The sequence below is a fragment of the Podarcis melisellensis genome (genome assembly GCF_964234715.1).
Source record: "Podarcis melisellensis genome assembly, chromosome: 5".
Taxonomy (NCBI): Eukaryota; Metazoa; Chordata; class Lepidosauria; order Squamata; family Lacertidae; genus Podarcis; species Podarcis melisellensis.
In genome coordinates, this window is record NC_138537.1 from 63721651 (window position 1) to 63793567 (window position 71917).

General features: G+C 45.4%; 1 protein-coding gene across 3 annotated transcripts; it reads left to right on the plus strand.

Moving 5' to 3' along the window:
• Window positions 1–3732: 3732 nt before the first annotated feature.
• HTR7 (5-hydroxytryptamine receptor 7) lies at window positions 3733–53154 on the plus strand. Of its 3 annotated transcripts, XM_081912978.1 has the most exons (4): window positions 3819–5113; window positions 38588–39337; window positions 44188–44212; window positions 50546–53154. In XM_081912978.1, exons 1-3 carry the CDS (start codon window positions 4506–4508, stop codon window positions 44201–44203), a joined length of 1374 nt encoding a protein of 457 aa, XP_081769104.1. In that variant the 5' UTR covers window positions 3819–4505; the 3' UTR covers window positions 44204–44212; window positions 50546–53154. The 3 variants fall into 3 exon arrangements, with proteins under 3 accessions (XP_081769106.1, XP_081769104.1, XP_081769105.1); XM_081912980.1 differs by lacking the exon at window positions 44188–44212 and having other exon boundaries at window positions 3733–5113; XM_081912979.1 differs by lacking the exon at window positions 44188–44212 and having other exon boundaries at window positions 3820–5113; window positions 38588–39342.
• The last annotated feature ends 18763 nt before the right edge of the window (window positions 53155–71917 follow it).

Sequence of the window (71917 nt, forward strand, 5' to 3'; positions counted from 1 at the left end):
TATGACATGTGCATCTTTGATTAGTCTTATTCTTAGGAGTCCAAACCGCTGAAATAAAAAAAGGGGGTATCTGGGGAGTGGGTGAGAAAGACAGCCTTTCTTCTCACTTTCCTTCCTTCAACTGGCCTGAAAGTAGAGCAATATACACACACACAGTAACAGCCAATCTGTTTTCCTTCCTCATCCAACAGCCATAGACATCTTGGTCTGTGCTGGATCACCAAGTGCTCCTGTGTGAAAACAGCTCAGCTAGGAACGTCCGTACAGGTGGCTGCTGAAAGCCTGTCTTGGGATTACGATGCAAGCAGAGAAAGATGCATTTTCAGCTTTGCCAGAGAGAGACCCTGTCTGCCTTGCAAAGAGGCTCCTCCTGCTGGCTTTGTAGGCTCTTGGGGGACTGAAGCGATGCTCTTCTGAGGCTGGCACTGTCTCTGCCTGTGAGCATCCTTGCTACCCATCGATTCAGCCTGTACATTGATAAAGAAACAGAATCAGTCTGTCCTCCCAGGAAACTAGCTATGCTGTAGGGCAATCCCAACCACGTATTAGCTAATTGTTGGTTATTTATTATTGTATTTTTACTGCACTTGTAGGGTTTTGTGCCTCAGGTACTAAAATAATTTGACCTGTCTTGGGTATCATGCACCTTCACTGGGTGGCCTGGAGGGCAACATTTGCTGTTCCACTTCTGGCAGTAGAGTCTGCTGGCTGGTCATGTCATGCTGGGATTCCCTGAAACATATTCCTGTATTGTCCACATGGGGAGCATAAAATCCTAACCTGCTTGTCAAGTGGACTTAATAATAATTATTATTTTAGTTAGTGTCAGGAGCAGGTGCCAAGAGCAGCTCAGCAATAAATCACACAATGTTGTGCAGCTAACTCTTTATTCAAGAAAAAAAGGTCGCCTCAAGAGGCCAGGCCTATTGAAACCGATAGGACTTGCTTCTGTAGGATGGAGCTGAATTTTTTTGAAAATCTAAAGGTTTCCCCAGCCAAGCTCACATGGATGCAGTGCTGCTGACAGAAAGAACAGTCGTTTTACCTCTCTAGGTTTGGAGTGAAATATACTGTTTTTCTTTTGGCCAGGCTGGGTAGGAGGAGAACGTGAGTTGTGGTCAGCATCTGCTTCCGCAACCCGCCTCGTACATATCTCTTCCGGCTCACTCCGACGTCGTAAGAACCACTGCTGTCCAGGGCAAGGCAGGAGGGGAAACCTGAATCGGCAGCCCATCAAATTTCAAAGTGGTAGGTGGTAAGCTTCCTTGAACTCTCATAGCGCAGATAAAAATGAGAGCAGCTAAAAATGGGGAATTGGAGAAGAAGGCCCTGAACAGATCCATTTATATGAAGTGCTAGAAACACATGGCTCAATGCAGATTGCCAAATGTAGTGCAAGGCTCCCGAGGCTGTGAAATCCCACACCTCATTCTAACCGGAGTATGCCATCCGCTTTACGGCGACGAGGAATATTTCATTTAAGTGTCTTCCCTCTGTGCAACAATGTAGGAGGCACAGGCTGGCTCCCCACGCACCCATGTACTTCTGTCTCTTTTCCCCTTTCAGAAACAGTTCCCATCTCTCTCTCTCTTGCACCCTTCAAAATCCTATCCAATTTTCAGAAAGAAGCACTCCAGAAATTAGAGGGCTTACTGTCTACGCACAGCTTAAAAAGGAAGACAGCAAACTACCTTATACCAAGTCAGAATCATTGGTCCATCTAGTTCAGTATTGTCTACAGTGAGTGGCAGCAGCTCTGTGGGGTTTCAGGGAGGGAGTCATTCCTGGCCCTATCTGGCGATGCTGGGAACTGAAGTTTGGACCTTCTGCAAGCAAGGCAGATGTTCTGTCTCTGAGCTATGGCCTTTCCTTGCGCCAGCCTGTTTTGGTGTTCCCTGCCAGACCGCAGAGAGGGAACCGCGGGTCTCTCTCTCTCTCCACATGCCTTGCTGCCACACAGAGCATAGAAGTAGCCCAAGGCAAAGGCGCAAAGGCGATATTCAGGTGAAGACAGATGTAACATTACATTTCTATTACAGCTTAACACGGAGCAGGAAGCTCACTCGCTGCTCCTTTAGGAAAGCCACACTTTTCAATAGAAAAAGCAACCCTTTTCTGCTATGGCAGCAGCACCTAATTTGGGATGTCAAACAGATGGGAAACCTGTGGCCAGTTGGACTCCAACTCCCACCCCTCCCTCCCTCCCTCCCTCCCTCTTGGCCCTGCTGGCAGAGGTGCTTGGAGAAATTTTATCTTCATGCATTCGATGCAAGCAGCCCTGTGAACGTGGTCATCTGGTGGCACAGATAAAATCTGTACAATTAAATGATTTCCGAAGTGTCTGAGCCCAGATCTATCCCCACTTACTGCCTACATAGTTGATGTCTGCTGCTGGAGGCAACCTGCCTCCCTATACCAGTTGCTGGGAATCACAAATGGGGAGATGGGTATTTGTGTTCAGGTCCTGCTTGGGGGGCTTCCCATGGGTAAGAACAGGGCAATTGGACTAGGTCGGTGTTTCCCAAACTTGGGTCTCCAGCTGTTTTTGAACTACAGTTCCCATCATCCCTGACCACTGGTCCTGCTAGCTAGGGATGATGGGAGTTGTAGTCCAAAAACAGCTGGCGACATGAGTTTGGGAAACACTGGAGTAGATTTGGCCCGATCCGGCCAGGCTGGCTGGTTGTGATGTGAGAAAAGGTTCTCTGAACCTTCTCAATGGCGTTTCATTCTCTTACTAATCGCTCCAGGTCTGCACTCCTGGCTCACGTAGACAATCTGTGCAGCTTTACACAAGAGAATCTAAAACTGCCATTAGCCAGAAAGCGCATTTGAATTCTGAATGCGCATTTGAATCCACTTCCTCCTATTCTGCATTACTGAAGTCCATACACTCACATAAAAAACTGCAGGAGGGGGCCCAAAAGCAGCTCTGAGGCTCAGATGCCACCCCAACCCCTTTTCAGCTGGGCTTAAAATAAAAAAGAAAGATCCCCACACTCTTTATTTGAGGTCACTGAACCTGGCCTACATTGAAATGGAGCCATCTTGCTCCCACCCTCCAAACAATGTGAGCAGCTTCGCCTCTGAAAATGCTGTGTCCATCCAGCGGCAGGCCTCTTGTCAAATATAGCCTCGCCATTTCTCCTTTTTCTTATTGCAGTGAATCAGCACTGCTCTGCCTTCCTGGTTCCTTCGCACCCTGGTCTTCAGCAGCTGGCAGGGGTGTGAGAAGGTGGGGGTGCTGGGCTGAGGCAGCGGAATCACCACAAAGGTAATTAAGAGAGTTTCTATTTTCAGGTGAGATTCAGTCACATACCTGCAAGTTCAGGGTGAGCGCTCATTAAAGAGCAAACATTGTCCAGTCTCCCTGCAAACAATATGGATTTTTCTCTCTCTCCCTTATTCTGGATTTCTGTGTGTTCCATGGACACGCGGAAAAGGAGATGGGAAAACCTGGACTGAAGGAAGGGAAGGTGAGGGAAGGAAGTAATTTGGAGGAAAACCTCATATGGACAACGGAGAATTAATGAAAGTACGGAAGGCTGGAAGAAAATAAAATGGGATGGTGCTGGCCCATTTAGGCACTGGAACTCACACCTTCTGTTACCCTCGCCTAATATACCCTTGCCTAATTTGGGGAGGAGATTCAGTGGTGTGAATAACCACACCCTGTTGGTTTTCTGCCTGCCCTGCTGTCCAAAGCCCTGGGATCATGCGGGGATGGGTACCAAGACAGGATCACTTCACATTGCATCGCGTGCCATCTTCTCAGCAGTCGGCCCCACCTAGCCGCATGTGAATAGTCCCCGCAGCGTCTGCAATACACCGCGTGGAATCCAGAAACGCGAACGCGTGAACCAGGCGCGGAGACGGAACGGCGCTCTGAGTTCCCAGGAGCGCGCAGTGCCGTCGGTGCACGTGCCCCAGGGTGCAACGTCGGCGACACGCGAGATCTATTCAGGGGTGGGGGGCAGGCAGCCAGCCCTGCCTTCGAAGGAGCCCTGCCCCTGGGGCCAGAGCGCGCGCCACGACCACGCCTCCGACGGTGCTCTCCGTCGAGGGACGCGGCTGCTTGCGCAGAGGGCTGCAGCCGCGCCGTCGCTGCCTCGAAACTTCCCGGCCGGACCTCGACCGGCTCGCGTGGGGCTGTCGCGTCCCGCTTGCGGCTGAGCCAATGGGCTGGGCTGTGTCGGAGCTCACACTGCCCCCTGCGGAGGCGGACCTCGGCGTCGAGCGGGAGCCGAGCGGACTATGCTAGAGCCCTCGGCGCCGGGGCAGCGGCGGGATCTGCGCGGGGATCGTGCTGGTGGCGGCGGGATCCCAGCCCGGGAGGGGGCGCGCGGCGGGGGTGGCTGGCGCCGAGGCAGAGGGAGAGCTCCCTGCCCGGGCAGGCGGAGCCCCTCGCCGCCGCCGCCAGAGCGCTGGGAGTCGCCGCGGCGGCGCGGAGAGGCGGCCATGCAGGGGGCTGGCTGCTGCTGGCTTGGTGGGCAGCCCTCCTCAATATGGTCCTCGACGTCCACGGCGCCGGCAGCTGCCCGCTCGTCTCCAGCCCGCGGCGCTGCTTCGCGCCCCACGCTCCCCGGCAGCTGGGCTCCGGCGGCGCGGCGGCGGCGATGATTTCGGGCTCGCTGCACCCGCCCCGCTTAGGGATAGGCGGCAAGCTCTTGCAAGGGGTCACGGCCAGCCCCGGGGGAGGCGGCCATGCGGGCAGCGGCAGCGGTAGCGGTAGCGGCAGCAGCAGCCCCAGCCCGGGCTTCGCGGACAACGACACGCAGTGCGGGGAGCAGATCCTGAGCTACGGCAACGTGGAGAAGGTGGTCATCGGGGCCGCGCTGTCGCTCATCACCCTGCTGACCATCGCCGGCAACTGCCTGGTGGTCATCTCCGTCTGCTTCGTCAAGAAGCTCCGGCAGCCCTCCAACTATCTCATCGTGTCGCTGGCGCTGGCCGACCTGTCGGTGGCCGTGGCCGTCATGCCCTTCGTCAGCGTCACCGACCTCATCGGCGGCGAGTGGATCTTCGGCAGCGTCTTCTGCAATGTCTTCATCGCCATGGACGTGATGTGCTGCACTGCCTCCATCATGACCCTCTGCGTGATCAGCATCGACAGGTGAGCGGGCAGCGGGCGGCGCGCCGTCGAGGGAACCGGGGAGGGGGCTTCGCGTCGAAGCAGCTCAGGCTTGGGACGCTGGGTGTGTTTGTAAAACTTGCTCGCGGGACAGCCGACGGGTGCGTTCGCACGTGCGAGCGCCTCGGGAGGCTGCTGCAGTGTGGGAAGCAGCAGACCAGGTCACCGCTTCAGACGCCGCGTTTTTTTGGCGTGGATCGGCGTGCAGATGGGAAGATGCCCTGAAATTCTCATTCGGAGAAGAGGAGGAATATCATGAGAGGGTTAGAGAGGAGTTTGTTCCTTAATCCACTCGGGAATGTGGATTAAGTGCGGATAATGGCAGGCTTCATCTTTAGGATGAGAGTTCTTTTCTGAAGAACTCAGAAAATTGATCACTATTTTGTGGTATGTTGGTTGGCCTAATTTAAAAAAAACACGTGTTGCCATACTGAGGATTTTGGGATTTGAAGTAGATTCTTTACTCTGCTTGCTGACCTTCATTCTGATATACATTTCACCAATGTGGTTTTAAGAATGATGAGAGAGAGTGAATTTCTTACTGGTCTCCTCATGCTTTTATGTTGACTGGTGGCTCTGGTCTGTTTTTAGCAATAGCAAGCTGTTCTAAAGATCACTTGACCTTTGTTTTCTGCGTAGGTTGTGAAGGAAATTGCTCAGAAACATTTGAGGTGAGCAACCAAACCCGTAACACATTTGCACAGGGTGGCTTTTATCTGTGTGTCTTACGTAGAGAGGTGATTCCAAGCTTTGTTAGGGAGAAATTGAATTGAGAGTAATCGTTCTGGAGGAATTTAATCTAGAATAAAACAAGGCTTGGAACCGGGCTGCTGTGGTACAATATTTGTTTTGTTTACAGAAGCAGGACACCTTAGGTCTAAGGCATCTGTGTGCACAGTCGCTTTTCTACCTTCTAAATAAAGCCCACCCTTCACATTATGGCTAGAGATTCTGCTTGAGTGCATCTTAAGTTTCCCATTTTTTTAAAAGTTGCCCCTATTGAGGCATGAGGACTAATCACAGCTTTGTGATACTGCGTTGCCAAGACTGATGGAGGGACCTTGAGCGAAGTTAACCGATGCATTACGGCAAGGCTCTAAAAACTGAATGAAGTAGTAAATTGTCTGACTGGAGCAGAAAGGCAGGTTCTACAACCGTTCCAGCAGGGGTCACTTTTGCTTTGTTTATCCTCGTACCTGAGAAGTAAAAGAACAGATACACTGTGTAAAAAGTCAGGCCAAACAAACAAACTGCTGTTTAATGTGACTAGCAAGCTTCCCATACCTCCATTAATTTGCTGTCGCCCATACGATGTTCTCCTGCAAATCTCTGGGCTCTCACACTTTCCCCTTCCTCAATCCGGATTTCCACTTCTTTCTGGAGTATCCCTGGTATGAGAAAATCCAGAATGAGGAACGGGGGAATTGTGGGCAAAGGCAGTGTTTTGCAGGAGGACCTCATGAAGACAAGGGAGAATTAATGGAGGTCCTGGAAGCTTGCTAGTCACTTTAAACTGCAGTATGGGCGAGCCTTTAGTTGATTCTACCTGCCTCTGCCTCCTATTGGCCTCCCAACTTTGCATAATTCTATAGTAAACAGGGTCTTTCTGTCAGCCCCATCATGCAATTAGGTGTTCCCAAGCCCGTTAAATCAGTGGGCTTAAGCCTGCCTAATTCTGCACGGGGCTGCAGTCTGTTAGAACGATTTCTCCATTTTTATACTAAGGCAACATGTGGCACTCCCTAAAGAGCTACTAAATCTTTGACACCTGCACTTGTTTACAAATCATCCTGGGTGCATTGGGTTACCTTTTAGTACTAGGATGCTGTGTAGGAATGTTTCAAAGCAAAGGTATCTAGGTTATTCCCCTTACGCTGATAGTAAATGGCTAATTGCAGTTGACTCATGAACTGCTTCCTTTCCAGTGTAAGAATTTGCTTGGTTTTACTCTTGCAACATTTTGGCGATAGAAAAAGCCCTCACAATAGCTTACAAAAATAAAATATCAGCATCAATTTAAAAGAGCATTTACAGCCCATTTTAAAAGAGATAAAGGAAACCATAAGCAAATAATCATTGCAAGTCTGGTGGAAGAAAAATAAAAGTCTTGATCCACTGCCTGAAGGACAACAGAGAAGGGGCCAGTTAAACCTCCCTTGAGAAAGAGCTTCATAGTTAGGGCGCCACAACCAAAAAGGCACTGCACTTTGCCCTTGCCAGTCACACTTGCCTTGATGGTGGAATGCAATTGATGAGCCAGTTCATGGAGGAAGAAGCGGTCCTTGAAATATCTGGTTCTGGATCCAAAGCTATTTTGTACTGTTAAAAATAATAATACAGATTTATTATTTAGCCTTATACAGTAGTACCTCGGGTTAAGTACTTAATTCGTTCTGGAGGTCCATTCTTAACCTGAAACTGTTCTTAACCTGAAGCACCACTTTAGCTAATGGGGCCTCCTGCTGCTGCCGTGCCGCTGCTGCGTGATTTCTGTTCTCATCCTGAAGCAAAGTTCTTAACCCGAGGTACTATTTCTGGGTTAGCGGAGTCTGTAACCTGAAGCGTATGTAACCTGAAGTGTATGTAACCCAAGGTACCACTATACTTACTCCTAGGCCCAATCTAGTACTATTCTGTGCATGCACACACACATGGATTGGAGGGTGGGTAGCCATATTGTGCTTGTGCATTAGTCATATTTATTTATTAGAATCAATGTGTATGTTTTTATTTCCTAAGTGAAAGAGATGGATCCTTGCTCCTGAAAGGAGCTTAGTCTAAATGTTGGCCATGAGGAAGAAGGCAAAATTGGGGAGAACAACAGATTTGGATAGCAGACGGGTATTTGCTGCTTTAGAAAAATCAGGACTGGTGAAACCCTGGAAGAATTCTGTATGCTTGTTCTCTCCAGTATGTGAATGCTCATCTGGACTGAATTCAGTGGAATTGACATCAACATGAATGAGATAAACTTTAAACTCATTCAATATTAGGTTAGCTGTACGCAGATCCTCCTCAGTCCCACGGAGAAGCTTTGAGCACATAAATCTTTACATGAACATTCCCTCTTTCATGCTGAAGCCAAGCTGCTGAGGGTATAACCGCTGACCAGTGAACACACTGGAAGTTGTTGCTTACGGGTGCAATCCTGCAGCCCCTATCAATTGTCAGAACAGCTTTTTTGTTTATCTTTTAATCTAACAAATTATATCGGTTGTGCTGAAGCCATGGCTGTAGTGGGGAAAGTGGCTTTTTAATTTTATTGTGCTAAACTAGAGCTTGGGCTTCAGCTGCGAACCTACAGAACATCCCCTAATTAAGTAGAAAGGAATGAACATGTCATATTGCTGACAGTGCAATTACTTTTCGTCTTGCGTAAATAAAAATTGCTTCCACGAAAGAAGAGTATTTCTGGAGAAAAGAATCCCCTGTGGTTTGTTTATTCCAGTGCACAGGTGGTCAGATTTTCATCCGCTACTTTCAGTGGGGCTCGGGCCTCAAAGTCCTGGGCTAGAGCCAATCTCAGGATTAAGAAAAGCCTAAAGAACATTCCACATGACCTCAAGGCCCCCCCTCAGGTTTTGGAAGATGATGTCCAAAGAATCGCAGACAAAGGAAACACCCGCCAGAATTCCAGACAGCATGTTGTTGCATGCAGTTCTCTGGAAAATGAGAATGAACTAGAAAGCAGGTCAGTCAGAGTTTTGGGAATAGGGGGCTGGGGGCTGGGGGGGGAGTGGCAGAATCCGGTGAGAATGGAGTATGAGACAGACAGAAAATAGATTCTGCTGCCAAAGGAGCTTATGTTTGCTACATAGCAATAGTCTCCATGGCCAATCAAACTGCAGCTGCTTGACAAACAACAGGTTGTGCCCATAGCAGCTGCTGTCGTAGGGCAGAGCCTTGGAGCCGCCCTCCCAACATGTGTGCTTTTGCAGCTTCCTTGGATGGGGATGGGATGAAGTGGGCCAGTTGTGAGGTCAAGGCTGGTGCTCCCGCTGGTGTGTCCGCCCAGCCCTGATCTTGCTCCCGTCCTGCCCCAGCCTCATCAAGCTAAGCTATAGCAAGGCTGGTGTTTAGAGGGCAGCTCCTTCCATACCAGTAGCTATTGGGAAGTGCTGTATAGAGGAAAATTTCCCGCTGCCTAACTTTCCCGCAGAAAATTTCCTGTTCCATAGGATATATGCCAGTTTCAAATCCAGTCTGAGGCCAGCTTGGCAGTTTCAAAGTGTTTACCTTTAAGCATGCTAAATTAGTTTACTCTAGGGCATCAGAATGTTATCCAATGCAAACTGAAAACTCACTGATGGGAAATAACCCTATGCAAATTTCACTAATCTGCAATTCCAAATTTTCTGGAAAAGTCACATTACTAACCAGGCAGAGGGCCTTCTCGGGAGTGGCGCCCACCCCGTGGAACACCCTCCCATCAGATGTCAAGGAAAGAAACAACTATCTGACTTTTAGAAGACATCTGAAGGCAGCCATGGTTAGGGAAGTTTTTAATGTTTGATGTTCTATTGGGCTTTTAATTCTATTGGGAGCTGCCCAGAGTGGCCAGGGAAACCCAGCCAGATGGGTAGGGTATAAATAATAAATTAATATTATTACTATTAGTAGTAGTAGTAGTAGGAATGAGGCTCAGAAGCAAACAGGACTAGGAAAGTCTAGTCTAGGCACTTGATCCTGATGCTCGTTCTCTACAAATACTGCCAGTCCTTTTCTTCCATAACAGTTTTCCCTCATAATCTCCAATTTTGCTGTGCAACGGCCCCACTATTACTTGTTTCCATCCCCTTGTCCCTGAAGAAATCCTCAATTCTTGGAGCACCCTATACTTCTGAGCCTAATAGGTGACACTCCTACTTTCTTGTGTTGTCTGTGATGAGAAAAAGACAAGTCTTTACTTGTGTTCACCTGCCCACCTGCTGACTTTTCTTGTTTGCTTCCTGTTCTGGTTGACTAGCCCTGGTAGTCATCTTTCACTTGCCCTGGAATCATGTGTGGTCCATGAGCCACAGATTGGCCACCCCAATCCCAGTCTAGCAAGGTCTTGCGCTGTGAGTTGTTTTGGGTGCATTTGTGTGGGGTCTTATTGCATGGGTTCTGAGTATGTCATGCATATACTGTACAGCCTATTCCCTTCATGATAGTTCAAACTCTTGTAATCAAGCCCTCCAAGGAGAAGGAAAACTCTGATCATAAACCTCTGCTGCCTTGCTGGAAGAAAAGGCTAAGGAGTGAACCATACACAAATCTGGAGTGGAGTCTCTAAGACAGTTAGATGGTGTCTTGTACACCTCCTTCAGGCAACTCCTGCAGCCAAGCTGATGCCAAATGTACTGCACTGCTTTCCTTTGGAGGAAGGGCAAAAAAATTGCATGCTTTTGCGGTGGAGTGAGAGAAGGACGGGAAGCTTCTCCCCCGTTGGATCTTGCCACAAACTGCCTCAGCCCAGTATATCTGAAGGAGTGTCTCCACCCCCATTGTTCAGCCTGGACACTGAGGTCCTTCTGGCGGTTCCATCACTGCAAGAAGCAAAGTTATAAGGAACCAGGCAGAGGGCCTTTTCGGTATTGGTGCCCATCCTGTGGAATGCCCTCCCATCAGATGTCAAGGAAGTAAACAACTATCTGACTTTTAGAAGACATATGAAGGCAGCCATGTTTAGGGAAGTTTTTAATGTTTAATGTTTTATTGTGTTTTTAATATTTTGTTGGAAGCCACCCAGAGTGGCTGGGGAAACCCAGCCAGATGGGTGGGGTATAAATAATGAATTATTATTATTATTATTATTATTATTATTATTATTATTATTAATACTCCATAGTCTGACAGGTGATTTTTGTGACCTCCTGGGCCTGTTTTACCAACCCTTAGGTATCTCTGACCGAGAAACCTTAGTAATTATCAAAAATTGATTGATGGATTAAATGTTGCTTGCCCACTAATTAACTGTTTTAATTACATTGTTGGATTTAAAAGATTGATTAAAGCACACTTTATAAATGCATGATTTGAATCCAGTGAATGCAAAAGTTGGAAACATTTCACATAACCAGTGAAGGGTTGATGTGGCCCCATAGCGCTGCCTGTGCCCTGGGGGTTTTCATAGGGCAGAGCCAAACCCTTTGGCACCCCATATTTTTCAGTCTTTAAAGGAAATCTGAATTTACGTACTGACTGGTGGCAGAGAAAAATGGAACGTGAAGCTGTTCATTTCAAACCATAGCTATTCTGAAATACAACTCCTGTTCATGGGTATCCTGTTTTCTGTTTTTCTTTATAAAAGCGGCAACAACAGCATATTCTTGGACCAAAGGCACCCATGGCCTCTTGTGGCTTATACATCTGCTGGAGAGCAAGAGGCAGCTGTTAGCGAGGCAGGAAGAACAAAATACAAACAAAGGACATGTTTAATCTGGGGCTTCTCTTCCCTCGCCTGTCGTGACACACAGACATACTTTGGCGGCTCCATTCACAACATCACTTTGGAGCGTTTTCCTCTGTTTGCTGCTATGTCTGGCTGTCGCCCATTTCCTTGCACTTCCACTTGACCTGCACCTACCCCCACACCCCAGCAAAGAGATCACATGTGCATCCACCTGAAAAGATCACACTTCTGATTAATTGCGCTTGGAAGTCATAACAAAAAGGGCAACTGGGAACAGGAGAGAAGAAACTTAACATTTATCCCTCTTACCTCCCCCACTGCCCCCGAAACAAATGGGACATTTGGGGGGGGGGAAGTGTATGTGAAATTCTATAGTACATAGCAATTTATGTACACAGCAGATGGATGGTGCTGTATAAATAATCATAGTTTGCTTGCTTACAAAGCTTGTGTCTCACATAAGTGACAACTTTGTGCTAATGTGCAGATCAGCCTTTGCCAACCCAGATGCTTTTACAAATTATTGATTAAGTATTAAGTTTGTATGCTGCCTGTAATGGTTCTAGGGGTTGCTTGTGCGTAAGTTGCTGCCACTCCTGGCTAGGTTACCTGATTGAACCCTTTCTGTCTGGACAGCCTCACACCGTGGCTGTCTCAGTCGCTGGCAGAATCCGTCAGTGGGCGTTTCTTGAACTTCTTCCAGCAAAGAAGTTCTTTGACGCCAAGTCTCCTCCTACTCTCCCTGTGCGGAAGTCTTCTGCGCAGGGAGGATGTGGGCAGCGGAGTACCCGTGCTCTCCCCGCCGGTCTCCGGCGAAGAGTCCTGGAGCCTCCTCTCCGATTCCCCCATCTGCCCCCTTCTCCACCGGTGTTACACTGATTTCCTTCCCCAGCAGATGGGCTGCCTCTCTCCCTACTGGGACCCTTTCCGGCATCCCTCTGGAGCCTTCCCTCTGCCTCTGGCTCCGATGGCAGTTCCCTGACACTGCCCTTCACAGGGTGGTTCACGACATAATACAAAATCTGAAGGCGAAATAAAACATACAGCAAACCAATAACCCTCTTCCCACAAACATATTTAAAAGGCCACAAAAGGTTTAATCAGCAAAAGGCCTGGTTATAGAGAAATGTTTTTGCCTGCTTCCTAAGGATACATAATGAAGGCGCCAGGTGAGCTTCTCTGGGGAGAGCATACTATAAATGGGGAACCACAGCAGAAAAGGCACATTCTTGTGTTGCCACCCTCCAGGCCTCTCATGAAGGGGCACATGAAAAAGGGCCTCAAATGATGATCACAGGGTTTGAGTCAGTTCATATGTGGAGAGATGGTCTTTGAGGTATTGAAATTTGTGGATGGGTATAAATGAATCTTGTCAGTTTTCATTTCTTTCTCAGGATCCCATTTCCCAGGCTGAAATTCAGTTCTCCACATTTTCACATCAAGCTGAGTTTTTCTTTTGACAAAAGAAGATTCATCAACAGTTTTGGTGTGAATTTCTCCTAATACGTACACATTTTTTTAGTATGCAGTTTGAACTAATATGTACCTTTTTTGCTCCATCAGTTCTCCTTAATCCAATGCATTATTTTATTCTCCAGGAAAATATTTTTATGTACGCTTTCTTCCAACAGAGGCAATTTTTTTTGTACACATTGTTTGACTGGAGAACTGCAAAATAAAATCTGGAGAAGTGCAAATTTTGGAGGACAGTGGTGCTCCTGTTTTGCGCATTGGTTTGAGAAATGTGACTGCTAGCAGTTTCTGATTAAAATGCAAACATAATTGATACCCCACCATCCCTAGCTACAACTCCCATTAACCCCAGTCGGCATGGCGGCCATGCCGACTGGGGCTGATGGGAGGTATAGTCCAAAATATCTGGAGGGCACCAGGTTGGCAAACCCTGACTTAGAAGTTCAGTCGAATGTTGTGAATCTAGGTTCCCTAACCATGCTGTAGATGCCATTGATCTTGGTAGGGGCTGAGGGCTTACTTCTGAGCAAACATGCACATGGTTAGGTTTTGCAGATTTGGATCTTGACTTTGGGTCTTGGCAAAGCTTTTCTTTTTGAAGTACCATAATGCTTCCTAAGCAGACGGGCTGCCTTGCCCCCCACAACTGTGGGTGCCCGGTGTGTGCTGATGTCACCGCGACATACACTTGTGATGTCAGCAGGTCCTGTGGCATAGAACCTTTGGGGGGTTCAAAATTTCGTTCAAAATTTGTAGGTGCCAGGGCACCCAGCGTCCTGCATATTTAGCACCTATGTTCCCAAGTGAAGCCATTTGCTGATACGTAAAAAGCAAAGGGGCTCTATTTACTAGAGAGGGAAGAATGGCGCCAAATATATTTGTGTAATATGTAGCTTATTGAAGAAGAACTTCAGTACATAGCAAGTGAAAGAATACTGAAGGGCTGGGTGGGGGGAAGGGGCAATAGTCTAATGTGGCCGTATATTTTATTAGAGCATCGCTAGGTAATTTGGCTGTCTTGCTAGAGGCATGCAAGGCATATATCAGATGCAAGACAGCCTACAATTTGTCTTTTCCACCCCTGGGCTCCGATTTTTCACAATACAGGTCCCTGAATATATACCCATTTCTGGCTCTTTGGATCAGCATGTCAACATTTATGTGCCTGTTTTATCATTCAGATGTGGGATTTAAGATCCCTGTTATTAGAATTATCTTCCCTGGGGTGGCCGAGACTCTAAAAGGAAGTCCATGCTTTGCATATCGTAGCACCATTCCACCGTTCAGTGAATAGTTTTAAAAGGCCTGTTAGAGATTGCCCTCTAGGTATCTGGAATGGATGCATCTATCACTCTAAGGCTGCACAGATTGCTTGCTTATAGGTTGGCAGGGATATTCTTCTTATTCCTTATCTGGTAGTAACCTCAGAGCCCAGAGTGTGTTCTTTTTGCTACAGGGTGTGGAAAAGACCCTTGAACTCATATCCCCTTATATTGAGATGCTAGTTCCCCAAGAAGCTTGAAAAGGTTTCACGTTGCACACCATGTGAGCATGGTCAATTTGTATATACAGTGAACAAATGCAAAGCCTCTAGGACTGCCAACTCTTGCAATAAATAAAATCTAAAATATATGTGAGTCCAGAAAAAAGAAAAGCAACAATAGCCTATTGCAGCCTTGTAAGTAAGCCCACAAAACTTACAATGCCTGGAAAAAAACAACAACCAGCAAACAAGCAAGGGAACAAAAACCTACCACACTGCCTTATTTTAGTGCAGGGGTTGCCAACGTTGTTCCCAGCTAGATGTTGTTGGACTACAGCTCCCATCATCCCTGACCACTGGTCCTGCTCGCTAGGGATGATGGGAATTGTAGTCCAACAACATCTGGGGACCTGAGGTTGAGAAAGGCTGTCCTATTGCTTTGGCAAGCTTGATGAAGTCAATACCTAATTAGTTTATGATCTTTACTGGCATGGAAGAACGGCATCTAGATTTTATTTTCTAAAGCTTCAGGTACAAAAATGTGTTAGTCCATTTCTGGACCCGGTTCATCCTAAAGGCTGAACCACAGGTGACACCAGTGGTTGGTTCTTTTGACCTTTTCCAAGGCTTTTAGCAGATAAGATGAAATATACTCGGAGTCCTGCAGTGATTTCATGCTCTTTATTGCAGCTTGTAAAACACTGATTGAATTTCCCCCCAAACCTCAGACTTATATATACATTACTTACAAAATGAGTCCTGTCTGATTGGCTGATTCTGCTTCCCTCCTGGAGCCTCTTTGGCCTTCTCCTGCAGGCCAATCAGTTGTTGCATTCTAGGATCCTACCTGCCTATTGTTCTAGGATCCAGGCTTAATATATAACATACGAGTAGGGTGGTTCTGTGTCCTTCACCCAGAGAATTGTCTTCTGTATTTGTCTGAAGGGTAACTTGGTCCAAATCCAGTTTAGAGATAAAGCACTATAAGAGGCGAGAGGAGGGGCCTTGATGCTGACCATCACTAGCTTGCACCTATACAACAGGTAGCAGTCTTCCTTATTATGATGAGGTGGGTTATATTTCCATTTGCATTATAGTAGCTATTTCTAAAATATTGTGTCTAATTAGCAGATGCAAATATCATCCTCTTTTTTTTTTGGCAATACATAAATGGCCACCCTCAGTAAGAAGTGTTTGCATTTGGCTGAGGCCAGGGTGTTTTGGGAGAAGGCGTATTATGTTTCCCTCTTTCTCACTGTGCCATTTCCTCAATCCAAAATAACTTTCCAGTCTCTGAAGCTGCTAGTTTTCCCTATGGGGAAAATTACAAATAGCAGCCAGGTTTGGGGTGTGTGTAGAGAGATGAAGGATGGTGGTGTGCAGGGGGGGGGAGAAGAAAAACTTTCCCTACAGCTGTTGCTTTAATCCAGTGGTTCTCAAAGGGTGTTGTGCACGGCACTGATGTGGCAGAAGAGGATGACAAGTGTGGCAGGAAGATTCAAGAACAAAGAAATGTTTAAACATTTCAGGGTAGTATAGTACTGTGTCAAAGTTTTTCTGTGCAGAACATGGATAGATAAATTTTCAAAATGAGAGCAAGAGCATCACATGATATTACAAACCCACCCCTCTCACTGATTTTACATACCTTCTTGACGTACATATGTAAGAGGTTCATTTGTATTTGGGGAATGATTCATGTTATTATGTAGCTGCATTGTTTTATGCTTTCTGGCTGTCCCTTGATCTTAGTATAAAATAGTTGTGTTCTGTGTTACAAATCAAAGACTGCTAGAAGTTGTTTCCTTTTTGTTTTCCAGTGTATCAATTAAAAAATCGGCGAAGTGGGAGCAAATTTTTATTCTGAAAGTGTGGCCCAGAGGGGGAAAAAGCTTGAGAACCACCACTCTAATCCAATGTAGACCTTGGCATGTGAAATATGTGCATGGAGGCAGCATCCTGAGAATTGCTTTCACACTCTTTTGTTAGAAAATGCAGACTGGGGCAGTGTGTGAATTGGCCCTTGGAGCAATGCCGTTGCATGTGTACCACAGCCATAACCTGATTTATTTGTTTGTTGAAGGGACAGGGTGTTTGTCCACCCTCTTCCATCGTGCCCTGCAGCAGCATGAAAGTGCTGTGTCTGAATAATGTTTCCCCTTCTTCTGCGTCCCTTCTCTTGGGAGTACAGTGGTACCTCGGGTTACATACGCTTCAGGTTACGGACCCTGCTAGCCCAGAAATATTGCTTCAGGTTAAGAACTTTGCTTCAGGATAAGAACAGAAATCGTGCTCCAGCGGCGCAGTGGCAGCAGGAGGCCCCATTAGCCAAAGTGGTGCTTCAGGTTAAGAACAGTTTCAGGTTAAGTACGGACCTCCAGAACGAATTAAGTACTTAATCTGAGGTATCACTGTAATTCAGGTCCGGAATTTCTGAGTGTTGACAGAAAAGGCAGCAAGTGCTGAGCATTGTGGGGAGCTAAATCTGGTAAAGGAGCCCAGACAAGTCATAGGCCACTTTATGGGAACTCTTCAGAATGATAAACCATGCAAAATTACAAAACAAACACGGTATTCTCTAAGGGCACATGAATACAGTCTGTACAATACATCCCGCTTTCACAAGGCATTAACTCCAGGGAAATGTAGGCCTTGGTCATTTTTTAGGAATCAAATTCCTCCCTCCATCCCTTCCTGTGAGTCGACCTGTTTTGGGTCACCTCTTGAGCTATTTCAGCCCTTCCCAGTTTGAACAGTTTCTGGTTGCTTGTTGCTTGTTGGTGACTCCATTTTTGTATTTCTGTCCTGAGGAACAGGCGGTGCCCAGAAGAGGCATATTTCATGCCTAGTGAAGGGCAGTTGTTGATGTTAGAACAGTAACTAGCAAAGAATTGCATCAGAGACAACTCAAAGAAAGATGACACACAATCAAGAGCCCGGTTGGCATTTTGGGAATGAACTGCCTCCGAAGGAAATGTAGAAATGGCCTCTGCACGAGGTTGCGTCCATAATCAGCTTGACTAATTAGTGATTGCCACAGAAATGTCTTATGAGTTTGCATAATCTCTCTGTTTTTTTGAAACCGTGTGCAGTATCTGTCTTTATGTATTAGTTGCTATACAAACAGATTATGAAAAGCTTACTTGATTTTTTTTCTAATACCACAAAGGGCGTGTGCGCGAAAGAATGAAAATTGCTGCCCAGGCGTCTCTCTCTTTAGTGATCACTCGTAGTCGAGTAAGATTGTCTTTCATAAACACAGTTTGAACAATGAGTCTGTAAGTGACTGTGGAGGCCAATTCTGGATCCACACGTCCTTCCACAGTGGGGACATAGGTTTCCGGGCGGGAGTTGATCATGGTGAGGTTTTGCCACTGTAAGCAAAGTACCAGTACTTGAAAATGGGTACACACAGTGGTTTTGCAACTCCTGTGAACTGGACATTGTGTCTGAGTGAGACAGTGCACGTCTTTTTGTTCAGACACGCTGTCTTCTCAGCAGTTAGAAAGCAAACCTTCCCCAAACCAGAGTCAAACCTATTCCCCTGCCAGAGCTACAATTCCCAGAGTTTCCTGTGAAGAGGGATCGATCTTTAAACTGCTCTGGGAATTGTAGCTCTGTGAGGGGAATAGGGGAATCACATATGGGCCATTTATGGCCAGAAAGAAAGCCATTTGGAGGATGGAGACAGGAGCGTATCCTTATCAAGAAAGGGAGGCAGCCACAGCAAATATTGCTGTTTTCTGTTTCATGTTGTTCCAAACAGGGCTCCGTGTTATGCAGCTGCCTGAGGTAACTTTACGCAAGCCGTATCTCTTAGTCATGCTTCTCTTAAATCAGGCCACATTTCAGCTACTTTTCGCTGTTGGCCTCAGCAGAGAGAGTCCTAGATAATAAACAGGCCACAACGACTGGGTCAAGGTAACCTTGGGATACGCTTATGTGATACCTTGTTGTTGTAGATAGACAGGGGATGCGCCATTCTGCTTGATCTTTGAGGGGTTGCAGCAGCAACAATAATTTGACAGCATCCTCCTTTAAATAACTGTGTAGGGGCTGTTCCCTTTCCCTTGGTAGCTTGAAAGTGAGAAAAGAAAACCACTCTTTCCAGATCCGGTGTGGTACATTAGTTTCTTCTGCACATGTCTTCTGGTATTAAATTATACCTGTACAAATCTGTATCTCTTCCTCTCCCCGCTTTTTAAATAAATGAAGCCAAAAGAGAGACAACAGTGCTTAAATGTACAGATGTTTAAATGCACTTACTCGCAAACATGCTAAGAACTAGCATTTCGAACTCGATTTCATTAGGAGGGAGGGAGGGAGCTGAAGCATAAAAACTGCAGTTAGCTCTTCAAGAAGAAGAAGAAGAGGAAGAGGAAGAGGAAGAAGAAGCATAAGCATGAGCATACACTTCAGTGATCATCTTCTGCAATGCCTGGATTCTTCATTCTGAAAGATTGCTATGAAACCTGAAAGCACTGCAGATTCCTATCCAGCAGTTGGCTCATGAGACTATCACCTTGCTTAATCCTTCTTGCAAGCCACGCAGCGAGAGCACTCACTATAACAAATTGCTAAGTTTCTGCAGTGCTTAAAAATAGTTGCAAACACTTCATAAACTGAGGCCAAGGCATTTCGCTCGGCAGGAAATGCTGCAACCCACGGTTTCACTTATCTCTCCGAAAGGTCATGATATTTCCCAGCAATGATTACTTTATAACAAGTCTCTGCCCTTTGTGTACGTATTGATATGAAGATGTCCCAACTTGTTTGAAAGTTACGGGACCGATAGGAAAGGGCTGCAGAATTCACACCATTGACAAAACTCCCCACACCCCTTAGATTGAGGTTTATGTTCTTGCAAGATACTCCCAAGAAAAGAGTAAGTTAAATACATCTCACAGGTCACTGTGCTCAGAGAAGGCTCAGCACAGAGAATATTACGGTATATTATTTTATTGTCAAGTTTCAGTTGCTCTGATTACTTGGTTGAGCTCGTTGTAGAATGTTCTGGAACTAGACCACAGTCCAGCACAATGAAGAGCGCTTTAGCCTAGTTTTCTTCAGCGGTCTCCTCTGTGTTTGACTGGAGCCATAAACCTCTTGAAAATAAAACTAATTATTTTAGGATGCTGCATGTGGATGTAAGCTTCTGAAAAAGGACTGAGGGTTCGTGCACTTAAATTGGCAAAGTTAATCATTCTGAGAATCTAGATCTTTTCTAGCTGTCCTTGGCCAAAATCTCCATCAAGGCTGCGCATAATAGACACTGTATCATCAATATTAAGTGCATTGAAATGTAATATAATATAAACGTAGATGCATTTGGGAAAAGTCTTTTCTCTCAGATCGGATTGGCTAGTAACCATAAAGTGGAATATGGTGGATGTTGTTGTTGTTGTTTAGGAGGCCAAGGGAAGCTTTTATCCAGAACTCATTTGAGTTTCCTGGGACTGTCTGTGCCATTTTAGTACTGTATACTTTGTTCTAGTACATTCTTTGCTTAAATGGCACACCATAGCATAATTTTGTGGCATGATCATTGGAGGCTCTGGTTATTCTACTACGTACAGGAATTTTCTTTCTTTTTATCAATGGTAAAATGGAATAGCTGTGCTGCTTCATTTTTGTCTATAGGGTACAGTGAAGGGAGTCTTCAGGTTTGTGAGATCTGTTTTGATGTTAACTAGAATCCCGAGGTCCACCAACCAGAGCCAAGTACAGAATAGTGGCTGGATAATGAGAGCACAGCTATCAGTGCTTGACTTCTGGTTGAGCCCAGTCAGGCCTTTGTAGCACAAGGGTCAACCAACATTAAAAACACCTCACTGCTAGATACTGCTGCAGCTTTTCTTTACAGAGTTCATAATAAAGGCTTCCTTCCAATCCAAAGGTTGGGCTCACTCAAAAGGCCTGAGACTTGACAGCTTTCTCTCCTTTACACTCTTATCCACACACGTTTTGGCCACATTCACAGAGGACATTTAAAGCACTACAATGCCATTTTAAACAGTCATGGCTTCCCCCAAAGAATCCTGGGAGCTGTAGTTGGTTAAGGGTGCTTAGAGTTGTTAGGAGGCTCCTGTTCCCCTCCCAGAGCTACAGTGGTTTAATCACCACAGGGAACTCTGGGAATTGTAGCTCTGGAAGAGGGAAAAGGGATCTCCTAACCTCTCTCAGCAATGGCCTTATAACACACTACAGCTTCCACAATGGGGATGCTGTTACAGTTTTTAGAGTGGCATTTTCAGCAAGACTTATAATGGCTCTTTGTAAACCTTTTGCAAGAGCTTTGTCCCTGACTACACCACACCCTTTCACCACCGATGTGGGACTTGGGATACTTGCACCAGTTGAAAGGCACAGCTCATGTCACCCACGGTCGCGGTGGTCCATGGGTATTTTAAAGGAGCCTAAACGTTCCTCAGAACTTGCCATTTCACAAGGCCAAGCTTAACTAAGGATGTTTCTTGGAATGGACCCACACCTCCCTTGGGAGTCTGCCTAATTCCTGCCACATTTGTTGTTCTCCTTTGTTGTCAGGCTAGGAAACAATGGCTGCAATAAAAGCCCAGCAGCCTTGGATGTGTCTCCCCCCCCCCAAGGGCAGTCTTAGCTCTGCTGCCCATTCAAAATAAAGGAATTTTTTCTTTCCAAAATCCCTCATAAATTGCACAGGCAATCTGGCACCTAACTAGACCAGAGACTACATTCACCTTTGCATTTGATGTGCATATTTTTATATATATATACACAGTGGTACCTTGGTTTACAACCATAATCCGTTCCAGAGATCTGGTTGTAAACCAAAACAGATTGTAACCCAAGGTGTGCTTTCACCAGTGGGGCCTCCAAAAATTGGTTATAATCCAAAAAAATGGGTTGTAATCCAAAAAGAGGGGACACGCACTTTCGGCTTTGACGTGGTTGTAATCCAAAACGGTTGTAATCCAAAGCAGTTGCAAACCAAGGTACCACTGTATTTTTAAAAAGCGAATTGTAATGACTGATATAGAAACATAATTAATGATATTTCAGTAACTATCAGCCTTCTCCCAGTTTTGCAGTCTGCATTTTTAAAAGCCCGCATGATGCATTTTATGCCCTGTCTAATTTGACCCCATGGCCATTAGCATTTCTCTTACTCTGATTTTATTTTGTTTTAAAAGACTTGGCTGCTATATTCCTTAGTGCTATGATGAAAGGAAAAACAACAACACTCCCCTCTCCTGAGATACATACTCCTTAGCCGGCTTCTTTATGAAAGTATCCAGAAACTCAGTTTATCAACTCCAGGCTGTAACTGTGAAGATCGATTCTAGAAAATCTTTAGGTGATTTAACAGGGAATGATTTTCCCCAGCCCCATTTTCTTTCACTGTTCTTTACACTGAGAAGAAGGGTAATGTCAGGGAACTGCCATCTAAAGCGCCGGGGGCGCAAAGGCTCACTGAGGTTGAGAGAGGAGTAGCAGCGGAAGAGGGAACCAGTAGAGGGCGAGCAAGAACTCCAAGGGAAAGTGAGTCGGAGGGATGGCTCAGAGACGCTTCCAGCGAAAACAGTGGGGAGGTCTCAGGACCTCCTATAGGGACACCCACACCTCGCCGGAAACTGTCACGCCGAGAGGCCAGACGACGTGTTTCCGTTAAAGAGCTTTTATGTTGGAAACGATTCCGAAAGCAGCCACTTTCGGATTCTACTAGTGATTGACGCAGCCATGCTGGAGGGGCTCCGTCACAGGCAGAGGTTTGAAAACCTGATCAAACTCTGAGGGACTTGCATTTTACGCACAAGCAGCTCATCGTCCCATCACAGCAATCCGAAAGTCACCGAAAGCCAGCTTGTGCAGGGAGAAGCATCATGAGCAACCCAGCCGGAACCGGAGGAGCAGGAGCAGCTGGAGGGGGTCCAAGCCTGGAAGAAAGGTACAGGGCGTTGGAGATCCAGTTGGCGCTGCAAACGGCGAGGCTTGAGGAGAGGAGGGCTCAGGATGCAGAAAAGGGAAAGGAGAAAACCACCCCGCTCGCCAGAAAGGTGCCAGGATTGGTGCAGAAATTCGGGGGGGGATCCCAGGAACTATCATGCCTTTAGAACAGAGGCAATACGCTCTAAACTTGCAGTTTGATGACTTCCCCGACGAGGAATCGCGAGTGGCTTTTGTGATTGGCCATCTCGAATCCGGGGCGAAAGATTGGGTTAGACCCCTGATGGCAGCGAATAATGAGATCCTAAAGGACACGAGGAAGTTTTTTCGTGCCATGGACCTGATGTTTTCCAGCGATATTGAGCAGGGGGTGGTGCGAAGGCAGTTAATGGCTTGCCAGCAAGGAAGCAGATCTGTCCGTGAGTACTGGACTGAGTTTACTATGCTGATTCATAAATTGGGGTGGGACCTATCGGCGGAGCCCATCCAAATGCTTTTCGAAGAGGGGCTTTCTTCAACCGTCAAAGATGAGCTTTCCCGGGGGCCCAGGGCGGAGTCTATGGATCAGTTAACCAAATCTGCGCTGTGCATAGGAGCGCGCCAGGAGGCGAGGGCTTTGGAAAAGCGGGAAGGGAAAGGAGACCGTTGGAGGGAGTTCCGCATTCCAGACATTCCAGAGCCACCTTTCCCGCCGGCAGAGCCGATGGAAGTTGGAACAGCGCGGGCGCGCGCAGTTTCAAATCCCAGTGAAGGGCGGAAGAAGGAGGGAAGGAGCGCCAAGAGATGTTATCTCTGCCAACAGCCAGGGCACTTTGCCAGAGTCTGCCCACAAAGAAAGGAATGGCAAGGGATGGCAGGAGCTGTTGGGGGAAAGGAAGAGGAAGGCAAGGAGCAAGTAAAAGCCAACGCCTGGCTGCCACCGTCGGGGCACAGCAGCCAGGCCAAAGAGCAGTGAAAGTGCCCATGCCGGAACCTCCCAGACCCGCTTTAGTGATAGAGGTGTTACTAGAACTGCCAAACGGACACCCACTAAAGATCAAGGCGCTTTTGGATTCAGGCAGCTCCTGTAATTTCATGAGTAAGGAGTTTGCAGCTGAGCACCAGATACAGACCATCCCTTTAAGTAACCCCTTGCAGGTGACTACGATTGACGGCAGAGAGCTGTTGGGGGGAGAAGTTAGCCAACAGACTGTCCCGATGATAATGAGGGTGGCAAGGCACACCGAACAGATAGCGTTTAATGTGGCCATCCTGGGAGGAGCGCCCATCATTTTGGGGATGAGCTGGCTGGCGCTACACGATCCGCTAGTGGGCTGGCATCAGAGGGTGGTCTCCTTTGGGTCAGCGCATTGCCTAGAACACTGCAAGGAGGGGAAGGTTTCGGGAGGAGACAGAGTCACCCTAGCCGGGATGGAAGTAATGGACAAAGGGAAGGTGCCCCCGCAATACGCAGATCTGAGCAACGTATTCAGCGAAAGGGAAGCAGACAAACTGCCACCGCATAGACCCTTTGACTGTCAAATCAACCTACTCCCTGGGGCCCAACTCCCAGTAGGCAAGCTGTACGCCATGTCAGACAGGGAGATGCAGGAGCTGAGGGAGTTCATTGACAAAAACCTGAAGCGAGGTTTCATCAGAGAGTCCCGAGCGGTGGGGGGCAGCCCAGTGTTTTTTGTGGACAAAAAGAACACAGACAAACCGAGACTGGTGTGTGACTTTAGGGCCCTCAATGCAGTGTCGGAGCCCCTGGCTTTCCCTATGCCCCGAATTGATGACATTTTGACCAGAGTAAGGAAGGGAAAGATTTTTACAAAGCTGGACCTGCGGGGGGCGTACAATCTGATACGCATAAGGAAGGGAGATGAATGGAAGACCACCATGTTTACCCCTTTGGGAGCCTTTGAATACCTCGTTATGCCCTTCGGTCTACAAGGGGGCTCCGCGTGTTTTCAAGCTTTTATAAACCACGTTCTGGGACCTTTGCTCTACAAGAATTGTGTGGCCTTTTTAGACGACGTGTTGGTGTATTCGGAAGATGAGGAACAGCATGTGAGGGACGTTCGAGAAGTGTTGGGCAGGCTGCAAGCCAACCAGCTGTGGGTGAAACTGGAGAAGTGCCAGTTTCATACCAAGGAGGTGGAATTCCTGGGGTACCGCTTGTCAGACAAGGGATTGGCCATGGATCCAGGCAAGGTCCAAGCGGTACTGGAATGGAAGACACCGAAGACCAAGAAGGACGTGCAAAGATTCTTGGGGTTTGGGAACTTTTATCGGAAGTTCATCAAGAACTTTGCCCACTTGACGGCGCCCATCACCGACTGCCTCAGCAGCAAGAAGAAATTTGTTTGGACGGTAGAGGCGGATCGAGCCTTTGAAGAACTGAAAAGGGCTTTCGCCTCGGAAGAACAACTTCTGCATGTGGATTTACGAAAACCCATGAGAGTGGAAACCGATGCATCCGACCGGGCGGTAGGGGCGGTCCTTCTTCAACTGGGGAGGAGTGCGTCGGAGTGGAGACCGTGTGCCTTCTTCTCGCGGAAGCTGAATAAATCCGAGAGGAATTACACGGTGTATGACAGGGAACTACTTGCCATTCACGAAGCATTCCGGAGGTGGAGACATTTATTAATTGGGGCACAACACAAGGTGCAAGTGTGCACCGACCACAAGAATTTAGAGTATTGGAGAACAGCTCGAGTGCTCAACCAACGACAAGTGAGATGGGCACAGGAATTCTCCAAATTCAACTTTGAAATTTGTTATGTGCCAGGCCCAGAAAACGTCAGGGCGGACGCGCTCTCACGCAAACCAGAGTATTGGGAAGGGGAGGGGGTGATCGAAGAGAGACATGTCATCCCTGAGGACCGCTGGGTGTGTGGGGCGGCGCTGGTGGGGCAACGAGAACTGGTAGAGGAAACGGAAAATGATGAATATGCCCAGGATAAGCTCAGAGGTCTCAGGGGGGAGGGCGAGAGACCCGGAGGTTTTGAGGAAAGAAATGGGGCATTGTATTACAAAGGGGCACTGTATATACCCGAAGGTGAATTGAGGGGGAGAGTACTCAAGCAGTTGCATGATAGCCCCACGGCGGGACATTTTGGACAACACAAGACCATGTGGTTGGTTACCAGGGAATTTTGGTGGCCTAAGGTGAGGGAAGATGTAAGGGAGTATGTAAGAGGGTGTGACCAATGTCAGCGAGCCAAAGGGGAAAGAAGGGCGCCGGCAGGGTTATTAGAACCATTACCCACACCAGAACGGCCTTGGGAAGCGATATCAATAGATTTTATGACGGATCTGCCAAAGTCCAAGGGGAAAACAGCCATCATGGTAGTAGTAGACCTGTTAACTAAGATGTGCCACTTTGTAGCATGCTCACATGCAGTCACAGCGGAAGAAACAGCGAAGTTGTTTGTAGAACACATCTTTAGGTTGCACGGGGCTCCCTTGAGGGTGATCTCAGATCGCGGCAAACAATTTACTTCCAGGTTCTGGAGGAAGCTCATGAGCTTGCTGCACGTGGAAGTCAATTTTTCAACTGCCCGGCACCCTGAAACCAACGGGCAGGCGGAAAGAGCAAATGGCATTCTTCAACAATATCTGAGGTGTTATGTCAATGACAGAGAGAACGATTGGGTCGAAAAGTTGGCGTTGGCAGAATTTGCCTACAATAATGCGGAGAATGTGTCCACAGGGATGAGTCCCTTTTTGGCAAATTACGGGTGTCACCCCAGGGCATTTCCAGGGGAAGGAGGGGAGAGATGGAGCGTCCCAGCGGCTGAACATTTTGTAGAAGAGATGGAAGCGATCCATCATCAGCTCCAGCTCAACTTAGAAAGGGCTAAGGCACAATATAAGAAGCAGGCAGACAAGAACAGAAGGGAAGGTGAAACCATAAGGGTGGGGGACCAAGTGTGGTTGTCAACCCAAGGGTTGCCGTTCAAAGGGGGTTGTAAGAAATTGAGGCCCAGAAGATTGGGACCCTTTGAGGTCATTCAGCAGGTAAACCCGGTAGCTTTCAAACTCCGATTACCCAACCACATGAAATTGCACCCAGTGTTCCACAGGTCGTTACTGTCACCATACAGGGGGGGACGTGAAGGGGAGTACGTCAGGGGACCAGCCTTGGAAGAGAGGGAACGCCGCAACCATGTAGCGGAAATCCTCGATTCCAGGTGGAAGGGAAATCAGGTGGAGTATTTGGTGGCGTGGGAAGGGGAACCGGAGTCAGAAAACACCTGGGTGAATGCAGAGGAAGTCAATGACGAGGTTTTAACAGAAACGTTCCACCAAAGGTTCCCGAGGAAACCTCAGCCGATAGCAAGGTTTAGGAGGGAGTATTTCGGCACCACCGATGAGGAAGAGGAAATGGAAGGGTTCGCGGAGTCGGAGTTGGAAGAGGGAGTGGACTCCGATGACGAAGATTACCGAGAGAGTAGGAACAGCAACAAGTGGAGGGAAGTGTTCGCGACGTCGGAAGACGAAGGAGGTTCTTTCAGGGGTTTTACCTCCTCACCGCCAGTAGGGGAGGAGACGGGAGGGGGTGAAGGGGGCCCTGGAGGGGAGGTGGATGTCAGGGAACTGCCATCTAAAGCGCCGGGGGCGCAAAGGCTCACTGAGGTTGAGAGAGGAGTAGCAGCGGAAGAGGGAACCAGTAGAGGGCGAGCAAGAACTCCAAGGGAAAGTGAGTCGGAGGGATGGCTCAGAGACGCTTCCAGCGAAAACAGTGGGGAGGTCTCAGGACCTCCTATAGGGACACCCACACCTCGCCGGAAACTGTCACGCCGAGAGGCCAGACGACGTGTTTCCGTTAAAGAGCTTTTATGTTGGAAACGATTCCGAAAGCAGCCACTTTCGGATTCTACTAGTGATTGACGCAGCCATGCTGGAGGGGCTCCGTCACAGGCAGAGGTTTGAAAACCTGATCAAACTCTGAGGGACTTGCATTTTACGCACAAGCAGCTCATCGTCCCATCACAGGTAACAAAACAGTTTTAACATTTGTGTAGGAGTACAGAAAGCCAAGTTATAATACAGATGAGAGACTAGTTGTGCCTCTATTTCCAGTCAGCAATTAAATATTTTTAAATTAAACATGTCAGTGGGTTGTTTTAAAAGTAATAAATTATTTCTAGCATGGGAGAAACATCCTGTAAGATTATGGAGATGTATCATTCCACCGGTCTGGGGGATATTATTCATCAGGAAACAAAAACAAAGGGATGTGTGTTGAAGTATTGTTGTTTAAAAGAGAAAAATGGTCAAGAGTTAAAGGTTCAACAATTTACTGGGTTGCCAGGCCCAACCCAAAGAAACTACCTAACTACCTGTGACTTTAATAGCTTTTTTTTTTGTAGTACTGATGTCTTTGATCTAAAGTTGGTAGCTTAATTTTTATTCCTTCTTTTTCTCTACCCACCCCAGTTCATTCAATTATGGCAGTTAAGACATAAGGTTCCCAGGCAGTCTCCAAAGGCCCAGTGTTAGAAATTAGCCAGGCGCCAGGTGTGTTTTGCAACTAGTGCGGGTCCAGTTACAACCATGTGGAGATCTCTAGATGCTAGATTGGTGGCTGGGAAAGGTAAAGGTAAAGAGGACCAAAGGTAAAGGTAAAGGACCCCTGGACGGTTAAGTCCAGTCAAAGGCAACTATGGGGTTGCAGTGCTCATCTTGCTTTCAGGCTGAGGGAGCTGGCGTTTGTCCACAGACAGCTTTCCAGGTCATGTGGCCAGCATGACTAAACTGCTTCTGGTGCAACAGAACACAGGGACGGAAACCAGAGCGCATACAAATGCCCTTTACCTTCCCGCCACAACGGTACCTATTTATCTACTTGCACTGTTGTGCTTTTGAACTACTAGGTTGGCAGGAGCTGGGAAAGAGCAACGGGAGCTCACCCTGTTGTGTGGATTCAAACTGCCAACCTTCTGATCGGCAAGTCTAAGCGGCTCAGTAGTTTAGGCCACAGCGCCACCTGTAACCCAGGTTTAAGGTGCCATTTAGCGATTAGATTATATACCTGAGTTTCTAACACTGTCCACGTCTTTGCTCCCTGCTTACAGTAGTATCTCCCTACATCCCTCCAAAAGTGGCCCCTGTAGTTGGGCTCTGGGATGGCACTCTGTTAGACAAAGTGGGCCTCTAGAGTAGATGTGGAGGATCTTTGGCCCTCCAGATGTTGCTGGACCTCATCTCCCATAATTCCCCTGCCATTGGCCATGCTTGTTGGGACCGATGGAAGTTGTAGTCTGGTAACACCTAAAGGTTCAAAGATTCTCCACACCTGTTCTAGAGGGAGATTTTGAATTCCTGCATGTACACTAAGGTGCTACTTTGATCCTGTATTTTGTTGCTTCAGCACAGTCTTAACTCCAGTAGGGGAGTTTCTGCATAGTTTTGTCTCAAGTTCACTCATTCGTATTGTTTTCTGTGCTATGTATATTTGGATACCATTGAACACCATTGTTCGATGCTGGGGTTATATTTCTGGGTTCCTTTCCCTTCCTCCCCATGGTGGAACGAAGCACTCCTGTATCATTAACTTAGTGCTTTCTTGTGTTTTTATTGCCTTTTAATGGGAACATACAGCAATAATTGGCACTTAGAAAAATATTATGCTTTTAAGCAGCATGTATAACAATGGGAAAACATTCCATCCCAAAATATTACCGTCTTTCTCTATTCCTCTTTTGCTAATGAACGTAAAAGCTCTTTCCAAATTTCAAATGGTGACTCTGACTGCATTCCAAATGAGTCTTTGACTTAATTTTAGCTTTTGATGTTTTAGCACAATTAATATGTTTTGGCCTGGTTTCTAGCTAGGTTTTCAAATGTGGCTATTGGTTACTTTCAGCTGTAGTCACGGAGTAGTTTTGTGGGTGGCTAAGGTGTGCTTGGGGGCATCTGCAGGCACCGCGTTGGTGACCCCCGAGCTATGGCATATATCTGTGAACCTCTTAAAATGCCCTCTGGTCTGACATCTGACAGTGGAATGCCTCTGGCTGACATCTCTAGTAAAAGCAGAAAAATTTCCATTCAACTCTTAACAGCTGGGCTTTTCCACTTGGAGGATGATTGATGCCAACATATAATTTGTATATTATACTGGCTGTGTGACTTTCATCGTGAGTTATGGGGATCAAAGTGGATTTGCAGCTGGGTTTCTCACATCTAAATACCAACACTCTATGGTATCATTGGCCCTTAAGTTATGGACTCTGAAGCATCTTTCATTTTCGCAGGACTCAGAAAGTCCCTGGCATCTCCAAGTAGGGCTGAGAGTCCATGCCTGAAACTGTGGAGAGCTGCTGTCAGTCAGTGTCGGCAGTACTGAGCTTGATGAATCAATGGTCTGACTCAGTGTAAGGCAGTTTCCTTGTATCTGAGCAGGTGCAACTGTCCACTAAGGCCTAATTAGTATGTCTGCTTCCTGTGCCATTTTGGTGATATTTGGAGGGAATCAATACAGGGGCAGAATGACCGATCCTGTTAGTTTCATGCCAGTTTCGTTGAGTGATAAAGAATTGAGCTTCTATTCTGTGACATAATAGAAAGAAGGTGCACTGTTTTATTATAAAGATGGGCCACGCAATTATTCCCACACCCTTTATACCAAGGGTGGGAGCAAGACAGATCTCCAGGCTTCTATAGTCAGGGAAAAGCCGGAACTCACCAGAACTGTGTTCTGGTACGTTGTGGCAGCCCCATAGTGTTGTGGTGCCATCCCCACTCAGGGCTGTGCAACGCGGGCAGCGGGCAGGGTGAGCCAGCGGAGAAGAGAAGTCCCGCCCCCCTAAAGAAAGCTCAACAACTTTGGGTGGGCACTCCCTGCAAAGTCCCGACACCCCTTTTTCTACAAAAAGCCCTTTATAGTGTTTGTTTGTTTATATCATTTCCTTATGCCAGAAGGCATCAATGTGACTTACAGCAAACAGTAGAAAAGGTTCTGGCAGTGCTTCCCTCCTCTCCGGCTTGCTCAGGCACGGTGTTAAGGCTCTTTCTAGCATCCTCTGGTCCCTGCACCTCTTCTCCACTGGAGGTAGGGCTTTCCTCCTCGCTGGAAGATTTTCAGAGGCTCCCTGTAACACAACTCCCCCTCTATCTCTCGGCTCTGAGCTGATGGCAGTTCCCTGACAGGTACAAATCCCCACTCAGCCATGAAGCTCACAGGGTGACCTTGGGCCAGTCACTGTCTCTCAGCCTAACCTACCTCACAGGGTTGTTGTGGGAATAAATTAGGGGAGAGAGACCATGTATTACACCTTGAGCTTCTTGGAGAAAGAGGTGGGTATGAATGCAATAAAGAAGTAAATAGGATTAATTAATAAAGATTATTTTTAAACAAATACGACATAACTGTCATAGAGGCAAACTGCTGAGAACCAAGAATGACCATGCGCTAATTCCAAACAAAGCCCCTACCTTAGGGTTGCCATACGTCTGGAATTTCCCAGACATAGCCGAGATTCGGCCATCAGAAATAGTGTCTGGGTAGAAATCGTTCAATGCCTGTGAAAATCCGGACGTATGGCAACCCATGTTGGAAGTGTAGATGTTGGCAGATTTTGCAGCAACGTTTGTGTCCGGATTTTTACCTTTTGAAATATGGCAACTCTACCTAGTCTATCTCAGCATGATCACCATATGAATGAAGAAAGCCGATAAATAGCCCTCCCTAGCCCTGTTCCACAACCTCCTTGAGTGCATTTGGCCCAGCTCAAATGTCTCCTCAAAGTGTGACAAGGCCTCTTGCTTTCAGTCTGGTTAGACAGTGGTGGGGTTTGAGGTGTGGGTGTTGTAGGTGCCTCTGGAATGTAGCCTGCTGTACAAAGTTCAGGTCATTGCCCCCCCCCCCACCCGGGAATATTGTCAATTGGGGAAAGTTTCTCCTCCCTGCTTTATTCACTTATTTCGTGTCCTGAGTGATTTGCGGCCTTCCACACTGTTGATTGTGCTTCTATGGATGGCTCTCAAATTACAGGCATAGTTCAAGACTTTATATTTTCTGTGTTTGCTCAGGGAAGAACAAAGGCAAGTAATGGATAAAACAGTGCGCTGAAAATGACTCCACTTCTCCAAAGATAAATATTGTTACAGCTTTATCATCCAAGCTATGAAGTAGGCTGAGAAGGCTGCATTCATCATCTCCTACATCATTTGCATTCTAAGGAGTTTTCTTTTTAAAAGTCTTAGCATATTTCCACCCCCCTAACCTTTCAGAAACTTAAATATATTGAGGAAGGAAGTATTGTTGAATATTAAATCCGTTACTACCAACAAACCAAGGGTCGGGGGGTGGGGGAACCTGGAACTGGTCCGTAGGCCCAATATCATTATCTTCCCCACCCCACCTGTCAATCACCTGACATCATGTCCGGTGGCCTTTATTTCTGCTTGCGGGGGTCAACAGAAGCCCCTTTCAAAGCACTGTCTTGAGCAGTGCTTTGAAAGCCTTTCCCAGTGGGCTGGGGTGCCAGAGGTTCCCCACCCTTGGACTAAGAGACAGTGTGTGTGTGCGCGCATGAGAGAGAAAGATTTCGAAACCCAGCTTTCATTTCTGGGAGAAAAGGGTTTGTCCCTCCTTTCTATGGTTTCCACCTGCCTCCTTTGCCCCATGAGTGTGAAGGCAAATGGCCTCTGTGTCAGCATTGACATGTTCTGCCACAGCCTTTCCCCTTCACAAAGGGGTCGGGAAATGCTTCTGCCTCAACTGAGCCCTAGTTTTCCCCACCGTCTGCTTTATCTGGTGGAGCAGAGTTCGTCCTGGCCAGCTACATTTAACAGATGGTGCGGCTAGTGCTTAAGATAGTAGGGAGACAGAGCAACAAAATGACGGCAGGTCCCAGAGATCTAAGTTGGTGCATCACACTGTTTATATACTTCACTTATTGCTTTTTGGGCCAGGAATATTCATTGAGCACAAGGCATGCTAACTGCAGTGCTGCTGGGGGAACCTGATCCAAGCTGGCTAGTAGCCTCTTCATTATTTTCCTGGCAAAACACATGTCTGTCATGTCACCACTGCAGTCATAATCCTCTGTGTATGTGTGTGTGCTGTCTATGCCATTGTTTGTGTGCATATATTTCACAATAAACCATACTGCACTGAAACAATCTACTAAACAAAGGCAGCTGTTCAAACAGCTCAGGACTCGAGGAGTGTGTGCTTGTAGTGTTGGATGTTACTCTTGGCAACTGCATCTTGTTTGACTTGGGCTACAATCCACTCGCTTTCTCCTGCTGAATGTCACAAGGCAGAACCCACAATTGGATCGCCTCTCTCTTGTCACTTAAGGGAAGCCATTCTGTATCACCTGTGGTGAAGGGTGAGCAAGAAGTGCCTGGAAAGCAGGTGGAGAATTTTGGGCTTTGAAAGCTAGCTCAGCTTTGGATGGTGAAGGCTCCAGATTCAATCCCTGGCATCTCCAGGCAGGACACAGAGAGAACCCTGTCAGAAACCCAGTCAGTCAGTATGGACAATGCCAGTGGCGTAACATGGGTTGCCAGTGCCCGGGGCTGCATGGAGGAAGGGTGGGACGGAGTACACATGCACCTTCAACTGCCTAATGGTGTCTGTATCACCCAGAAGATTGCAGCTGCAGAGATAAGAAAAAAAAGAGTCACCTGGAGAAGTCACTTCCTGGTTTGCAAACAGAAGCGTTTTCAGCTTCTCATGCTCCTATGTAAGAATAACAGAGAAATAAGTAGACCAGAGCAGGGGAATCTATGGGCAAAGATGAAGACGTGTCTATTATGAGAGGGTTTAAGAAATTTTCTTTATTCCATTTCATGATAAACATAGATACAGTGGTACCTCGGGTTAAGTACTTAATTTGTTCCGGAGGTCCGTACTTAACTTGAAACTGTTCTTAACCTGAAGCACCACTTTAGCTAATGGAGCCTCCTGCTGCCACTGCACCACCAAAGTACAATTTCTGTTCTCATCCTGAAGCAAAGTTCTTAACCTGAAGCAGTACTTCTGGGTTAGCGGAGTCTGTAACCTGAAGCTTATGTAACCTGAAGCGTATGTAACCCAAGGTACCACTGTACAAATATATATTCCAAGAAAAATGGTGAAAAACTGATAAGCACCTGCATGACTAAGAGAGGGGTTGGAAAAGCTCACTAGTGCAGAAAACAGAAAAAGGATAAGGAAAGGAGGCACAGCAATTATTTGCAGCAGACGTATTGGGAGTTAGAAGTAAATGGTTTCAAAACTCGGCATCTGAGGAAAGAAAGGGCAAAGGAGAAACCCTGCTGTGAAAGCACCTCCGCTGCCAGATTATAAACGACTTTTGAATGAAAGCGGAATGAAGAAGGATCTCGAAAGGGATGAAACGCTTATTTCTGAAGACGGAAATGAGGAAAATGAATAGCCAAGGAAACATACAGAGAGGTAAAAGGAAAATAGAAAGCCATGAGCAGTAGGGGAGCCAAATGAGAAGCGTGTGGATGACAGATAAATGGAGTAAATATATGTACACACACACAAGGCTTTTAAAAAGCCATTTGCAAGATAGGGGACTCATTAAAAAAGAATTCAAGACAATCACAGGGACAAAGAAAAGAACACAGGAAGTACAAAAAGACATCAGCGCGGATCATATTAAAATTAGGAAAGGAAAAAAACTGATGGTGGAGTTGATGCTAAAACTGAGAGTTTTGGAGGAAAAAAGCTCCCCTATGTGTAATGTTTGCAAGGCCTGCTTTGATACAGCGTTTTGGTTTTATTGCATCAGAATCTGGAGGTATTCCAGTCCAGGTTTTATCAGCTGTCTCTCTCCACTGGTTGGACTTCAGAACCAGGCAGTGATGACAAATTCTGGTATGCTTCACTCTACGTTTCCACTTTGAACACTTCTAGGTAGTCATGCTTGCACTGACTCTGCACCGTCCTAAGTCCAGGAAGCACACCATCCCATAGAACATACAGTGGTACCTCAGGTTACAGAAGCTTTAGGTTACAGACTCCGCTAACCCAGAAATAGTACCTCGGGTTAAGAACTTTGCTTCAGGATGAGAACAGAAATCGCGCAGCAGCGGCGCGGCGGCAGCGGGAGGCCCCATTAGCTAAAGTGGTGCTTCAGGTTAAGAACAGTTTCAGGTTAAGAACGGACCTACGGAACGAATTAAGTTCTTAACCCAAGGTACCACTGTAATGTTTGTGATGGTATGGGCAGTAGTCTGATTTTGGTAAAGAAAAGAAGAAAAAAGGTGTCTCTCAAGCTCATGAAGTAAATACTGTAAATCAATATATACAGTTGTACGTTGGTTTTTGAACAGCTTAGTTTTCAAACGTTTTGGCTCCCGAACACTTCCTGAACCGGGAAGTGACTGTTCTGATTTGCAAAATATTTTTGGAAGCCAAATATCCGATGGGGCTTCTGCGGCTTCCAATTGGCTGCTGGAACTTCCTGCAGCCAATCAGAAGCTGCACTTGGTTTCTGAATGTTTTGGAAGTCGAACGGACTTCCAGAACAGATTCCGTTTGACTTCCAAGGTACGACTGTATTGCAACTCTGTGAGGGGTAAACTACAGTTTCCATGATTCTTTAGGAGGGGGGAAAATGTGTCAAGTTGCAGATCCCCTCTCAGTGATTTTCTGCACAGTGGCTGATATATAGGGGTGTACAAATCTGCTAGTTTTAGTTCTCTTAAGTTGTCATGTTTCCAGTCTTAAACACAGTGTTCTACATTTCTGCAGCAATCTGTGGTCCCCCCCCAAGCCCCTACCCCAATGAAAATTCAACAGTGTTTCAGTGCAAATTTTCCCCAATACACATATCTTTGTATGCAATTTTGATTAACATAATGTATTTTTGCAAGCAATTTTCTCCAATATATATATATATAATCCATTTTTCTATATTATTTCCACCAATATATGCACACCAATATTTGCACATTTCCCCCTAATATATGCATTTTCTGTGCTTTCTGTATGGTAGGAAAACTGCATTGCAAAATTTGGAAAAGTGTGAATTTCAAAGGATAGAGGTGTTTCAGTTCACATATTGGTTCAATAACTGCAAATGAGGTAGATTCTTATCAAAAAGCAAACAAAAATCAAAATTCGTCCTTATGCCTACTGATACATGTATACATTTCTGTTCAGCCATTCTCCACACTTCCTGCAGAGTAGGTAACTGAATTATTTACTTTGTGTTAAAGAAGAATCTTAATTTTCAAGGTTAATCGAATGTATATATTGAGGTGAATGGTTTGAGGCATACAAGATTGATGCTCTTTTTATCTTGCAGCTGAAATAGAAGTATTAGTGGGACTAGTTTGATGTATTTTTATGTAGATTAATGTATTTTAATTTCAAATAGCATATTTTGTAGAACCAATATAGTTTTGCACTGACATGTCTTTCTCAATCTAATGCATTTTAATCACGTCACTCTGTTGCTTGTGCGATTTCTCAAAAATACCTGAATGCATTAACTTTCATTGGTGGGCACTTCAGAAATATATAATATACATATGATTGACCTTAAATGGGACCATTTTTAACCCTTGGCCACTTATATTAAAAAATAAAACTCAGTTAGGAAATGGCTAGATGTTCATTAACCTTCCTAAACAGAAGCTTAACAAATAAAGGATTGGTGGACATTTTACTACCCCAAGCCAAATTCTAATGTATCTAATGTGCTGCTAGTGTGTGAAAATAGTCAAGATCCAAGGATTCCCAGGCATGCACCTCCAGATGGTGGAGACATTGGGTGCCATTCTGGTCCCTGGGCATCTTTGCTTGGAGTCAAGTGGCTGATAAAGGTAAAGGACCCCTGACAGTTAAGTCCAGTCGTGAATGACTCTGGGGTTGTGGCGCTCATCTCACTTCACTGGCCGAGGGAGCCAACGTTTGTCTGCAGACAGTTTTTCCGGGTCATCTGGCAAAACCAGAGCAGTGCACAGAAACGCCGTTCACCTTCCTGCCAGAGTGGTACCTATTTATCTACTTGCACTTTGACGTGCTTTTGAACTGCTAGGTTGGCAGAAGCAGGGACCGAACAACAAGAGCTCTCCCCGTCGCAGAGATTCGAACCTCCGACCTTCCGATTGGCAATCCCTAGGCTCAGCCAGCTGCAAAATGTGCCTGGCGCCTGGTGATTTTCTAATGCTGTTGGACTCCCAATTTCCATCATTCCTGACTACTGGCTGGGATGGGAACCCAAAAAACATCTAGATGGCATCACATTGGCTTAGCTTATGAAGTGCCACAGGATTCTTGGTTGTTTTTGCAGGGACAGATGGGCACTGCTTTCCCTCTGAACATAATTCCAAACTGTTGAACTGTCCCATCAGTCTGTCTTGGCAAAACTGTCGAGAAGCATGTGGAACTGCTTCTTACCTCATTCCAAAAGCTCCCTGTTCTTTAACAGCAGGGAAGGGCTTACCTGTGGCTTTTCAGATACTGTTGGACTCCAACTCCCATCAGCGCCAGCCAACATGAACAACAGCCAGAGATTATGGGATTTGTAGTTGTAGATGGAAGATGCCAGGTTACCCACCCGATGCTGAGTAGCATTATAAATGGTGTTAGCTTCATGAATTCTTCCATCTTGTAAGGCTTCTTTTTAATCCTGTGTCTGGGATGGAATCTAAAAACACTTGGATGCATTTTATTTAACAAAAAACCATTGATATGAGAATTAAAGCAAGCAGCCCTTTCATGCAGTGAAATGACCACAGAATGCTCCTTTGTTTCAAGTCATTGTAAGCTAATCAAACCGTGGAAGAAATCTGCGTGTTCCAAAATAGTCCCCATAAGAAGCGTGACTCAATAATGCTGCGAAATGCCTTTATTCATTTAAGCAGAATGAAAACATTTAACTCTCTTTGAAATTGATTTTGCCGCATTTAGAACATTTTTGAATACCAAAGACTAACATTTTCATTGAAGCTGTTGCTTTATTCTGCTTTGAAGAATCACACCCCAACCCCCGCTCCACCCACATGCAAATTTTTAAAGGCAAGGTTTGAAATGGGTTGTTTTTTTGGAGGGGGGGAAGCCCACAGAAGCATTAGGGAGAATGAACTCAAACCAAACTTGGAATGAAAACCGGACCCAATCTTTGTTCCTGAATCAAAACCAGTGAAGACTGATCCATCAGGGAGAATCTGGCATTGCCCCACCAGCCTCAGCCAGCCCCAACCTGCCTACCTTCTTACTTTCAACTTTTCTAAGGAGTGGCACTTGGCTGTCCTTCATCTCAGCTTTGTCCTTGTCTATCTTAGCAGGAAGAAGGATGGGAACAAATGTTGCCTGTCAGTCACTCTGGCTCCACCTCCTCTTGGCCTCTCTCCCAATCACCTTACCAGTCCCAATGGCTACTACTGGCCACCACTATCCTGAAGCCCTCTCTGTAGAGCCTAAAATAATAGTTATTGGTGCCAATGCAGATTCCCCCCCCCCAAGGGAAAACCAGTTTCAAAGGAGGATTATCCTCGGGACAAAGGCAGGGAAGAAAAGGTTTATATTTTCCCACCCTGCACCCATGTTTGCTCTAAACTTGTAATTATCATCCTTCCCAGTGCATGCTATTTGCATTTTTTAAAAAAATACCTGCCCATTTAATGTCTAGTTTGGCTCTGACCATGAAGACAATCAGCCTTTGAGTAGAAATGGGAAAAGACAGCATTTCTGTATGCTCTCACTTGCTACAGTGTTCAGCCTGTTTTTACATTGCGGAAGCCTTTCTCTCGATCCTTTGACCCAAAGCCAACCAGTATGGAGCGGTATACTGTACAGTACTGGACAGTTGCAGTCCTATTTTGGCATTTCCCATCATGCAACTCCCAACTCCCATTAGGCCAAACCCCTGAAGATGGGTTGCTGTAAAGCACACTTAAAAAGCTGCGCAAAAGAAACCAAAAACTGGAATTGTTTCATGCAAGAGAGAGAGAGAGAGAGAGAGAGAATAAAATCTGGTTGGTGCATGCATTACCTTTTACTCTCCTGCTTGCTAGTTACCCTAGAAATTGGGTGTTTTAAAGATGCTGGTATGAAATGCAAACTCCTTGTTTCATCTTTTCTTTGCAGGTCAAATTCTTATTACTAGCTACAGTTTAGCCTGCGGGGCTCCCTGCTGCAAGTTACAACAGCAGTGGTTTTGCCCGCAAACTTTGTAACTAACGAAAGGCACACTAACTCTGCTTACTCTCTGCTTTCTAGGTACCTTGGAATCACCAGGCCCCTCACCTATCCCGTCAGGCAGAATGGGAAGTGTATGGCTAAAATGATCCTGAGTGTGTGGCTGCTGTCGGCTTCAATTACTTTGCCGCCCCTCTTTGGCTGGGCTCAGAATATCAACGACGACAAAGTTTGCCTCATCAGCCAAGACTTTGGTTACACCATTTATTCCACGGCGGTGGCGTTTTACATTCCCATGTCCGTGATGCTTTTCATGTACTACCAGATCTTCAAAGCCGCCAAGAAGAGTGCGGCCAAACATAAGTTCGCCGGTTTCCCCCGCCCTGAAGAAAATGAAGGGATCGTTTCAGCGAACGGCATCGCGAAACTGCACAAGGAATCGGAAGAGTGCACAAATTTTTCGCGGCTGCTTAAGCACGAGCGGAAGAACATCTCCATCTTCAAAAGAGAGCAGAAAGCTGCCACCACCCTGGGGATTGTTGTCGGGGCGTTTACGGTGTGCTGGCTGCCGTTTTTCATACTTTCCACCGCCAGACCCTTTATCTGCGGGACGTCTTGCAGTTGTATCCCCCTGTGGGTCGAGAGGACATTTCTTTGGTTGGGTTATGCAAACTCTCTCATCAACCCCTTTATATATGCCTTCTTCAATCGGGACCTGAGGACAACCTACCGCAATCTGCTGCAATGCAGATATAGGAATATCAACCGTAAGCTATCGGCCGCAGGCATGCACGAGGCCCTGAAGCTTGCTGAAAAGCCAGAGTTTGTTCTGTAAGGTCATTTTGCCTTTTATTACACTTATTTGCTGGTTCTTTGTGTAAGCTTTCTCTTCCAAGTAACACCAAATACAGATAAGAATGATTGTGTCTGATTGCAGATTATTCTCTTTTAGTTGAAAATTTCTGTCAGTTTTATCCCAGTTTGTTGTAGCTTTCCCCTCAAGAATCTGGAGAGAATGCTAAGAATTAGAGTTCCCTTTTCTACCCAACTACAGTTGCCCCAGAAAGACAGAATAACAACTAAATAAGTTCATGTGTGAGTGCTTAGCATCATCATAGTATTTGGATACCCCAGTACCAAAATTCTTTGTATTAAAGCAGTCGTATGTGAAGAGGGTGGGTTGTTGTTTTTTAAAGATAGTGAGCATCTTAATTTAGGATTTCTGTCTGAAGATCTTCTAGTGTGTAGCTATACAAAACTGTGTTACTCCAAACTTGGTAGCTGCTTATACTTTTTTTTCCAGGAGAGCATAACCACAAATTACCCATCAGGCCTAATAGTTGTGGGCACATAGCTGTTGTTTTTAAAGCTCTACTTTGTGATTGGATGCTGCCATTGATTGGCTCCCATTGTTATTTCCTGCACTCCTCAGATTACCAGCAAAATCTGGTGAATGATCCATGGAGCATTTTGTCCAAATGATTAGGTGCATGCCTGCTTGATGTCTTCTAGGCTTATTTTTCACTGTTTCTTGAAGTTTAGCTTGACAATGCGTTTAGAAAGCATAAGAGTTTCGTAGGACAGATGGACCCCAAATAAACAATAGTTTTACTGATCACAGCCTATGAGCAGAATCTCAACATTATTTACTTTGAGTCAGTCCCAAAGACTTTTTATAGAGCAATAAGTGGATTTGGGATTGCAGGGTCCGCTGAGGCTAACTGTTGCTAAAGATGCATCTTTCAACCCTGGGACCTTGGCCAAAATCCTTGCTGATCCTCTATTGAAGTTGAGAAACTAACAAAAAGAAGCAGTGCTGTCTTGAGAGCTTTGGTACGTTACTATTATTTGAAATCATTGGAACGACAAATATAGACAACTGGGTGAATTGTATAACTGGGGTGAGGAACTTTTGGTCCGCCAGATGGCGATAGACTCCAACTCCCATCAGCCCCAGGGAGCATGGCCAATAGTAACCGATGATGGGATTGGAGTTCAGCAGGAGGGCCACAGGTTCCACAGTCCTATTGTATATGATGTGATCCAGTGGGCCCATTTAGGCATGTACAAAAACATGCACACTTTCAGTGGTGCATAGATAGCCAGTGCTGCTGACTACAACTCCCACCATCCCTGATTATTGGCCATACTACTCAGGGCTGATGGGAGTTGTTGTCCAAAAAATCTGAAGCTATGACGTTGACTTACACCTGCTCTAGGATATCATTTTCTCTCTCTTTCTTTTCCTTTTGGCAGCAGAACTTGGTACTCTGCTGGGCTATTTCTGGTGCTACCCTGCTTTTGGGGGAACAATCTGTTCAGTAGCACAGTGGTCTCAAAAGCCTGACTGCACATACCAACTTCTCTGCACAGCCCTCTGTCCATGTTGCGTAGATAAGGAACAGGATGTCTCCCTCCTCTGCTGTTAGTGGGAATGAGGCCTGTGTGATCTGTTCAGGTGTTTGCTCAGGTGGTCTATTGGCAGGACTTTGCCTGAGAGCATCTGCTTCTTTGTAGGAAAATTGGCCCTGTGTGCTCTCTCGCTCAGCCATAATTCGGAAGAAAGGAAGTTATTGTGCTCTCCCTCTCTCCCTTATTGGGGGCATGAAAGCTATCAAGTGAAAGTAATACTAGGCACCAGAACATGATGAACAATGGCAGGAGTGATGTCAGGGTTGTTGCTTTCAGATCATTTTTGTTTTATGTTTTGCCCAGGTAGCATTTCCTGGGGGTGTGGGGGCAGAGGAATTTGCTTTTGCATTGTGGTATTTTGATATATTTATTTACTGTTGTTTTATTGCATTAGTTTTATTTTATACTTTTGTGCACTGCTCTGGAATATTTTGATGAAGGGTGGTTAATAAATATTTCAAACACTAATATGTATTTATAAGGATGTCTATTTAGAAATACAAGTTGGTTTCCTTAAGACATGCAGTTTTTCTGCATTGCTTTCATGGGTGGTCTTCAGAAAACCTCATTGGCTTTGGACATCCCTAGAAAGTGGGGTGCGGGTGGGGGATCCCGGGAACAATGAGTGGCATGGCTACCATCCAACAGCATCCCCTGGGCACTCCTGCTGCCTTCTGCCTGGCAATTTCAGCCACTAAACTCAGCCTGCCAACGTCCACAGGTTTCATCTGTTCATGAATGTCCACCACTTTCCTTCCACACATCACCTTTGAGCACATACACGCATGATTTGCCTCAACACACAAACAAACAAACAAACAAACAAACAAACAAACAAACAAACACATGCCAGCTGACTTCATGAAGAATGCCAACAGACTCATGCACTCATCTTTCATGCTCCACTCATTCACATTAGTACTCTGGCTTTGACTTACAAATAACCACTGGCTTCTGTCAACGGACTTCTGAAGATGAGCTTCAACCAAGCTTACATCTGCAAACATCAGCCTGCTTCCACTTTACGGCACCTAGCAGCTTCCAAATGTGAACTCCATTGGCTTCCATCCACCAACACCTGCCAGCTTCTGCTGGGTCCCTCGCCAGACATCGGCCAGCTTCCTACCATGGATATCAGCCACCTTCCCATGATCCCACTCGTTTGCAATCCCACTCAGCGAGCAAATTTGCCTTATTATAGCACTCTGTAGCCAGATGACCACCACCTTCCATTTGCCCACTCGCTTCCTCCACATGGAAGAAGACCAAGCAATGAGGCATGCCACAGTGGGGTCCCCACTGTGTCCTGGTGAGGAAGAGGACTTTAAATCAACAGACCTTTCGCTTGGCTCACCTTTGTATTCACTCACCTGCTTTGTGCTTTTGTCATGTCACCAAAAGTCCACAGCTAATGGCAATGCTTGGAGAGGCACCATCATAATCTCTTCAGGCCTCTCAATCCTGGGTGTGCGCCTCAGCAGTGATCTATTGGTGCGCTTATTATTAATAAGGATTTGTAGCCCACCAGGGAAAAGTACACCATAAAACTAGGGTTCTGGGACCTTTTCCAGTGCATTGACCACATTTCTTTGTGGGCAACCATCCGGGCTCTGTATGTGAGTGGCGGGTAGGGTCAGAGGCAGAGAGGAGCGAAGCAATGGATGCGACTCTTACCCTCGCACAGTACACAAGCCAGAGGTTTCTACACACACACCCCTCCATATTTCCTCCAGTTAAGCCGGAACCATTATCACAGTTCAGGAAAACATTCCAACCAGGCGAAAGCAATCGAGGAAGGTGTGGAGCAGGGCCAGGAAGTGGGGAATGGCCTTGGGAGAGTCCTGGGTGCCAGACAGAGGCCCCTACAGGCTGAAGGTTTCCTACCCATGCCATAAAATTGAAGATTAAAAAAAACCTCCACCCTGCCACTGGGTTATTTGAGACCACCCTAAAACTTAGCATCATGGAGGAAGATCACCTGGAAAGTATGTAGACGCAAGTGGGGATGCTGGTGAAATTCTTAACGTTCATTTTTCAAAGTATCTTTACCTATTTGTTTACATTGCTGTTTAGACCACATGCAAGCATAGCTTTTGATTTTCCACTCCACAGATGGTGTTCCATATTTGTTCAGGGTAAGAGACGTGCCAAATGATTTGAAATAAATCTGCTGCAGGCAGTCGCTGAGCTGAGGATTTGCTTATTAAATGGATGAAGCCGTTGCTTTATCAGAGGCACTTGTTGGCAGGAAAGGGGAAGACCGCAGTGGTTGTTTTCTTTTTAAAAATGCTAAATGACTCTTGTCGAGCTTCAAAATTCATTGTGGGTCCTAAAGGTAGGATTTATCAGGGCCTACCATCCTGCGGAAGTCATGCTTTGGCTCTTTAGGTAAACAAGCCAAACTGTTTATTTCAAAGATAGTTTGGGGAAAGTAGGGAAACTAAATAACCTATGTTGTATGAAAAAGAATCTGTTTCAGCCCACATTGCAGCTCCTTCTATCATTTCTTTTGGAAACATGGACAATCCTGGTGTTCAGAAGAGCTGCAGCTGAGGGATTCCCCCACTGCCCATGTAGTTTTGGGAAAAGCCGGTTCTTCCAGATTTGCAGTGGCCTCTTTTTAAATTTCTCAGCCTTACATCCAGAATGTTCTGCTTGTAACCTACAGCTGCTGCCTTCCTGAGGCTGTCACAGCCTTGGCTCCTCCTCTGTTTGATTCTGCGGGGCTCAGGCCTGGGTCGCTGACCAGGGCTTTCCCAAGGGGACAGCTTCTGTCCTTTGCAAAAGATTGCAGTCATTTGCATGCATTACTTGAGAGTAAGCCCCATTGAACTTGCAGCCCAACCCTATGCAGGAAAATAAGTAAGCCTGCATAAGCTGGCAGCCTCCATGAGACTTTGCTTCTGAGTAAACATGCGTAGAGTTGTAAGAGATCTAGAGTAGGCCAGGAATCCTGTTCCAGCCAGTGGTGCCATCAGGGGAAGACTTTGGGGCAAATTTCCAAGGCTCCCAAGGCAGCAGGGCTGGCTTATACCACATGTTCAGTAGTAAGTAAAGTAATGCAAAGTTACTTAACTGCACCGCTTGTTCTTTCTGGAATGATAAGCTTTGTACAGGAACATATTTCAATTTCTAACAGGCAAACATGGTTCTTACTGATGGTCAGTCATTCTTAACATAAAATGGTAAAAAAGAGTACTTTTTGGTTCATTTTGTCTTGTTTCATTTACTGACCTTTATTATTTATTATTCCTTCCTTCTGAAACTAGTTTTGACCTTGGATAAAACCACATGGTTAGTTAATTTCATTTCTAATGCCTATTTTCGTTTTTATTTCAAAACTTAAGCTTGTCTATTTTCTAATAAAATGAAAGCCAAACCCTGCGTGCATCGTATTCTGACGTCTGTTGCAGATCTTCACCCTTCAATGTGCTTGGTCATGTATTACCTCCTGCCCTTCCCCACCAGAGTAGGATGCTTAGACTGATGAGGGTACCAAAGAACATATTGTGTGTATGTAATGGGGTTTTCCCCCTTCTGATATGCCTGCTTGTTTGTGTTCTTTAGGGCAAAACTACACCCTACTACAAAGAACATGGAGCTGCTGCTGAACACACCATACCTGGGTTGACTCTTGTCCCCATCCCCCATCCTCTGGCTTTAACATTTCACTCAACTTAACCCATATCCCTACATCGTTGCAGTGTGCATTTCTCTAGCCCACTCAAAACTTATCCGCTGATGGAAGGAAATGCACTTTGTAATGACTTTGTGGGCACAGCACATGTTAAACCAGATGTTTATGGAGAGAAAAGGAAGCCCCATTTTCTGTGTAGCATGTAGTTCTACCCTTAGGGCTAAATCCTGAATCTCTGTACATCCTAGTTGCTGGGCGTTGGGCAGTGAAACACTTGCCCTCTATCAGAGAATGCATGCCATCTCCTCTGTTTCCTCAAAAAAGTAAGCAGAGAGAATTGAATTCTGCCTTCAAAGGACCATTGGTAGGCTTGAATGACAGAATACTTGGTAGCCTTGAGGACAAATACCCCTCTGTTGCATATGGGGGGGGGATTCTATGTGCAAAATTTTGTTGCACATGAAACTGCAAATACTCCTCTATATTGACTCGGCTCAATCTTGGGTTTGTTTTTTAACCAGCGCTGGAGAAAGTGGCAGGATTTGGCCTTTGTCTTCTTTCACTATTGTGACACTGTTGCTTTACGTATGTCAGTAAACAGAGCTAGAAAAGTACTTCCAGTTCCTAAGTGCCTTGCAATGCAACTGAGGGCTTGTCCAAGAGGTTTTCCCCTTGCCCTACTCCTTTCCAAGGGAAAAGCTGCTCTTTCGTGATAGAGCAGAACAACTGGCAATCTGGGGGAAACCTGAATTGCTGTTTGCTCTGACTGAGCAGCAAACAGCAGTTTTCCCTGGCAGAAAGCAGTGAGACAAGAAGTGTGGATAAGTCCTCAGTGCTCATTTGCTCAGAAGAAAGTTTCACTGTGTCTGGTGGGACTTACTCCATTCCTTGCAAACATGTTTTGGACCACAGCCTTAAATGTCTTTTGAGCTCTACCCACAATTGTTGGGCACTATTTGCATACTATTATTAGATGAACAAGAATAATTTTCAACACCTCTGTGTTGGCACTTAGTTTCAGTGGGAGGAAGTCTTTCTTCTTGCCAACCTAGCTATAAATCTTTCCATACAGGAACTTTCCAGAAAGCTGAACTCCATGCTGCCACAGGCAAGCCCATGTTTCCAAACATGTGACTGTTGAGCTTAGCATAGGAGCAGGGCAATTAGCAAATAATAAATAATAATAATAAATTTTATTTATATCCCGCCCTCCCCAGCCGAAGCCGGGCTCAGGGCGGCTAACAACACCAAAATAGTGCGACATTATAAAAACATTATAAAAATTAATTAAAATCAAGATTGATGGCAGCCATAAAGTTTTGTAAAGGTTGCCAGCGGAGGGAGTCAGGCTGCGCCCTAACCAAAGGCCTGGCGGAACAGCTCTGTCTTGCAGGCCCTACGGAAAGATGTCAAGTCCTGCAGGGCCCTTGTCTCTTGTGACAGAGCATTCCACCAGGTTGGAGCCGCAGCCGAAAAGGCCCTGGCTCTAGTTGAGGCCAGCCTAACCTCTCTGTGGCCTGGGACCTTCAAGGTGTTTTTGTTTGAAGACCGTAGGTTCCTCTGTGGGGCATACCAGGAGAGGCGGTCCCGTAGGTACGAGGGTCCTAGGCCGTATAGGGCTTTGAAGGTTAAAACCAGCACCTTAAACCTGATCCTGTACTCCACCGGGAGCCAGTGCAGCTGGTATAGCACTGGATGAATGTGATCTCGCAGCGAAGACCCCGTAAGGAGTCTCGCTGCGGCATTCTGCACCCGCTGGAGTTTTTGGGTCAGTCTCAAGGGCAGCCCCACGTAGAGCGAGTTACAATAATCCAGTCTGGAGGTGACCGTCGCGTGGATCACAGTAGCTAGGTCAGGGCGAGAGAGGTAAGGAGCCAACTGCTTAGCTTGGCGGAGATGAAAAAATGCCGCCTTTGTAATAGCTGCAATCTGCGCCTCCATGGAGAGGGAGGTATCGAAGATTACACCCAAACTCTTAACGGACGGTGCTGGCACTAATTGCACCCCCGCAAGAGATGGGAGCTGCCCCCTCAGTCCCATATCATCCCGTCCCAGCCAGAGGACCTCTGTCTTCGAAGGATTTAACTTCAACCGGCTCCCACGCAACCATCCAGCCACAGCTTCCAAGCATCTGATCTCAGTGTGTCTGGGGCCGAGTCAGGATGGCCATCCATCAACAGATAGAGTTGGGTGTCATCAGCATACTGATGGCAGCCCAGCCCAAAACTCCTGACAAGCTGGGCGAGGGGGCGCATAAAGATGTTAAAAAGCATCGGGGAGAGAATCGCACCCTGAGGCACTCCACACACCAAGGAGTGGCGCGATGACAATTCCCCCCCAAGCGCCACCCTCTGTCCCCGACCAGAGAGAAACAAGCGCAGCCATTGAAGGACTGTGCCCTGGATCCCCACGTCGGCAAGGCGGTGGTCCAGAAGTTCATGATCGACCATGTCAAAAGCTGCTGACAAATCTAGAAGAATCAGCAGCCCCGACCCGCCTCGATCCAGCTGTCTACGAAGATCATCTGTTAGGGCAACCAGAGCCGTCTCGGTCCCATGGCCAGCGCGGAAGCCGGACTGGAATGGATCCAGAGCCGATGTTTCATCCAGAAACCCACCAAGCTGTTCAGCAACCGCTCTCTCAATCACCTTACCCAGGAACGGAAGATTCGAAACCGGGCGGTAATTGGATAGATCTAAAGGATCTAATGATGTTTTCTTTAAGAGCGGGCGCACCACTGCCTCCTTCAGTTCCCCTGGGAATGTCCCCGTGCCAAGGGACAAATTGATGATATCCCCCAGGAGGGCCCGCACCTCGTCTGGACACGCTCTAATCAGCCAAGACGGGCACGGGTCAAGAGGACAGGTGGTGGGCTTTCCAGCTCGGAGGAGTCTGTCCACATCGGCTGGGGATATCCGGTCGAAGTGGTCCAATACTGGACCCGAGGACAGTCGAGGGGCCTCCAGTTCCTTTATTGTATCCAAATTGGCAGGGAGGTCATGGCGGAGCGACAAGACCTTCTCCGCAAAAAAGCTCGCAAATGCCTCACAGCTGTGTGTCAATTTGTTATTTAAATTTGGCTGTCCTTCGAGGGACGTTAAAGACCGAATTATACTAAATAATTGCGCCGGGCGAGAGCTAGCGGATGCAATGGAGGCCGAGAAGTAGGACTTCTTAGTGGCCTTCACAGCCATCTCGTAGGTTTTCATAAAAACCCTATAAGATGTTCTTGAAGCTCCGTCACGGGCACGCCGCCATACTCGCTCTAGCCGTCTGAGGTCCCGCTTCATTTTCCGGAGCTCCTCGGTAAACCAGGGAGCCCGGTTTCTGCGGGGTCGCAGAGGGCGCTTAGGTGCGATCTCATTGATGGCTGCCAGGAGATGGGTATTCCAGCCCTCAACAAGCTCAGTCAATGAGTCGCCAGGGGGAGAAAGGATCCGCAAGGCTTGACGGAATCTATCAGGATCCATCAGCCTCTGCGGGCGAGCCCAAATCGGCTCGCCACCTAAGCAGGGTGGGGGTGGAACGTCAATCCTGGCTTTCAGAGCGTAGTGATCAGACCATGGCACCTTCATCGAAGGAAACATGATCACATCTATACCAGCGCCAAAGATCAAATCCAGCGTGTGGCCTGCTTGATGTGTGGGGCCCGAAACAAACTGGGAGAGCCCTAGTGTCGCCATGGAAGACACCAGGTCCAGAGCCTGTGAGGAGGGAGTGGCATCAGCATGGATGTTGAAGTCCCCCAATACCAATAGGTTAGGGAACTCCAAGGCCCAGCCGGCCACCGCCTCCAGCAGGTCTGGCAGGGTGGCTGCTGGTGCGCTAGGTGGCCGGTACACCAGCCAGACAGCCAAGCTCACCTCGGAGCCCCACACTAGGCCAACACATTCAATGCCGGGGATCGATGGCGATGGTAGAGCCCTGAAAGAACAATCTTCCCGGATTAATAATGCCACCCCTCCCCCCCGGCCCACAGTCCGCGACTGGTGGAGGACGGAGAAACCTGGGGGCGCCATCTCTCGTAAAGTAACAGTATCCCCTTCGCGCACCCAGGTCTCCGTCACACAAGCCAGGTCGACCCCCTGCGAGATGAAGAAATCTCGCAGGGTGGCGGTTTTGTTGCCTATAAACCTGGCATTGCACAACACCAGTGACGGAGGTGAGTAATCTTTGCTCACCCTACCCTCGTCTCTCGGGATGGGGCGCAGATTGGAAGGGGTACGAGCATATCCGTATCTCGATCCCCTTCGCCTATGACATCTGCCCCCACCGCCATACCTCCCTCGCCCCTCCACAGTAGGAATCCCAAGCCTCATATTTGCCTCCATTTACAGAATATAAAAGCAAACAAACAAACAAACAAAATTACACTGAAACAAACCAATCCCCACCCCAAAGAGGAGGTGCTTCCAGGACCACTGTTTTCCCAAAATAAATGCCCATCTTGGTATGTTTATTCCACCCAAAAATTGGTGTATTTCTATTCTTGGAGTACAGTTGGAGGAAAAATAGGTTTAATGGAAAGTATTAAAAATCTCCTGAAGACCCATCTATTTCAGAAGGTTTTTGTGGCTCTTAAGATTGATCACATAGCTCTATTTTATTATTTATTGATATTTCATAGAATGTTTTATTCATGTGTTCTTTGGTTTTACTTATGTATTTCTTTGTATTTCTGATTATAATGTTGCATATAGAGGTAGGGAATCCCACTCATTTTACTCTGAAAAAGGTAATCAATTCATTAGCGTTACAGGGCAAACACACAATAGGGATTCCTGGGTTGCATCCAAAGATACATTTAAGGAAGTTCGTGGAAGGAGAGTGTTTCTAATAAGACACGTAATAAGACACATTGAATAGGTTAAGGCTTAATCTATTGATCATTAATGACATGCTATGAAGCAATGAGAGGTGCGGATCTTAAGGCAAATTACTTGAAATTCACAGAAGGAAAGTGTCCCATTTCCTCCTCTCTGAATCTGATTTTGTCCTGCCCCCAGCCACTGAAAAGTCCTTCTGAATAATAACTCTCTCTCTCTCTCTCTCTCTCTCTGTGTGTGTGTTTGTGTGTGTGTGTGTCCTGGGGGAAGGAGGCCTAGGAAACAACTGTAAATTCAATTAAGTCAACATATTTTGGATTTAAGCCTGATTTGGGGAGATTGTTTCTAAGCAATTTTGCTTCCTTTCTCCATAACTTTGTCTCAGTCTGTAGTCTGCTTTCTTGTTTTCGTTTTATAAAAATTCCTAGGAACCACTGTTACCCAATACACCTACAGAATTCTACCTCATCAGCGTCCTAGCCCCTCAACTACGTTTTGTGTCTTGGTCACATAAAAATGTGACAAAGAGACCAGAATATATATATATACATACACACACATATACAGGCAACTCCCCGTCTGCGTGAGGGTTGAGACCATTGATAAGTAGAGGCCTACAACATTTCTGAGCTGATGTTTGGCAGGGTGAGTCAGGAGCATCGCAGCTCTGTCCTTCCTCCTCCCTTTTCCCCTTGCAGTCATCACTCAGAAAACCCCTATTGACTGATTTTCACCTTAGACAAATAACCCCGACTTGTGTTGTGTTGTGATTGTCCCCAGCTTCCCAGAAATCAATCAGGAAGGGACACATCCATCAAGTGGGAACTTCTGATCAGAACCTGCAGTGATAGCTGTCTCCTAAGCACTGGTCTCTCACCTATCCATTTAACCTTTAGATCACTTCACTTGTTCTTGAACAATTCTGAGAAGGCTTCCTCTTGATCCCACCTTGCTTTCTGAACCAACCAAATTCTGTCTGTATCCTACTTGACCTCCATCTTTCAAAGGGCCGGTTCCTAAAAGTCTCCTATGACCTGTCATGCCCACCCTTGACACGTCATAGGACTCCCCGAAGGGACAGGGAATCTTCTTCTGTACACTATGATTCTAAGTTAAAGAACATTCATCTTGATATATTTCTGTGGTTTTTATTTCTTGAAACAGGAGGAGCTCTGATTACTCAAGAAAAAAGAGCCATGACTTATGACTGGTTGCAGATGAAACAGTCATATAATGAATAAGGCACTGCTGCGCAAGGAACAGCGTTGAAGATCCAACCTGGAAGGAGACTGTGATGGGCTCAGGAAACACACAGGGTCTTCTTGGGAAGGGGATAATGTAAAGAAAGTCAATGAGCTTGGTATATTGTATTAAATGTACTTCAGCAGAATACAGTGACATCTCTTTTGATCGCCTTTTTCTTTTCTTCAGCTGAACCGATGACCATTGTGTACAAATAAACCATTTTCTTTGTTTGGGGGTGGGGGGAAGAGAAGATGACAAGATTGCATAGGCAATAAGCAGTTGGATGCATGACTGAAATGGCGATGGAGGTCCCTGTCAGGTGTGCCTTATTGTGAGGGGCTCGCTCTACTTGTCCTGCCAACCTGATGACTTTGCCAACTGTCCCTGTTAGTTGTTCTTGCACCCCCTTTTATAAACCTTTCAACCAGAGCAGGCAAAATTTCACCCTGGGTATCAATATTTCCCTCGCAAGGAGAAATAATCGAAAAGCTGTGGCAACAGAAGAAAGTGTAGATGGGAACTGGAGGCTGAGGCCTGTATCCAGTGCAATGCTAAGTAGCCATCATCTCCCTCAGCACCAGGATTTCCATTTTTGTAATTAGACTTCCCCTCCCACCTTCCTCAAATCTGCTCTGGAGATTTGAGGGACACCCCAGATCAGATTTAGGGGCTGCACAGGGGGAGGAGAGAGAGGAAAGTCCCATTATTGAAGTGGAACTCTTTGTGGGGATGGGACAGTTGCTTAATGCTGCATTGGATATAAGTCTGTGCAACCTTTCATCTTTATCAGTCAATGTAAATTATAAAGATCACTTGGTTACAGTTTTTTAACAACTTGTTTCTGACCAGGAAGACAAAATAGGAAGGGTAACAACACAGCTTTATTTTTTGCACATTCCACCTCAGCTCCCCTTTTTGCTCACTTCCTTTCCAACTTGCTCCTCTTCCTGTTGCTGAGAATCATGGGAAGTGTAGACACCACTAGATTTATATTATATAAGCTTTCTTGGAAGTCTATGCTTTGCCAACCTGTCCATGGTTTGCAAATACAAATGGGAAATAAACTTGCAGCGGTTTAGATATATCAGTTTCCTAGTGCTATGAATATCCAGGAAGGGACTATGATACAGAATGCATTTTGCAGGGTTGTTAATGTTTTCCAAGCAAAGGATTATGGTTGTGAAGATGCTTGCCACTGCAAGGTGCGAAATATTCTAGGCTGGCTCCAATGCACAAAAGGTTAGCCAGACTTGTCTCAGATGAGAAGATGCAGCACAACCCTAACCATGGTTTACCCAAAAGGGTGTCCAGATTTACTCCCAGGTAAGTATGCTTAGACTTACAACCATAGTGCGAAAAGAGATCTTAATTGTGTGTAAAGAAATTAAAGTGCATGCTTCAAAAATGTAATTAGCTGCTGCAGAGGGAACAGAATTAGGACTCACCAATATCGCAGGCCTGTAAGAAATTATCCCCAGTGCTTCCCTGGGATGGAAGTTTCCATTTAAGATTTTTGTCAGAACTGTGGTGGGCCTGGGATGGAATTGAAACACCTGGTTCTGAACCTAGCTCAATGATCCACCCACCCAAGACATGGCAGCTATTTAAATTGTTTAAAAGATGCACATTAACTCCTTGGATGCAGTTAACATCGTATCTAGTTTGACCCTTGGCTAACATGTCCCATTGATTTCTTTTGGGCTTTAGTGCAACTGATATTGAGCTGGTTGACGTGTAATGCCAAGAGAACGAAGGCATAGCTTGAACGCATACACTCCTTGGGAAGGAGATTGTTGCTACTTCGCTCTTCCTGAAGTTCTTGCTGCTGTGTTCCTGTGAGCTAAGCCATGGTTAGGCTTAGCATTATACCACATGGTTTGTCTTGCTCCAGACAAGGATGATCTGTGACCAAGGTTTGTTCTTGGGTTTGCAGCTCATGCTTTGTCTGGAGGAGACGTACCATGAGCCTGAATTAGGAAGGCACACCGTAGCTTAGCTGCAAGCTGTGTGGCCAACAGGAGGACCAAGGGAGGTTCGTGTTCTGTGTGAATCGGTTCATTCTCTGTATTTGGCCAATGTCTGGCTAAAGAAGAAGGGACAAAAGGATAAAAATGAGATCTACTCAAAAGCAGCCATCGGGTCTAAAATAGGAAAATCATTTCTCTTTGACATAGAAGGTAATTTAAATGGTGATAGTGAATCACTGGACTATATTAGGAAAATATAGGGCTACAGTGAATTCGTTGCAGATGATTCAACAAGCAAAACCCAATATATTCAACGCAACCCTTAATTTATGTGTCTGTTATCCTATTTCAATGTCATTTCGGGGTGTGCTAAAGTGTGTTAATAAATTATATGAATGGTGGTATGATTTCAGCAGCTTTCTGTGTACTGTATTTCCTGTTCTTCTGTGTAGATACCCCTTTTTTCACAGAGAACCATGTTTGTTGCCTTGAACTTCATGAGACCGAGGGTCACATCTGTCCTTTGTAGTGATAACAATAAATAATATCACCCAGACAACATTCTGTCAAAGTTTGCCAGGAATGAATCCATACTTCATTATCAGCATTCATTGCACTGGTTCCTGCATACATAAATGAATGCATTTTGCTAATTCAGACTGATTTGCTCAAAGGAATGGGTTACATTGCAGATAGATCTGAATGGAATCCATGATGTGAGAGTGATAGAATGAGTGTTTGTCAGCCTTAATATTTCCATATAGGAGAATGGGAAAGCTCTGATCAGGCAGATTGAGAACAACAGCAGAACAGTCTTCTTGCAATGGGTTCCCACACTCAAGATTAAATGTGGGGACCCTATTGTATTATGAAAGAGGAAATCAAAAGGCTACACCGCTAGAATGATCTGTGCCATGGTCATTCAGCACAGAGTCGTCCTTGCACAGCTGTCACGGTTATCATTGACCAAAGAACACCAATAAAAGGAAAGCTATCTGGTTGTTGTTGTTAATTGCATTCTACACCTATATCTCAAGGTGATGAACAAAATATAGTGAAAATGGTCAAATATAGTTAAAAACAACAGAAGTGGAATTTTAAAAGCAATACAAAATGGACACCCACAGCAGAGACCTATTCATTCAACTGAGAAAGCTTGTTGGATCAAACAAACAAAAATATTCAGTTTGTTTTCAGGAAGTGCAGGTAATTGCAGAATTTCATCAGGCTGTGTTGGATTTCTACCCCATTTCCAAGGCAAAACAGTGTCAAGGGGTGCAAAATAAACTTGTACTACTTGTTCAAAGCTTGTATTCCTCATTCTGCAGCTTTGGTGAAAGCTTAGAAAAAACACTAAAAAAATTAACAGGGCCATTCCTTTCTCTTTTATTACATGATCCTAAGAATATTGGGCCACATTTAGTGAACCTGGCAATGCACAAAGTTTCATAGCCAATGGAATTTTACCAGTAAAGGCAAAAAAAGGGCAACATATTGTCCTAGTTCTTAAGTTGTGATGTAGCTCTAGTTGTTCCAGAATGCACACTAGATGTGTATCAGAATGTCCATTCAAGCATATACCCCACTGAGATCAATGGAGAGACCATAGATGTGTTCACCAAATTGCCTCCTGCAGTCAATTAATGTGGGGGACTAAGGGGAATGTGCTTACCAGCCATACCACCAGTGGCTGCACACATTCAGTGTTAATGCGAAATGGGTCTTATGCACACATAGCTCCTCTACCAGTCTGGGGAGTCTAGCTGATCGAGACTTTGTACACAACATGCTGGGAGTAAAGCAACAGCACTTGCAATAAGTTACCTGAACCAGTCAGGGGCAATATACAAAAAGAGAACCTGTTTGTCCTCCTCAATCATCCCTTCTCTCATAGTAACTACCTTTCTGGCTTTTACTTCCTTCCTGCTTTTTCTCCCAGTCAGTTCCAGCTACTTACAGTAAGAGATAGTTTGTGCTCATGCCTCCATATCAGCTGCAAGCAGAACAAGCCTATTCAGTTGTACCTTGGTTGCCGAACACCTTGGAACTCCTACGTTTTGGCTCCCAAACGACTGAAAACTGGAAACTGAACATCCGGTGTGGCTTCTGATTGGCTGCAGGAGTTTCCCGCAGCCAATCAAAAGCCACATTTTGGTTTCCAAATGTTTTGGAAGTTGAACGGACTTCCGGAACGGATTCCGTTCGACTTCCAAGGTACCACTGTACTCAGAATGGCTTTGTTTGCCGAGAAACCTCATGTTTCTTTATCCTTCCAACCGGAAGAAGAAGAAGAAGAAGAAGAAGAGGAGTAGTAGTAGTAGTAGTAGTAGTAGTAGTAGTTAGGATTTTATATCCCACTTTATCACTACCCAAAGGGGTCTCAAAGCGGCTAACATTCTCCTTTCCCTTCCTCCCCCACAACAAACACTCTGTGAGGTGAGTGGGGCTGAGAGACTTCAGAGAAGTGTGACTGGCCCAAGGTCACCCAGCAGCTGCATGTGGAGGAGCGGAGACGCGAACCCGGTTCACCAGATTACAAGTCTACTGCTCTTAACCACTACACTACACTGGCTCTTACCAGACTCTTTCTGTACACCGCTGCACTATATTTACCAAACTCTCAACACACCTTACATTTAAAGCACCCAAAGAATCCTGGGAACTGCTAGGAATTGTTACTCTGTGAGTGGAAATGATAGTTCCCCTGATTCTTTGTAGCTGGTGTGTGCCCTCAATATATGCTGTGCATGCAGCCCAACAGTTCTGACTGGGTAATGGAGGCAAATGCATATACAGCCTTGTGCCACTTTCTTCTGCCAAAGACATGGCTGCCAGGGGTGGCCAGGGTGCAGGATGGCTTGGGAGAGATGTGACTTGTGGGCACATTCCTGCTACCCACTTAAAACATCAGCTCAACTTCTCTGCACATGAGTGCCCCAAGCTAATACTATTTGCTTTGCTGCATTGCCTTCATTTCATTGCCTTGGTTGCCAAGGCAACAGGACTACTTTCCCCTTCCCTAAACACTTCCCTAACTTTTTGAGCACCCTCTGAAAATTTGCCAAAAATGAGTATTTGAAAGGTGCACAAAAAAACGTTCTCAAAACTCAGTGGCCCGGTTTGGCTCCACTCTAGCTTTTTTATAGATTGCCATGGAAACAGGGAATTGGAAAGATTACTCCTTGCCAACTGCTTGTGGTGGGTCTTATTAATTTCTTTAATAGAAGTGCTACATCCAGCTCAGGCATAGCCCTCCAGATGTTGTTGGACTCCAACTCCCATCAGCCTCCCAGCCAGCATGGACAATGGTCAGGAATGATGGGAGTTGGAGTCCAACAATGCCTTGAGGACCAATCTCCATTCCTGAGCTTGATGAAGCACTTCTACTAAAGAAATGAATAGGGTCTTATTATAAATAAAGCACACACAAAAGAGTAGTCCTTCACAAAATTGTTTTTTTTAACTCTGAAATCTACATCCAGAGAGGGACACCAAATTCTACGAAAGTTTTCAGAGCAGGAAGTAAATCAGGAGACTTTGTTGAAAGGAGGAGAAAATTGTGGTTCATATTGTCAGAACCCAATCTAGACTTGACCATAGCTTGGTGATTCTACCTTGCACGACAAGGACAGCCTACTGCTGGGCTGTGGTCTGGGGATCCGCCCTTACAGAGTGATGATCAGATGCTGAACAGAAAGGTCCACAGCACCACAGAAGCCTCCTTCACTGAATGGGGGAACATGTCAGGAAGATGCTCAAAGGTGGTGAATAGGATTCCCTTGAGCTTGCTCGTAGCAGCCCTCTTGTGCATGGGGGGTGCCATTCTGACTGCCTAAGGATCAGCACGGGGAGAATGAGCTTGCTACCAGCTGGATGAAAATGAAATTGGATAAACAACTGAATGGAAGCCGTTTGCATTCCAGCGTGGGCTTCAACTTGCAGCCACGAAACACTACATTCCAGCAGCGCTTAAATTGAATAAGTACATATCCACTTTTTAAACAAAACACTGTTTAAATATACGAGGAGGCATTGTAAATTTAAGTGTAAATAATTTTAAATAAATCCGGTTTTCTGTTTTAAAGAGGAAGAGTGAGACTGGAATGCCAGGGACTGTGGGCAGGAAAGTGATGTGTGCCTGTTCACATAACTTGAGTAGTAACAATAACTGGTGGTGATTCTTCTGCTTTTACTTCAGCTGGGCAGTTTCGCAAACCAATTGATTTACCAGTATATTTTATTTCTTTATTACATTTATATCCTGCCTTTCCTCCAAGGAGCTCAAGGTTTTCCATCTCCCCATTTTATTCTCACAACAACCCTGTGAGGTAGGTCAGGCTGAGAGACCACAACAAGCCCCAGATCACCTACTGAGCTTCATGGCTGAGTGGGGAACAGAACTCTGCTCTTCCAGGTCTTAGTCCAGCACTCTAACCACTGCGCCACACTAGCTGTCAAAGTTCTCAGCACTGTCATTCTCACTGTTGCAATGAATTGGCCATACTGCAATGAATGATGCCAATAGGCGCCTATCAATGCACACCTGATGTAGCAGAGTAGCCTTGGGAACTGATTACCTTTGTCCTGGTGTGGCTGAAGGAGGCAATTCTGCTTTCTCCTAGGGCTACTTCACACAAGGCATTTCCTTTTCCATGTGAGCAGCCCCACCTAGTAGTGCTTGAGGAATCCGACCTTTGCGAATGCCATATATGAAAATACTGATTCACACGTCTCAGACTAATTTTCAAATCAGAAGGTGGCAGATGATGTGCTACTCCGAATGTTGCGACACAGTTCTCAGCATCGTATTGTATTTTACATATTATTTTGAAACATGCACTTGGATGTAAATTAGAACATGCCTTCTTGAGACCACTAAAACAAAGCACTCTGAGATTAATGCAGGAACAGCACAGAAGATTGGGAAATGACATGGAATGGAAACGAGAAAGATTTGTTCAACCCCATTCCCACCATTCCTGGCTATGGATTTTTTTGTCCTGCCTAGTTGACCCTGAATACAACTAGCAGCAATTCCTGTGATTGTGGCACTGGCAGAAGCATGTTGCTATGATTGCAGGATTGTGGCTGGCTGTATACATGGTTACCCGATTCACATCAACCTACATGGAGGGGGAAGAAAATATCCGTACACTCTGTGGACCTTACATTTCTGCTAACGGTGGATTATTTATTCTGTTTTCTCTTCCTTTCACACCTCTGATCTCAAGCCTCCCTTGAGTTTTCTGAACAGGCCCATTTAATTTGTAATGAAAACGAAGAAGAAAGCTACATAAAAGTCTCTCTCACACTTGCAATTCAGTCCAGTCTAGATTCTAAATTTGTATGAGTATCTAGCTAATATTTTAGTATCGTATTATAGATTGAAGATGGGGGGGGGCGTGTCTGAGCTTTATTGCATAGAATGTACACTTTGTCATCACATAAACATTTATTTCCACTCTTCCTTAACATCAGGGTGATTTGTATTTTTCTTATGTTCAGAGCTGAAGAAAAATAAAGTATATTTTAAAAAGAGATTATTTCAGCATTATCTGTACATGTTAAGTTCTGGTTCATCAAAGGAAAAAGATTCAATTAGATATAATTTTACAAGAACTCGGCTCTGGGTAGACATTGATATAATGGAATTCATGATCCATTTGATCCATTTTCTTTGGGAGCTGGAGCATTAGGAAATGAGCAGAAACAGAACCGATTCGGGACTTTGCATATGTATGTGTTTGTATAAAAAATTCCTTTTTCCTGACTGAAATTCAAATGAAACATTTAGTTTTATCCCTAATTAGCGCAACAGCTTAATATAATCAGCTTGCAACAGAAAAGAATTGCATTAATTCCCAAATCCTTCAGTAAACGTGGTGAAAAGTGTTAAATGAATGCCCATGGCTACAATACCGAACTCATCATTTGAAGTAGCATATACAAGTGCAGACCCTCAGCAACATTTATTTATTTAGAAAGACTTAAAAACTACATGATATGTGTATGAGAGAGTGAGTACACATGCACAAATAATTAAAACACTGTTAAAAATCAGTATCCATTTTTAAAAACTAATACAGATAACGAAATTTTATGCATTGACAAAATGGGAAAGTTTTTAGCTGGCATTTAAAACAATGCAACAAGGCAGGGGCTTCCTAAGGTTGGTAGGCAGAGAGAGAGCGATGCCTCATAGAGGAAGCAAGGCCCAACCTTTGACCACTACCCATGTTTCCCAGTACAGGCAACTCCTAATTTATGCAGGGGTTACATTCCCTGGAACCACATGTTCAAGTGAAATTATGTATATTTGAAACACTATTGAAAAGGCCTGCAAATACCCTGTTCTGCCTCTGCCCCATTCTGCCCCTTTCTGTGCCATTTTTGGGTCATTTCCAGGTTCGGCACAATGCGTGTGGTCACTCCTAAAATGGTCTCTGCCTGTACCACAGAGATAGTTCAAGAGACAGTCACTTCTTGCCCCAGCTGTCCCTCTGAAGGAGCTGAGACGCTCCCAGCTCAAGAGAAAAGGCTGCAGCAACACATCTCACAGAATGGACAAGCCCTTTGTTCATTTCCCAGCAGCAGAAAATGCCTTTGGTTATGCCAGGCAGTGAAACAAATGGAATTTACCTGGCAATGGTAAGGGCAAGGAGGAGGCTGAATAAGTGACCGGGGGGGGGGGTTAGAGAATGTGTTAGTGGAGCAGCCATGGCAGTTTTGGGGGTCCCTGGGACCTCCCCTCAGACCCGGCAGCACTACTGGGCTTCCTGGCTGAGGGCTCATGCCTGTGCATTGTTTTCTGTTGCCATTATGCCAGGCAGCTTGAGGGCCACGAGCAACAACAGCTCTCAGCTGTCTTTGTGGGCCCCCTGAACAACTGTTCTGCAAACTTCAACCACCTCTGTAAGGACCAAACCTGGCACTCTGTGTCCCGTCCATGTTTCCCATATACTGTGGGTCTATCTTACCACTGGGAAAATGGAGTGATCCTGTGGTGAGGAATGCAACCATTTTTTGTGGATCACATGGTGGTCTGCATCCACTTTGAAGTGATCCTGAGAATCATCTGGTCCAGTCATGTCCTACAGGTTGATTGCTGGTGTGTCGCTGGTCTATCGCAGTATTAAGTAAAGTGATCGCCTGTGTGGTCCTCAGCTCAACAACTTTTTTAAAAAGCTCAACAATTCCTGGCAATGACAATGGGTAGATCACAGCCAGGTTTTTTTTTATACTGGGAGCAGATCACAGTCTCTTGGAAGTTGGACGTGCCTGATCTAGTCCAACCCCAGATGGGGATTGAACCTGCAACCTTGGCATTACCAGCACCACACTCTAACCAACTGAGCTACCCAGAAGTTACTGCTTCCATTCTTAGCAGCTACAGTTAAAAAGGTTAGGGGAAGTTGGGCTGGGAAAGGCCTCTGCATAAGACTTTGTTGAGAAAGCCACTCGAATCACAGCAGCAGTAGCCAGGGCCACTGCCAGAGATTGGGTAGCTAGGCTCCTGCTGAGGCCCACGCCCACAGTTGAAAACACCCTCCCTTTCAGTTGTCAGCATCGCACATGATTTCCAACTAGAGGTGAGGACATTCTTAACATGCATCTAACTGGTTTTCACTTCCCCAGGCAATATGCAAACCAAAATATAGCTATGCGCTGAAATACACAATTCTATGGATTTTGCAATAAAGTTCTCCAGGCATGAAAAATATGTACATTGATCCACTGATCATTATTTCTCACCTGCCCTTCCCTTCGGGCTCAGATGGAACAAGCAAGTGAGCAACAGTACAGTAAAGGGCAGGAGAAGAAACAGCAGTTCCTGCCACCGGCCTGCTCTCTGGCCGCCTCCCTGGCAACAACCGCAAGAAGACAGAGGAGCAACTGGTGGAATAAGGGGTGAGACAGTGAGCTCACTGAGAGAGGCAGGAGGGCTGGCACTGTGAGGGGAAGGACCTCGCTGGGAGTGACTTGCCTGTCGAATTCTTTCCTTCCAGGACCTGCACCAAAGGACTAAATTGGCACGGCCCAGCTTCCTATCGCAGGTGGTAAGTAGGTTGGCAATGTAGGCATGGCTAATGTTGAGCTCCACCAGGCATATGCTTACAGGGCTTGAACTCATGGAAAGGCCACGGCATTAATTAGAAAAATGAACAAAAGGTAATTACTTTGGAGACTTGGCAATGCAAACCTATCATTTGATAATTCTCTCCTTGTGTCTGGCACGTGACTTGGAAGTGTGGGGATGCTGGCTTGGGGTGATTTTTAATTTAGATGAACGGGAAAGGCTTCTAATTGGCGAGGCGTTCTGAATGGAGTGCACTTTGCTTAAAGCTCCCATACTTGCCAGAATCCAAGATACAGGAAATTGTTTTGATCCAGTGAGAATTCGAAAATACTGAGAAAGGTTTCTTTCCCAGCAACTTTGCGCCCACTGATACAGCTTCCCAAGAAGTTCAGTTCAGCAGAGTTCAGATATTTCAACCCTGGCTGTAGACCTGCGGTAAATACAAGATACACATGGGCCTCATCAGCTTTGAAGGGTGCCTGTGTCTACTCTTTCCATCTTGTCCCTTTCAAAAGCATGGAAATTGGAACCACAGGAAGAAAGAGCATTTTTGTGGACAATTTACTCCAGTATATGCATTTGTTGTTGTTCTTTTTATTCATTTATTAAACTTAGATTCCACTTTTCCTCCCAAAGGATCCCAGAGCAGCAAACAACAAGGGATAAAACAATAAAAAGGCATTTTAGAAATATCTTCAGGACATCTTTAGATTTAGCCTATTACAGATACACACAGTGAAAAATCTCAACTTAAAAAATTTATTGAAAGAGGAAAATCTTCAGTGGGTGCTGAAAAGACAGCACCTGCTCATCTTCAAGGGGACGGAACTTCCAATGGGCAGGTGGAACCATCCTAAAGCCCTGATTCCTACATTGTGCAGAATGGACCTCCTTATAAGATGGTCTCTGCAGGAAGCCTTCACCTACAGAGTGCACTGGTTGATTGGGTATATAAGGGATGAGATGATCTTTCAGGTATTCTGGTCCCAAGCTGTGTACATATGGCTTTATATCCCGTATTGTTTCAGAAAGTTCAAATTCAGCAGGTTCACCTTTAAATGCAAACTGAACTGAATTTTCCATCCATCCATTTCTACTAGTCTCCCTGCACACAAATCTGAGCATATGATAGCCAACGTCGTCTACTCTCTCTCCAAACTCATCAAACTTGCATATGCTTATTCACAATAATAGTCACAAAGTGAGAAATATATATATCTGAAGCTGAATTTCACAGAAAGCAAGCTAATGCACTTCCCATCCAAATCTCCCACCTTCAATAAATATACTTCCCATTCATTACCCACTCAAATATCTTCAGATCTATTATTCTATTGGCACTTCACCCTGGAACCTCAGATCAGTTTCTTTTTGCGTAGCCTACCCCAAGTGGATTCAAATAAACTGCCCTTCAATTAATTACCCCATTCAGGCCTCATCACCCCACAATCACCCCTAAATAAATTACATTCCTCTTAAACAGGATGGTGAGCATTTGGATGGAATTTATTATGGCTTCAGGTTTCATGGATAGGAGTCCAGTTTATCAGCTGCAGAAAGGAATGCCCCTTACGATGCATGGAGTTATCTGGGAAGATTGAACTCTGTATGAAACACTAAGCTGCCACAAACAGCCTTGGAGAACAAGCAGGGAGCATGTTTGCTTCAGTGCTTGTTACCCCAACCCCTTAGAAACACATCATCCTTTTATATTATTTTCCAAACAAATCTGCTTTCAGAGGCAATCACTCTTTAGTTTGTTGACCATTTGAACCTGTTCCCAAAGACTGCTGTGCCAAGCAAACCAGCAACTTTGCTTGAACGGATTCCAGTGGCTGTTTTGACCTCCAGCACAACATTTGGAGAAAACTAATTAATTTCAATGGTCACTTGGCCTCATTCTTCTAAATATGAATAACAGTTTATGGGAAATGAGAAAAGGGAGTGGGATCTCATACCCCTCAATTGTCCCCAAAAAACCGGGACATCCCTTTTTCCTCATGAGAGCACGTCAGCCATTTTAGGTGCTGCAATCACACATTATTTCATGCCACGATTTCTCCACAAAAAGCACTTTTTTCAGGGTTGTGATCTCATGTGGTACCCCAAAACACACATTTTTGGATGTAATGTCCGAAGAAAACCCTTTTTCCAGGGGGAAATTGTGGCACGAAATCACATGGCATCATGGCAAGCAAAATGGCCTCTGTGCTTTTGTGAGAAAAAAATGGGAAGCTGGTGTCCTGGAAAGGGGTGTCACAGCTTTTCCCTTCAACATGTTGGAGGATATGGGATCACTCCTCTAATCCCATGTATTTTCAGCTGCTGCTACACAACAGCAAATGGATTATGGCTCGCAACAAAGCGGTTCTGCCTCATTCAGTCCTGGGCTATCTTCTTCTAGTGACCCCACCCTGCCTGTTTCTGACATTTTGGTCCCAGGTGGAGGTGCATCACTGAGAGGCTCTTACTAAGAGATGAGGTAGCTGACCAGATGGTCTTTTACTTCTTCATTCATCCTTGTTCTGAGAAATGATGGTATGATGAACCATCGTTTCTGTTCTCATTTGTATGGGGGAAAGTGGCTGCTCTTAGGACACAGTGTCCCTGGCACAGAAAACAAGGGTATATGATCATGCCCTTTTGTTTTGCAAGGACATTTGAGGTTTCAGTGTGCACAGTGCAGAAGGCTGGCAGTGGCAGCTGAGCCACCAGCTTGCCTTTGGGTTGAAAAAGAAGCAAAATTTAGAAAAACCAGGCACCCCATCTAATAGTAAGAGCAGGCAAGATGTTGTGGGTCTAGTAAAATAAGGTGCTGTACTGTGCATATGGGGACATGGGAGACTGGCCAGAACATCACTTGAATACTGGACTGTTCAGTTTTGAAAAGGGCATCTTCCACAGGCTAAGCGTTGCTCCAAAGTGTCCCCTGACCAAATGTGAATAAACAAATCACAAGAGTTTGGCCATGACAATATAAAATCAAGTTGCTGTGTCAAATGGAAGCCTGACAAGCAAAGCAGTGCTCTCCAACACTGCTTCATTAAGGTTGTGAAATGAGATGACACTTGTGATTTTAATCCAATAGTTATGCTAAAGTTAATATCTATTTAAGGCAGCCGGCAGGGAAGTCTGTGATTGCTGTCATGTCTGGTATCTTGCCTCTGGTGACAGACAAGCTAGACCTTCAAAGAAATGTTGCAGTGTATCCAAACATCCTTGCGGGAGTGCTTCTGATCAGGGTCCCTGCAAGCCTGCAATGCCTTCTGCTCAGATACTGTTGAGGAGCTCAAGCAAGACATTCCATCCCTTCTCCTGCCCTGGTTTTCCAGATTTCTTTTCCAGGCAATGTTCTGTGGCTACTGTGCATGCTCAGTTCTTTGTAGGCACTTTGGGTTGTGGTAGTTGTGCTGGAGTGGTCCTTATCCCCCTTCCTCCTTTTTGCACTTCTACAAATGTCAACGTTTCCACATAGCACACTTGTATCTTGAATCAGTGGCTCCATTTTAGCTAACATAATCTGCCTTCACCATTTTTTATTATGTATAACAATCTGAACAACCTCCACCCTGCGCTCGCGCGCTCTCTCTCTCTCTCTCTCTCTCTCTCCCTCCCTCCCTCCTTCTCTTTCTGAATTAGTGCTGAAGAGGAGGGAACAGGTACCCAGATCCCAAGATGTATAGGCCTTCAAAGGCTGGAAAAGGCCCATAGCTCAGTGGTAGAGCATCTGCTTCACATGAAAGAAGGACCAAGATCTCCAGGTAGGGTTAGGAGAAACCCCCTCCCTGAAACCCTGCAGAGCCTCTGCCAGCTACGTGGGCCAACGGTCTGGCTCAGTATAAAGCAACTCTTTAAAGACAAGTACCAAGACATTAACGCAATGATCGCCATAAGAAGTAGTGTTGCCTACCAACTTGTGGAGCTTCAAAAGATGATTAGGCAAATTCACAGTGAATAAGACTACCAATGGTTGCTAGTCATGATGTCTATGCTGCACCTCCACTGACAGAGGCAATATGTGGGTGTCTCATAGGCATCTGGTTGGCTGCTGTGAGAACAAGATGCGGGAACGAGTTGGACCTTTGGCCTGATCCAACAGTTCTTTTCTTACGTTCTTTGAAAACCGAAACAGAACTGTGCTCCCAATGCAACTGGCGTGATTCCATGCTTAGAACGAGAGCCTCCCCTCACCCTCATCTTTACATTTTATACATTTCTACCGATTTGTCAAAAGTAGTTTTTTTTTTAAAAAAACACCTCCTAGTCATTTATCAGCTGTGGAGCTTTTGACTTCAAATGTTCCTCCGTGGAAACCAATTGTCTTCTTGTGAAGAGTCTGCTCAAATTAAATCCCAGAGCAGGTCTCCCAATATTTCTTCTGAACCGCTATGTCGTTACAAATTAACATGGTGACCTTTTAAATTGATGAGGCCTATCCACAGGTCCTCATTGAAAGCTCTCCGGTTTTTGGCAGGATGCGGGTATGCCACTTAACTTTTTAAATTACAGCCGTATAAGGGGCTCTGTTATAGAAGGACTGAACCGAGCCTTGATTCAGCAACTCACCCCAGCTAATCAGCCAGTTAATATTTACACAGCAGTCTGCTAGCAGGTACCTTGCGAGGGGTGGGGGATTCTTTCCATTATAACAGGCACAAGTTTCTTCTGTATTGAAGCAGGAAGGGCTAGGGCTGAATGGCAGAGCCTTTTCCTTGCATGCAAAAGGTCCCAGGTTCAATCCCTGGCATATACCCAGGTAGGGCTGGAAATGACTACCTGAAACCCCAAAGAGCTGCTGCCAGTCTGTGTAGACAATATTGAGAGAGATGGACCAAGGGTGTGACCTGCATTGTAAATTGTAATTGGGAAATTAAGACATGTAGAGTAGTTCCTCTGGACCACCTTACTATGCATTAGCCAATGAAGCAGAGGAGATTGTTATGCTGAGTATGTGTGTAGCCTAATGGTTGTATAGTAGTTAGAAGAGGCAGATGGGGCTCATCAACCTCCTAGCGCATCTAGGAGAAGGAAAACTCCTTGTCAACTGGGCAGCACAGGACCTCCATACACACTGCCCAGGCTAGCGACTTTGGCACGGCTAACACAGTGCTTTAACTTCACCCCCAGAGGCGTATTATTTCTCAAGACAGATGGGTGCCAACAACAACAACAGTGTGCCAGGCTAGGACTGAGGAGATCCACTCAGCTATTAATCTCACTGGATGACCAGAACTGGGTGATAGAGCAGGGTCCCTAAATGCAAGAAGTAGTTCCACATGGACCCTCCTCACATCACACGGAGAAGGTTGGGGACAGAGTGGAGGACAACAATGTTTACAAAGGTGTTGGAGGTTGGGATTGCTTGTGGTTCCCCCACCACCCCGCCCTACACATTTTGACACTTGCCTATTCAGGCAAATGTCTGGACATGGCTGTAATGTCTGGTATCTGAGGAGCTACCTTCTTCCATGTGAACTTGTCAGTTCATGGAGGCCCTTCTTTGAGGCCAGGTACATTTGGAGACTACTGTAGGTTGGTAGCTACCAAATACATACATAATGTTCTCAGGAAGATGTTGACCCTGTCTTTTAGGCATTGAGTCAAAACCATTTTTTTGGTCAATAATAACATGGGGTTATATCCAATGAAGTTGTATTGTTAGTGCAAGGACTTCTGCTTATGCAATGGGACTTCTTCTCCTTCCCCTCTGCCTGTGGGCACCTACCTCCTCCCCCCCGTCAATAAATCTGTTCTGAGTTTTTACTTATGTTTCTGACACACATTGAAGGTTTCCAGGGGCCACATGGGGAGAGGAAAGGAAGAAGTCTGTCCACTAAGAGGATGGCTGTATTGGATATAACCCCTGATATTCATGCCTTTTCTTGCCCCCCTGTTTTGCTAGTGGTGGATCTCGTTCCTGGCTTGTGCCTGTGTTTTTAAAACTTGCTTTAGTCAATGACTCCATTTTATTTCAGCTCATAAGCTGCCTTGATCACCTTGCAGTGGAAAGGTAGGTATTATACTGTTTCAAATTAAATATTAAATAAGTACATTAAAATTATGTTCCTCCAATTTTCATGAACCCAGAATTACAAAGCCCTTGTAACACCAGCTCCTAAAATTAGGATACTGCTGCAGAATATTCTCCTCCGATCCCTTTAGAAATTCAGCTTAGCACCCTTGAGGTGCAGCTAAGTATGGGGGAGAGGGGGCAAAATCAGCCTAAAAGCTTAAGAACCTAATAAACTGGTATTAATTTTTAAAATCCTATAATTTTGGAGTGCCTGCCTCACAATTTACGGGTGCTTGTGGGTAGCAGAACAGTTAATCCCTTCTCTCCCTACTTTCCTTCAACGAATGCTTAAGAGCTAATGAAGTAGAATCAGTTTAATTCCTCAGTTTAATTCCTCTATATCCTGCTGTAAGAGAGGCAGGGACTTAATGAACTAATGGATCTTTGCAACAACTCGAAAGGACAGTGTGATAGCCTGACTCTCATATTTCACTGGTTAGAACTTTCGTTCATTAAACAGGAAAAATAAGCCATTCCACAAACCAGTTAAACCGAGGAACTTGGAATTTAAGACCTTGGATTCAAGACTGCTTCATACCTCTGGTAACACTTGGTTTAAATCAATATAGAACATGCCCAGACTTCAGGCCTGTCTTCTGAATGACCTGCTAAAGAAAATCGCATGAGGATTTGGCACTGCGTACATTGTCACTGTGTTTGTATTGCACTTTCAGGAGCTGTGTGCAAAAAAATGTACTTCATTTATAGGGAGGTGTACGTTTCCTCAGATTTTGTCTGAACAAAATATTTCCTCAGATTTTGTCTCTACCCGGCCATTGCATTACTGGAACGATTGCAGGATGGGTTGCAGTTCAGTTGTAGCGCATCTGTTTTGTACGTATTAAGTCCCAGGTTCAAACCTTGGCCAGAAAAGACTCTTGCCTGAGATCCTAAAGAGCCACTGCCAGTCATTGTAGGTGATAACAAGCTAGATCACAGAACTGTAGAGTTTAAAGGACGATTAAGGATCATCTAGTCCTATGCATTGCATAGACCAATAGTCAGTTGCAAGTATTTTAAGACCATTATATTCTAGTTAGTGGGAAGGATTAAGGAAGTGTTTTGCGTGGGTGGAGGTGGCAAATATTTATTCACGACCCCTTCCCTGAAAAAGAAACTTGGTGAGACCTGGATTTGCATAAAATTACCATATGCTAATTTATAGGTATAGATGCAAATTTGGAAATAGCCACTGTAATGTAATTTAAATAGAAATGAATCACACAGTGGGGCCAGATGCATTTTGTTCCTTCTTAGTCTGCTCTCCTAGCTCTGTTGATGGACAAGCCCCACCTTCTGCTGCTCTGCATTCCTTTGGTTCTTAGTATTTAAACCAGATTTGGACCGGCAGCCCATCAAAGAGAGGGCTGTCTCCTCACAGCTCTATAAATAGAGGACTGTAGTTATCTGCAAAGTAGGACAAAGTAGCCGCCCTAGAGACAGGGGAGTGTGTTTTATGGCAAGGAAGTTCAGGCTCCTTGCTATAGAAAACAAAGCAATTTCTAGCCGTTGCTATTATTTCCCTCAGCACAATAAATGGCATTTGACTAAAGAGGTCTTCAAAGCAACCAATTAATTTACAACCATGGTGCCATTTTCATAAATGTCTCTTAAATCATGTGCATTCGGCATTATATTATGAACTTGTCGTTTTCATTATAACACGAATGAGCGTGAGATTTACTGGCAAGTGGGCAGCCAATAATATCAGGCTGCTGCATGCCTTTATTTAACATACATACACACACATACACAGAAATCATTCTGAGGGCTTCCGCCCTTTGAGGGATGTTACATCTCATTTCTTGTAGTCATGCTTCTTTATAGCTTTATGCATGATATCAACACATGTGGTCAAACAGAGAGATATATTAACAGCATGATGTTTAGGATAAGCCTATAGGGCAAGTAATTGGGAACCTGTGCTGGACCCCAACTCTCATCAGCCTTAGCTAGCATTTCCAATAGTCGGGGATGAAGAGAGTTGCATTCCAGCAATTTCTGGATGGCCAGAGTTTAACCATTCTTGCCTTTGGCCATACAAAATAAACTACGCCAAGGTTTTGGATTCTTCCCTCTCTAGCCAATGAGAGGTAAAGGGCTGTGCCCCAGCAGACCTTGATTGGCAATGTAACTGCTGGCCGGTAAACCTGAATCGAGGGCTTCCATCAGTGCTGGTGAGATCTGATAGACTCCTGGAAACTGCCAGAGGATGCTGAGTGCTGCTACTGGCCCCGCAAACTTTGTAAAGATCTCCTCCACCGAGCATTAGGAACAAAGATCACTTTGCATGGATCAAATGATCTGTAAAACACCAAATACTGTTTGGTTGGTTTTTTTGTTTTTTTAAAAACAAATAACTTACTAAAAGAGAAAGTAACAATTCAGCTGCTAATGCTGTTCTGTACAACAACAACAACACCTATAAGTCAATGATCACGCGCACACACCTGTTCCTAGCTTGCACCTGCCTGTTCTAGCACTTTTTAAAGGAAAGTGTTGCTCTGGCTTATGGGAAGGAAAAGACACGGTGGGAAAATCTGATTAGTTCACTGTCAGTTCTGAGCCAGGTGAAGTCTTATTTACAAGATTTTATGAGATTCTTTCCCCCCCCAAAACACATGCACACACCAAGGTGACATTTATCAAGTCGTTAAAAGGCATATTAAAAATAATCAATTTTTAAAAGTTAATTAAGGTATTTTAAATCAGTAGCGAAATAGCCCTACAGCAAAAAGCGTTAAAAGCAAAGAGGATCTTTTAAAAAAGCAAAAAGCTGAAGGGCTGCGTTTTAATAAAGAGCTTTTAATAGTACTGCTGTTTTTACTATCTGCACATTCAATTTCTTGCTACATTGTTTTAATTCAATTATAGTTTAGTTGCTTTTTAACTATTCTGTTTTATCTGTTTTTAACCTTTTGTGTTTTATCCATGCTTGTTCTAAATTTGGTGAGCCATCTTGAGTCCTGGTTCTGAGAAAAAGATGGCAACCGCTGCCATCTCCCAGAAGCACACACTGGCCTCTCAAGTTTCAGCTTTCTGCTGTGAGAGCTCTGCAGCTTATATTTCCAGTGATGAGTCATCAGGTAGCTTAACTCATTGTAATGGGAAAATACCAGCCTTTTCTGACGCTTTTGCCAGAGTGGAACCTCTTGCCGAAGGTAAACTTCCCTTTACAGCATTTTAAATACAATGTATTCTAGCACACATTAAACGTATAATGTTAACACAATGGACTGGGTCAGCCAGTGTCAAATGCTGCAAATTACTTGGGAGAACTTCAAGTACCGTAACTCCCAGTACGTTTCCGAGCACAATTCAAAGTGTTGGTGCTGACCTTTAAAGCCCTAAATGGCCTTGGTCCAGTATACCTGAAGGAGCGTCTCCACCCCCATCGTTCAGCCCAAACACTGAGATCCAGCACTGAGGGCCTTCTGGCGGGTCCCTCGCTTCAAGAAGCCAAGTTACAGGGAACTAGGCAGAGGGCCTTCTCGGTAGTGGCACCTGCCCTGTGGAACACCCTCCCACCAGATGTCAAAGAGAAAAACAACTACCAGACTTTTAGAAGACATCTGAAGGCAGTCCTGTTTAGGGAAGCTTTTAATGTTTAATAGGTTATTGTATTTTAATATTTTGTTGAAAGCCTCCCAGAGTGGCTGGGGAAACCCAGCCAGATGGGCGGGGTATAAATAAATTATTATTATTATTATTATTATTATTATTATTATTATTATTATTATTATCTTTCCAGTGCTTTGCATATTGTGCTGTCCTCCAGGTCAGTTCAACTCAGGCTGCTGCAGGTACATATCAAAGTATCCATGGATACCAGCAAGTAGCTTTGGTGCTACATGCAAAGCGAACAGAACTGGGCTGCCTTGAATTGACTGCATCCCTTCTTTCCTGGTGAAGTAGACCATCATGAAGCAACTGAAACGAACTCCACGAGATGAGAAACTAAACACAGGAATATTGAAGTCAGTGATCAGGGCTGAGTTCTATCCTGTTATTCTGCTTCTGGGGATTTCAGATAACTGTTTTATCACTTTAAGCCTCTGCAGTTTCAATTACATTTTAAAGATGCAAAGTTTATTGAGCTTTCCCCCTCCTAATTTGTTATCAACAGGGTACTACAAGTCAATGGTCTCATAATAAGTTTGCAGCAGAATTATAGAGCTTCCCATCCTCTTAACCACCATTCCTTCTATGTGCACAAAAGTGAACAGTCAAATAAGGATCGTTCTGTCAGTGTTTGTAAAAAGCAAAAAAAAGGAGGAAAAGGTTCTGACCTCCCTTTGCCTCTTCAGCCTGGTCCTCGGACCCTTGTCGGCACAAAAAGAGTCCACGAGAATATCCTTGCAGAGTTTTATTCTTAAAAGTCTTTGTGCAAAACACGACCGAATAACTCCACACACCAGCACCAACCAACCCAAACACCAGCCTCAGCAACAAACTAACATTTCTCACTTATTTATACAACTTGGTGCAGACCGCTGAGTCATGCTGACCCAGCTTTATTCGCATTAAAGAAACAGCGGCCATTTTAGCCGTGACACGTTCAATACCCAGGAAGACTCTTAGATCTAAATTGTTCTCATTTAATCAGAATATTTACCCATACACATGAGTGGCATTTCCAGCTGTAGTAGAACTTAAAAGTTTAAAGTACTTGGAGTTCCATTATTCTTCCCTTCATATTTATTTTATGGGGCAGCCGACGAGTCAGAGAAGAGGGAGCGCATACAGAAAGGTGATCCTTAATCCTTTCCTACTCAGTCTATTTCCAGAGCACTGCAGTTTTGCATATGTTCATGATTTTCCTTTTAAATTCCCCCCAAATTTACATGAAATAACAACCCCCTCCAGCCAACATTACCCCCTTCCCAAAGCCCACCCTCCAAATGCAGGTTCCTTAAGGGAAAACATTGTTCCAAAGTGTCAGGTGGGAGTCCAGTGGGTGCCATTGTGTGTTATATAAGGCTGTTGTGTCCCATTCCCACATCAATATATTTTTTTGAAATAGATGCACACAAAAATTCACATTATTTTCACTGCATTTCATATTAAAATACAAATTTTCTTGTATGCATTTTATCCTAAAATATGCAGGGGGAGGAGCTTAGAAATACACCGCAAAATTCAGACAAGTGCAGAAACTGTAGGATAACTGTACT

Coding starts and splice junctions, on each gene's coding strand:
- HTR7 (XM_081912980.1), top strand. CDS start 4,506: ATGGTCCTCGACGTCCACGGCGCCGGCAGCTGCCCGCTCGTCTCCAGC. Junction 5,114..38,587: donor TGCGTGATCAGCATCGACAG/GTGAGCGGGCAG, acceptor TCTGCTTTCTAG/GTACCTTGGAATCACCAGGC. Junction 39,338..50,545: donor GAAAAGCCAGAGTTTGTTCT/GTAAGGTCATTT, acceptor TTCTTGAAACAG/GAGGAGCTCTGATTACTCAA.